At 47.3% G+C, this 69,964-nt stretch overlaps 1 long non-coding RNA gene across 1 annotated transcript; it reads right to left on the bottom strand.

Annotated features, from left to right (window-relative positions):
* Positions 1-35,437: 35,437 nt before the first annotated feature.
* LOC148146571 (uncharacterized) lies at positions 35,438-45,533 on the bottom strand. The gene is made up of 3 exons (XR_015760618.1): positions 45,411-45,533; positions 43,583-43,682; positions 35,438-35,493 (listed from the first exon to the last, which is right to left on the bottom strand). It is a non-coding gene; the product is annotated as an uncharacterized LOC148146571 (long non-coding RNA).
* Positions 45,534-69,964: the final 24,431 nt, after the last annotated feature.

The raw sequence follows: 69,964 nt of genomic DNA, 5'->3' as shown, positions 1-69,964 counted from the left end.
TTAGTGGGAGAGGGTGTGTTAGTGGGAGGGTGTGTGTTAGTGGGAGGGTGTGTGTTATTGAGAGAGGGTGTGTGTTAGTGGGAGAGGGTGTGTTAGTGGGAGAGGGTGTGGGAGTGGGTGTGTTAGTGGGAGTGGGTGTGTTAGTGGGAGTGGGTGTGTTAGTGGGAGGGTGTGTGTTAGTGGGAGGGTGTGTGTTAGTGGGAGGGTGTGTGTTAGTGGGAGGGTGTGTGTTAGTGGGAGAGGGTGTGTTAGTGGGAGTGGGTGTGTTAGTGGGAGGGTGTGTGTTAGTGGGAGTGGGTGTGTTAGTGGGAGGGTGTGTGTTAGTGGGAGGGTGTGTGTTAGTGGGAGGGTGTGTGTTAGTGGGAGGGTGTGTGTTAGTGGGAGGGTGTGTGTTAGTGGGAGTGGGTGTGTTAGTGGGAGTGGGTGTGTTAGTGGGAGTGGGTGTGTTTGTGGGAGTGGGTGTGTGTTAGTGGGAGGGTGTGTGTTATTGAGAGAGGGTGTGTTATTGAGAGAGGGTGTGTTATTGAGAGGGTGTGTGTTAGTGGGAGGGTGTGTGTTAGTGGGAGGGTGTGTGTTAGTGGGAGGGTGTGTGTTAGTGGGAGTGGGTGTGTTAGTGGGAGTGGGTGTGTTAGTGGGAGTGGGTGTGTTAGTGGGAGGGTGTGTGTTAGTGGGAGGGTGTGTGTTAGTGGGAGTGGGTGTGTTAGTGGGAGGGTGTGTGTTATTGAGAGAGGGTGTGTTAGTGGGAGAGTGTGTGTTAGTGGGAGAGTGTGTGTTAGAGGGAGGGTGTGTGTTAGTGGGAGGGTGTGTGTTATTGAGAGAGGGTGTGTTAGTGGGAGAGGGTGTGTTAGTGGGAGAGGGTTTGTTAGTGGGAGAGGGTTTGTTAGTGGGAGTGGGTGTGTTAGTGGGAGTGGGTGTGTTATTGAGAGAGGGTGTGTTAGTGGGAGAGGGTGTGTTAGTGGGAGGGTGTGTGTTATTGAGAGAGTGTGTGTTATTGAGAGAGGGTGTGTTATTGAGAGGGGGTGTGTTAGTGGGAGTGGGTGTGTTAGTGGGAGTGGGTGTGTTAGTGGGAGAGGGTGTGTTATTGAGAGAGGGTGTGTTAGTGGGAGAGGGTGTGTTAGTGGGAGAGGGTGTGTTAGTGGGAGTGGGTGTTTTAGTGGGAGTGGGTGTTTTAGTGGGAGTGGGTGTTTTAGTGGGAGTGGGTGTGTTAGTGGGAGGGTGTGTGTTAGTGGGAGGGTGTGTGTTAGTGGGAGGGTGTGTGTTATTGTGAGAGGGTGTGTTTGTGGGAGAGGGTGTGTTAGTGGGAGGGTGTGTGTTAGTGGGAGGGTGTGTGTTATTGAGAGAGTGTGTGTTATTGAGAGAGTGTGTGTTATTGAGAGAGGGTGTGTTAGTGGGAGGGTGTGTGTTAGTGGGAGTGGGTGTGTTAGTGGGAGGGGGTGTGTTAGTGGGAGGGTGTGTGTTAGTGGGAGAGTGTGTGTTAGTGGGAGGGTGTGTGTTATTGAGAGAGGGTGTGTTAGTGGGAGTGGGTGTGTTAGTGGGAGAGGGTTTGTTAGTGGGAGTGGGTTTGTTAGTGGGAGGGTGTGTGTTAGTGGGAGGGTGTGTGTTAGTGGGAGGGTGTGTGTTAGTGGGAGGGTGTGTGTTATTGAGAGAGGGTGTGTTATTGAGAGTGGGTGTGTTAGTGGGAGTGGGTGTGTTAGTGGGAGTGGGTGTGTTAGTGGGAGTGGGTGTGTTAGTGGGAGAGGGTGTGTTAGTGGGAGAGGGTGTGTTAGTGGGAGGGTGTGTGTTAGTGGGAGGGTGTGTGTTAGTGGGAGGGTGTGTGTTATTGAGAGAGGGTGTGTTAGTGGGAGTGGGTGTGTTAGTGGGAGAAGGTGTGTTAGTGGGAGAGGGTGTGTGAGTGGGAGAGGGTTTGTTAGTGGGAGTGGGTTTGTTAGTGGGAGTGGGTTTGTTAGTGGGAGTGGGTTTGTTAGTGGGAGGGTGTGTGTTAGTGGGAGGGTGTGTGTTATTGAGAGAGGGTGTGTTAGTGGGAGTGGGTGTGTTAGTGGGAGTGGGTGTGTTAGTGGGAGTGGGTGTGTTAGTGGGAGAGGGTGTGTGTTAGTGGGAGAGGGTGTGTGTTAGTGGGAGGGTGTGTGTTAGTGGGAGTGGGTGTGTTAGTGGGAGTGGGTGTGTTAGTGGGAGTGGGTGTGTTAGTGGGAGTGTGTGTGTTAGTGGGAGGGTGTGTGTTAGTGGGAGGGTGTGTGTTAGTGGGAGAGGGTGTGTTAGTGGGAGAGGGTGTGTTAGTGGGAGAGGGTGTGTTAGTGGGAGTGGGTGTGTTAGTGGGAGTGGGTGTTTTAGTGGGAGTGGGTGTGTTAGTGGGAGGGTGTGTGTTAGTGGGAGTGGGTGTGTTAGTGGGAGGGTGTGTGTTAGTGGGAGGGTGTGTGTTATTGAGAGAGGGTGTGTTATTGAGAGAGGGTGTGTTAGTGGGAGGGTGTGTGTTAGTGGGAGGGTGTGTGTTAGTGGGAGGGTGTGTGTTAGTGGGAGGGTGTGTGTTAGTGGGAGAGGGTGTGTTAGTGGGAGAGGGTGTGTTAGTGGGAGAGGGTGTGTTAGTGGGAGGGTGTGTGTTAGTGGGAGGGTGTGTGTTATTGAGAGAGGGTGTGTTAGTGGGAGAGGGTTTGTTAGTGGGAGGGTGTGTGTTAGTGGGAGGGTGTGTGTTAGTGGGAGGGTGTGTGTTAGTGGGAGGGTGTGTGTTAGTGGGAGAGGGTGTGTTAGTGGGAGGGTGTGTGTTAGTGGGAGAGGGTGTGTTAGTGGGAGAGGGTGTGTTAGTGGGAGAGGGTGTGTTAGTGGGAGGGTGTGTGTTAGTGGGAGGGTGTGTGTTAGTGGGAGGGTGTGTGTTATTGAGAGAGGGTGTGTTAGTGGGAGAGGGTTTGTTAGTGGGAGAGGGTTTGTTAGTGGGAGGGTGTGTGTTAGTGGGAGGGTGTGTGTTAGTGGGAGGGGGTGTGTTTGTGGGAGTGGGTGTGTTTGTGGGAGTGGGTGTGTTTGTGGGAGAGGGTGTGTTTGTGGGAGAGGGTGTGTGTTAGTGGGAGGGTGTGTGTTAGTGGGAGGGAGTGTGTTATTGAGAGAGGGTGTGTTATTGAGAGAGGGTGTGTTAGTGGGAGAGGGTTTGTTAGTGGGAGAGGGTGTGTTTGTGGGAGTGGGTTTGTTAGTGGGAGTGGGTTTGTTAGTGGGAGTGGGTTTGTTAGTGGGAAGGTGTGTGTTAGTGGGAGAGTGTGTGTTAGTGGGAGGGTGTGTGTTAGTGGGAGGGTGTGTGTTATTGAGAGAGGGTGTGTTAGTGGGAGTGGGTGTGTTAGTGGGAGAAGGTGTGTTAGTGGGAGAGGGTGTGTTAGTGGGAGAGGGTGTGTTAGTGGGAGAGGGTGTGTTAGTGGGAGAGGGTGTGTTAGTGGGAGTGGGTGTGTTAGTGGGAGTGGGTGTGTTAGTGGGAGGAGGTGTGTTAGTGGGAGAGGGTGTGTGTTAGTGGGAGAGGGTGTGTGTTAGTGGGAGGGTGTGTGTTAGTGGGAGGGTGTGTGTTAGTGGGAGGGTGTGTGTTAGTGGGAGAAGGTGTGTTAGTGGGAGTGGGTGTGTTAGTGGGAGTGGGTTTGTTAGTGGGAGTGGGTTTGTTAGTGGGAGGGTGTGTGTTAGTGGGAGGGTGTGTGTTAGTGGGAGGGTGTGTGTTAGTGGGAGGGTGTGTGTTATTGAGAGAGGGTGTGTTAGTGGGAGAGGGTGTGTTAGTGGGAGAGGGTGTGTTAGTGGGAGGGTGTGTGTTAGTGGGAGTGGGTGTGTTAGAGGGAGTGGGTGTGTTAGTGGGAGTGGGTGTGTTAGTGGGAGTGGGTGTGTTAGTGGGAGAGGGTGTGTTTGTGGGAGTGGGTGTGTTTGTGGGAGTGGGTGTGTTTGTGGGAGAGGGTGTGTTTGTGGGAGAGGGTGTGTGTTAGTGGGAGGGTGTGTGTTAGTGGGAGAGTGTGTGTTAGTGGGAGGGTGTGTGTTAGTGGGAGGGTGTGTGTTATTGAGAGAGGGTGTGTTAGTGGGAGAGGGTGTGTTAGTGGGAGAGGGTGTGTTAGTGGGAGAGGGTTTGTTAGTGGGAGTGGGTTTGTTAGTGGGAGTGGGTTTGTTAGTGGGAGTGGGTGTGTTAGTGGGAGTGGGTGTGTTAGTGGGAGTGGGTGTGTTAGTGGGAGGGTGTGTGTTAGTGGGAGGGTGTGTGTTAGTGGGAGTGGGTGTGTTAGTGGGAGGGTGTGTGTTAGTGGGAGGGTGTGTGTTATTGAGAGAGGGTGTGTTAGTGGGAGTGGGTGTGTGTTAGTGGGAGGGTGTGTGTTAGTGGGAGTGGGTGTGTTAGTGGGAGTGGGTGTGTTAGTGGGAGTGGGTGTGTTAGTGGGAGTGGGTGTGTTAGTGGGAGGGTGTGTGTTAGTGGGAGGGTGTGTGTTAGTGGGAGAGGGTGTGTTAGTGGGAGAGGGTGTGTTAGTGGGAGTGGGTGTGTTAGTGGGAGTGGGTGTGTTAGTGGGAGTGGGTGTTTTAGTGGGAGTGGGTGTGTTAGTGGGAGGGTGTGTGTTAGTGGGAGTGGGTGTGTTAGTGGGAGTGGGTGTGTTAGTGGGAGGGTGTGTGTTATTGAGAGAGGGTGTGTTATTGAGAGAGGGTGTGTTAGTGGGAGGGTGTGTGTTAGTGGGAGGGTGTGTGTTAGTGGGAGGGTGTGTGTTAGTGGGAGGGTGTGTGTTAGTGGGAGAGGGTGTGTTAGTGGGAGAGGGTGTGTTAGTGGGAGAGGGTTTGTTAGTGGGAGGGTGTGTGTTAGTGGGAGGGTGTGTGTTAGTGGGAGGGTGTGTGTTAGTGGGAGGGTGTGTGTTAGTGGGAGAGGGTGTGTTAGTGGGAGGGTGTGTGTTAGTGGGAGAGGGTGTGTTAGTGGGAGAGGGTGTGTTAGTGGGAGAGGGTGTGTTAGTGGGAGGGTGTGTGTTAGTGGGAGGGTGTGTGTTAGTGGGAGGGTGTGTGTTATTGAGAGAGGGTGTGTTAGTGGGAGAGGGTTTGTTAGTGGGAGAGGGTTTGTTAGTGGGAGGGTGTGTGTTAGTGGGAGGGTGTGTGTTAGTGGGAGGGGGTGTGTTTGTGGGAGTGGGTGTGTTTGTGGGAGTGGGTGTGTTTGTGGGAGAGGGTGTGTTTGTGGGAGAGGGTGTGTGTTAGTGGGAGGGTGTGTGTTAGTGGGAGGGAGTGTGTTATTGAGAGAGGGTGTGTTATTGAGAGAGGGTGTGTTAGTGGGAGAGGGTTTGTTAGTGGGAGAGGGTGTGTTTGTGGGAGTGGGTTTGTTAGTGGGAGTGGGTTTGTTAGTGGGAGTGGGTTTGTTAGTGGGAAGGTGTGTGTTAGTGGGAGAGTGTGTGTTAGTGGGAGGGTGTGTGTTAGTGGGAGGGTGTGTGTTATTGAGAGAGGGTGTGTTAGTGGGAGTGGGTGTGTTAGTGGGAGAAGGTGTGTTAGTGGGAGAGGGTGTGTTAGTGGGAGAGGGTGTGTTAGTGGGAGAGGGTGTGTTAGTGGGAGTGGGTGTGTTAGTGGGAGTGGGTGTGTTAGTGGGAGGAGGTGTGTTAGTGGGAGAGGGTGTGTGTTAGTGGGAGAGGGTGTGTGTTAGTGGGAGGGTGTGTGTTAGTGGGAGGGTGTGTGTTAGTGGGAGAAGGTGTGTTAGTGGGAGTGGGTGTGTTAGTGGGAGTGGGTTTGTTAGTGGGAGTGGGTTTGTTAGTGGGAGGGTGTGTGTTAGTGGGAGGGTGTGTGTTAGTGGGAGGGTGTGTGTTAGTGGGAGGGTGTGTGTTATTGAGAGAGGGTGTGTTAGTGGGAGAGGGTGTGTTAGTGGGAGAGGGTGTGTTAGTGGGAGGGTGTGTGTTAGTGGGAGTGGGTGTGTTAGAGGGAGTGGGTGTGTTAGAGGGAGTGGGTGTGTTAGTGGGAGTGGGTGTGTTAGTGGGAGTGGGTGTGTTAGTGGGAGAGGGTGTGTTTGTGGGAGTGGGTGTGTTTGTGGGAGTGGGTGTGTTTGTGGGAGAGGGTGTGTTTGTGGGAGAGGGTGTGTGTTAGTGGGAGGGTGTGTGTTAGTGGGAGGGTGTGTGTTAGTGGGAGGGTGTGTGTTATTGAGAGAGGGTGTGTTAGTGGGAGAGGGTGTGTTAGTGGGAGAGGGTGTGTTAGTGGGAGAGGGTTTGTTAGTGGGAGTGGGTTTGTTAGTGGGAGTGGGTTTGTTAGTGGGAGTGGGTGTGTTAGTGGGAGTGGGTGTGTTAGTGGGAGTGGGTGTGTTAGTGGGAGGGTGTGTGTTAGTGGGAGGGTGTGTGTTAGTGGGAGTGGGTGTGTTAGTGGGAGGGTGTGTGTTAGTGGGAGGGTGTGTGTTATTGAGAGAGGGTGTGTTAGTGGGAGTGGGTGTGTTAGTGGGAGTGGGTGTGTTAGTGGGAGGGTGTGTGTTAGTGGGAGGGTGTGTGTTATTGAGAGAGGGTGTGTTAGTGGGAGAGGGTGTGTTAGTGGGAGAGGGTGTGGGAGTGGGTGTGTTAGTGGGAGTGGGTGTTTTAGTGGGAGTGGGTGTGTTAGTGGGAGGGTGTGTGTTAGTGGGAGGGTGTGTGTTAGTGGGAGTGGGTGTGTTAGTGGGAGTGGGTGTGTTAGTGGGAGGGTGTGTGTTAGTGGGAGGGTGTGTGTTATTGAGATAGGGTGTGTTATTGAGAGAGGGTGTGTTAGTGGGAGTGTGTGTGTTAGTGGGAGTGTGTGTGTTAGTGGGAGTGTGTGTGTTAGTGGGAGTGTGTGTGTTAGTGGGAGGGTGTGTGTTAGTGGGAGGGTGTGTGTTAGTGGGAGGGTGTGTGTTAGTGGGAGTGGATGTGTTAGTGGGAGGGTGTGTGTTAGTGGGAGGGTGTGTGTTATTGAGAGAGGGTGTGTTAGTGGGAGAGGGTGTGTTAGTGGGAGAGGGTGTGTTAGTGGGAGTGGGTGTGTTAGTGGGAGAGGGTGTGTTTGTGGGAGTGGGTGTGTTTGTGGGAGTGGGTGTGTTTGTGGGAGAGGGTGTGTTTGTGGGAGAGGGTGTGTTTGTGGGAGAGGGTGTGTGTTAGTGGGAGGGTGTGTGTTAGTGGGAGGGTGTGTGTTAGTGGGAGGGTGTGTGTTATTGAGAGAGGGTGTGTTATTGAGAGAGGGTGTGTTAGTGGGAGAGGGTGTGTTAGTGGGAGAGGGTGTGTTAGTGGGAGAGGGTTTGTTAGAGGGAGTGGGTGTGTTAGTGGGAGTGGGTGTGTTAGTGGGAGTGGGTGTGTTAGTGGGAGTGGGTGTGTTAGTGGGAGGGTGTGTGTTAGTGGGAGGGTGTGTGTTAGTGGGAGGGTGTGTGTTATTGAGAGAGGGTGTGTTAGTGGGAGAGGGTGTGTTAGTGGGAGAGGGTGTGTTAGTGGGAGGGTGTGTGTTAGTGGGAGGGTGTGTGTTAGTGGGAGTGGGTTTGTTAGAGGGAGTGGGTTTGTTAGTGGGAGTGGGTGTGTTAGTGGGAGTGGGTGTGTTAGTGGGAGTGGGTGTGTTAGTGGGAGTGGGTGTGTTAGTGGGAGTGGGTGTGTTAGTGGGAGTGGGTGTGTGTTAGTGGGAGGGTGTGTGTTATTGAGAGAGGGTGTGTTATTGAGAGGGTGTGTGTTATTGAGAGGGTGTGTGTTAGTGGGAGGGTGTGTGTTAGTGGGAGGGTGTGTGTTAGTGGGAGGGTGTGTGTTAGTGGGAGTGGGTGTGTTAGTGGGAGTGGGTGTGTTAGTGGGAGTGGGTGTGTTAGTGGGAGTGGGTGTGTTAGTGGGAGGGTGTGTGTTAGTGGGAGGGTGTGTGTTAGTGGGAGTGGGTGTGTTAGTGGGAGGGTGTGTGTTATTGAGAGAGGGTGTGTTAGTGGGAGAGGGTGTGTTAGTGGGAGAGGGTGTGTTAGTGGGAGGGTGTGTGTTAGTGGGAGGGTGTGTGTTAGTGGGAGTGGGTGTGTTAGTGGGAGTGGGTGTGTTAGTGGGAGTGGGTGTGTGTTAGTGGGAGGGTGTGTGTTAGTGGGAGGGTGTGTGTTAGTGGGAGAGTGTGTGTTAGTGGGAGAGTGTGTGTTAGTGGGAGAGTGTGTGTTAGAGGGAGGGTGTGTGTTAGTGGGAGGGTGTGTGTTATTGAGAGAGGGTGTGTTAGTGGGAGAGGGTGTGTTAGTGGGAGGGTGTGTGTTATTGAGAGAGGGTGTGTTAGTGGGAGAGGGTGTGTTAGTGGGAGAGGGTGTGTTAGTGGGAGTGGGTGTGTTAGTGGGAGGGTGTGTGTTAGTGGGAGTGGGTGTGTTAGTGGGAGTGGGTGTGTTAGTGGGAGGGTGTGTGTTAGTGGGAGGGTGTGTGTTATTGAGAGAGTGTGTGTTATTGAGAGAGGGTGTGTTATTGAGAGGGGGTGTGTTAGTGGGAGTGGGTGTGTTAGTGGGAGTGGGTGTGTTAGTGGGAGAGGGTGTGTTATTGAGAGAGGGTGTGTTAGTGGGAGAGGGTGTGTTAGTGGGAGAGGGTGTGTTAGTGGGAGAGGGTGTGTTAGTGGGAGTGGGTGTTTTAGTGGGAGTGGGTGTTTTAGTGGGAGTGGGTGTTTTAGTGGGAGTGGGTGTGTTAGTGGGAGGGTGTGTGTTAGTGGGAGGGTGTGTGTTAGTGGGAGGGTGTGTGTTATTGAGAGAGGGTGTGTTTGTGGGAGAGGGTGTGTTATTGAGAGGGGGTGTGTTAGTGGGAGTGGGTGTGTTAGTGGGAGTGGGTGTGTTAGTGGGAGTGGGTGTGTTAGTGGGAGAGGGTGTGTTATTGAGAGAGGGTGTGTTAGTGGGAGAGGGTGTGTTAGTGGGAGAGGGTGTGTTAGTGGGAGTGGGTGTTTTAGTGGGAGTGGGTGTTTTAGTGGGAGTGGGTGTTTTAGTGGGAGTGGGTGTGTTAGTGGGAGGGTGTGTGTTAGTGGGAGGGTGTGTGTTAGTGGGAGGGTGTGTGTTATTGAGAGAGGGTGTGTTTGTGGGAGAGGGTGTGTTAGTGGGAGGGTGTGTGTTATTGAGAGAGTGTGTGTTATTGAGAGAGTGTGTGTTATTGAGAGAGTGTGTGTTATTGAGAGAGGGTGTGTTATTGAGAGAGGGTGTGTTAGTGGGAGGGTGTGTGTTAGTGGGAGTGGGTGTGTTAGTGGGAGTGGGTGTGTTAGTGGGAGTGGGTGTGTTATTGGGAGAGGGTGTGTTATTGAGAGAGGGTGTGTTATTGAGAGAGGGTGTGTTAGTGGGAGAGGGTGTGTTAGTGGGAGAGGGTGTGTTAGTGGGTGTTTTAGTGGGAGTGGGTGTTTTAGTGGGAGTGGGTGTGTTAGTGGGAGTGGGTGTGTTAGTGGGAGTGGGTGTGTTAGTGGGAGGGTGTGTGTTAGTGGGAGGGTGTGTGTTAGTGGGAGGGTGTGTGTTATTGAGAGAGGGTGTGTTTGTGGGAGAGGGTGTGTTAGTGGGAGAGGGTGTGTTAGTGGGAGAGGGTGTGTTAGTGGGAGAGGGTGTGGGAGTGGGTGTGTTAGTGGGAGTGGGTGTGTTAGTGGGAGTGGGTGTTTTAGTGGGAGTGGGTGTGTTAGTGGGAGGGTGTGTGTTAGTGGGAGTGGGTGTGTTAGTGGGAGTGGGTGTGTTAGTGGGAGTGGGTGTGTTAGTGGGAGTGGGTGTGTTAGTGGGAGTGGGTGTGTGTTAGTGGGAGGGTGTGTGTTAGTGGGAGGGTGTGTGTTATTGAGAGAGGGTGTGTTTGTGGGAGTGGGTGTGTTAGTGGGAGTGGGTGTGTTAGTGGGAGTGGGTGTGTTAGTGGGAGTGGGTGTGTTAGTGGGAGGGTGTGTGTTAGTGGGAGGGTGTGTGTTAGTGGGAGGGTGTGTGTTAGTGGGAGGGTGTGTGTTTGTGGGAGAGGGTGTGTTTGTGGGAGAGGGTGTGTTTGTGGGAGAGGGTGTGTTTGTGGGAGAGGGTGTGTTAGTGGGAGTGGGTGTGTTAGTGGGAGTGGGTGTGTTAGTGGGAGGGTGTGTGTTAGTGGGAGGGTGTGTGTTAGTGGGAGGGTGTGTGTTAGTGGGAGGGTGTGTGTTTGTGGGAGAGGGTGTGTTTGTGGGAGAGGGTGTGTTTGTGGGAGAGGGTGTGTTTGTGGGAGAGGGTGTGTTAGTGGGAGAGGGTGTGGGAGTGGGTGTGTTAGTGGGAGTGGGTGTGTTAGTGGGAGAGGGTGTGTTAGTGGGAGAGGGTGTGTTAGTGGGAGTGGGTGTGTTAGTGGGAGAGGGTGTGTTAGTGGGAGAGGGTGTGTTAGTGGGAGAGGGTGTGTTAGTGGGAGAGGGTGTGTTAGTGGGAGTGGGTGTGTTAGAGGGACGAGGTGTGTTAGTGGGAGTGGGTGTGTTAGTGGGAGTGTGTGTGTTATTGAGAGAGGGTGTGTTAGTGGGAGTGGGTGTGGTAAAAAGTGGGTGTGTTAGTGGGAGAGGGTGTGTTAGTGGGAGTGGGTGTGTTAGTGGGAGTGGGTGTGTTAGTGGGAGTGGGTGTGTTAGTGGGAGTGGGTGTGTTAGAGGGAGAGGGTGTGTTTAGATGGAGAGGGTGTGTTTAGATGGAGAGGGTGTGTTAGTGGGAGAGGGTGTGTTAGTGGGAGAGGGTGTGTTAGTGGGAGAGGGTGTGTTAGTGGGAGGGTGTGTGTTATTGAGAGAGGGTGTGTTAGTGGGAGTGGGTGTGGTAAAAAGTGGGTGTGTTAGTGGGAGAGGGTGTGTTAGTGGGAGTGGGTGTGTTAGTGGGAGTGGGTGTGTTAGTGGGAGTGGGTGTGTTAGTGGGAGTGGGTGTGTTAGAGGGAGGGTGTGTGTTAGTGGGAGAGGGTGTGTTTAGATGGAGAGGGTGTGTTTAGATGGAGAGGGTGTGTTAGTGGGAGAGGGTGTGTTAGTGGGAGAGGGTGTGTTAGTGGGAGAGGGTGTGTTAGTGGGAGGGTGTGTGTTATTGAGAGAGGGTGTGTTAGTGGGAGAGGGTGTGTTAGTGGGAGAGGGTGTGGGATTGGGTGTGTTAGTGGGAGTGGGTGTTTTAGTGGGAGGGTGTGTGTTAGTGGGAGGGTGTGTGTTAGTGGGAGGGTGTGTGTTAGTGGGAGGGTGTGTGTTAGTGGGAGTGGGTGTGTTAGTGGGAGTGGGTGTGTTAGTGGGAGTGGGTGTGTTAGTGGGAGGGTGTGTGTTAGTGGGAGTGGGTGTGTTAGTGGGAGGGTGTGTGTTAGTGGGAGAGGGTGTGGGAGTGGGTGTTTTAGTGGGAGGGTGTGTGTTAGTGGGAGGGTGTGTGTTAGTGGGAGGGTGTGTGTTAGTGGGAGTGGGTGTGTTAGTGGGAGTGGGTGTGTTAGTGGGAGTGGGTGTGTTAGTGGGAGTGGGTGTGTTAGTGGGAGTGGGTGTTTTAGTGGGAGTGGGTGTGTTAGTGGGAGGGTGTGTGTTAGTGGGAGGGTGTGTGTTAGTGGGAGGGTGTGTGTTAGTGGGAGGGTGTGTGTTAGTGGGAGGGTGTGTGTTATTGAGAGAGGGTGTGTTAGTGGGAGAGGGTGTGTTAGTGGGAGAGGGTGTGGGAGTGCGTGTGTTAGTGGGAGTGGGTGTTTTAGTGGGAGTGGGTGTGTTAGTGGGTGTGTTAGTGGGAGTGGGTGTGTTAGTGGGAGTGGGTGTGTTAGTGGGAGGGTGTGTGTTATTGAGAGAGGGTGTGTTATTGAGAGAGGGTGTGTTAGTGGGAGGGTGTGTGTTAGTGGGAGTGTGTGTGTTAGTGGGAGTGTGTGTGTTAGTGGGAGTGTGTGTGTTAGTGGGAGTGGGTGTGTTAGTGGGAGTGGGTGTGTTAGTGGGAGGGTGTGTGTTAGTGGGAGGGTGTGTGTTATTGAGAGAGGGTGTGTTAGTGGGAGGGTGTGTGTTAGTGGGAGGGTGTGTGTAAGTGGGAGTGGGTGTGTTAGTGGGAGTGGGTGTGTTAGTGGCAGTGGGTGTGTTAGTGGGAGAGGGTGTGTTAGTGGGAGTGGGTGTGTTAGTGGGAGAGGGTGTGTTTGTGGGAGAGGGTGTGTGTTAGTGGGAGGGTGTGTGTTAGTGGGAGGGTGTGTGTTAGTGGGAGAGTGTGTGTTAGTGGGAGGGTGTGTGTTATTGAGAGAGGGTGTGTTAGTGGGAGAGGGTGTGTTAGTGGGAGGGTGTGTGTTAGTGGGAGGGTGTGTGTTAGTGGGAGTGGGTGTGTTAGTGGGAGAGGGTGTGTTAGTGGGAGAGGGTGTGTTTGTGGGAGAGGGTGTGTGTTAGTGGGAGGGTGTGTGTTAGTGGGAGAGTGTGTGTTAGTGGGAGGGTGTGTGTTATTGAGAGAGGGTGTGTTAGTGGGAGAGGGTGTGTTAGTGGGAGAGGGTGTGTTAGTGGGAGAGGGTGTGTTAGTGGGAGGGTGTGTGTTAGTGGGAGGGTGTGTGTTAGTGGGAGGGTGTGTGTTAGTGGGAGGGTGTGTGTTAGTGGGAGTGGGTGTGTTAGTGGGAGGGTGTGTGTTAGTGGGAGTGGGTGTGTTAGTGGGAGGGTGTGTGTTAGTGGGAGAGGGTGTGGGAGTGGGTGTGTTAGTGGGAGTGGGTGTTTTAGTGGGAGTGGGTGTTTTAGTGGGAGGGTGTGTGTTAGTGGGAGGGTGTGTGTTAGTGGGAGGGTGTGTGTTAGTGGGAGTGGGTGTGTTAGTGGGAGTGGGTGTGTTAGTGGGAGTGGGTGTGTTAGTGGGAGGGTGTGTGTTATTGAGAGAGGGTGTGTTATTGAGAGAGGGTGTGTTAGTGGGAGTGGGTGTGTTAGTGGGAGGGTGTGTGTTAGTGGGAGGGTGTGTGTTAGTGGGAGGGTGTGTGTTAGTGGGAGTGGGTGAGTTAGTGGGAGTGGGTGTGTTAGTGGGAGTGGGTGTGTTAGTGGGAGTGGGTGTTTTAGTGGGAGTGGGTGTGTTAGTGGGAGGGTGTGTGTTAGTGGGAGGGTGTGTGTTAGTGGGAGGGTGTGTGTTAGTGGGAGGGTGTGTGTTAGTGGGAGGGTGTGTGTTATTGAGAGAGGGTGTGTTAGTGGGAGAGGGTGTGTTAGTGGGAGAGGGTGTGGGAGTGCGTGTGTTAGTGGGAGTGGGTGTTTTAGTGGGAGTGGGTGTGTTAGTGGGTGTGTTAGTGGGAGTGGGTGTGTTAGTGGGAGGGTGTGTGTTATTGAGAGAGGGTGTGTTATTGAGAGAGGGTGTGTTAGTGGGAGGGTGTGTGTTAGTGGGAGTGTGTGTGTTAGTGGGAGTGTGTGTGTTAGTGGGAGTGTGTGTGTTAGTGGGAGTGGGTGTGTTAGTGGGAGTGGGTGTGTTAGTGGGAGGGTGTGTGTTAGTGGGAGGGTGTGTGTTATTGAGAGAGGGTGTGTTAGTGGGAGGGTGTGTGTTAGTGGGAGGGTGTGTGTAAGTGGGAGTGGGTGTGTTAGTGGGAGTGGGTGTGTTAGTGGCAGTGGGTGTGTTAGTGGGAGAGGGTGTGTTAGTGGGAGTGGGTGTGTTAGTGGGAGTGGGTGTGTTAGTGGGAGTGGGTGTGTTAGTGGGAGAGGGTGTGTTTGTGGGAGAGGGTGTGTGTTAGTGGGAGGGTGTGTGTTAGTGGGAGGGTGTGTGTTAGTGGGAGAGTGTGTGTTAGTGGGAGGGTGTGTGTTATTGAGAGAGGGTGTGTTAGTGGGAGAGGGTGTGTTAGTGGGAGGGTGTGTGTTAGTGGGAGGGTGTGTGTTAGTGGGAGTGGGTGTGTTAGTGGGAGAGGGTGTGTTAGTGGGAGAGGGTGTGTTTGTGGGAGAGGGTGTGTGTTAGTGGGAGGGTGTGTGTTAGTGGGAGAGTGTGTGTTAGTGGGAGGGTGTGTGTTATTGAGAGAGGGTGTGTTAGTGGGAGAGGGTGTGTTAGTGGGAGAGGGTGTGTTAGTGGGAGAGGGTGTGTTAGTGGGAGAGGGTGTGTTAGTGGGAGGGTGTGTGTTAGTGGGAGGGTGTGTGTTAGTGGGAGGGTGTGTGTTAGTGGGAGGGTGTGTGTTAGTGGGAGTGGGTGTGTTAGTGGGAGGGTGTGTGTTAGTGGGAGTGGGTGTGTTAGTGGGAGGGTGTGTGTTAGTGGGAGAGGGTGTGGGAGTGGGTGTGTTAGTGGGAGTGGGTGTTTTAGTGGGAGTGGGTGTTTTAGTGGGAGGGTGTGTGTTAGTGGGAGGGTGTGTGTTAGTGGGAGGGTGTGTGTTAGTGGGAGTGGGTGTGTTAGTGGGAGTGGGTGTGTTAGTGGGAGTGGGTGTGTTAGTGGGAGGGTGTGTGTTATTGAGAGAGGGTGTGTTATTGAGAGAGGGTGTGTTAGTGGGAGTGGGTGTGTTAGTGGGAGGGTGTGTGTTAGTGGGAGGGTGTGTGTTAGTGGGAGGGTGTGTGTTAGTGGGAGTGGGTGAGTTAGTGGGAGTGGGTGTGTTAGTGGGAGTGGGTGTGTTAGTGGGAGTGGGTGTGTTAGTGGGAGAGGGTGTGTTAGTGGGAGAGGGTGTGTTAGTGGCAGGGGGTGTGTTAGTGGGAGAGGGTGTGTTAGTGGGAGAGGGTGTGTTAGTGGGAGAGGGTGTGTTAGAGGGAGTGGGTGTGTTAGTGGGAGTGGGTGTGTTAGTGGGAGAGGGTGTGTTAGTGGGAGAGGGTGTGTTAGTGGGAGAGGGTGTGTTAGTGGGAGAGGGTGTGTTAGTGGGAGAGGGTGTGTTATTGGGAGAGGGTGTGAGTGGGAGGAGGTGTGTTAGAGGGAGTGGGAGAGGGTGTATTAGTGGGAGAGGGTGTGTTAGTGGGAGAGGGTGTGTTAGTGGGAGAGGGTGTGAGTGGGAGTGGGTGTGTTAGATGGAGTGGGTGTGTTAGATGGAGTGGGTGTGTTAGATGGAGTGGGTGTGTTAGATGGAGTGGGTGTGTTAGAGGGAGCGGGTGTGTTAGTGGGAGCGGGTGTGTGAGTGGGAGGAGGTGGGTGAGTGGGAGCGGGTGGGTTAGTGGGAGAGGGTGTGTTAGTGGGAGAGGGTGTGTTAGTGGGAGAGGGTGTGTTAGTGGGAGGAGGTGTTAGTGGGAGCGGGTGTATTATTGAGAGAGGGTGTGTTAGTGGGAGTGGGAGTGGGTGTGTTAGTGGGAGTGGGTGTGTTAGTGGGAGAGGGTGTGTTAGTGGGAGAGGGTGTGAGTGGGAGGAGGTGTGTTAGTGGGAGCGGGTGTGTTAGTGGGAGCGGGTGTGTTAGTGGGAGCGGGTGTGTTAGTGGGAGAGGGTGTGTTAGTGGGAGAGGGTGTTAGTGGGAGTGGGTGTGTTAATAAGTGGGTGTGTTAGTGGGAGTGGGTGTGTTAGTGGGAGAGGGTGTGTTAATAAGTGGGTCTTTTACTGGGAGAGGGTGTGTTAGTGGGACGAGGTGTGTTAGTGGGAGTGGGTGTGTTAGTGGGAGTGGGTGTGTTAGTGGGAGTGGGTGTGTTAGTGGGAGTGGGTGTGGTAAAAAGTGGGTGTGTTAGTGGGAGAGGGTGTGTTAGTGGGAGGGTGTGTGTTAGTGGGAGTGGGTGTGTTAGTGGGAGTGGGTGTGTTAGTGGGAGTGGGTGTGTTAGTGGGAGAGGGTGTGTTAGAGGGAGTGGGTGTGTTAGATGGAGTGGGTGTGTTAGATGGAGAGGGTGTGTTAGATGGAGAGGGTGTGTTAGTGGGAGAGGGTGTGTTAGTGGGAGTGGGTGTGTTAGTGGGAGAGGGTTTGTTAGTGGGAGAGGGTGTGTTAATAAGTGGGTGTGTTAGTGGGAGAGGGTGTGTTAGTGGGAGAGGGTGTGTTAGTGGGAGAGGGTGTGTTAGTGGGAGGAGGTGTGTTAGTGGGAGAGGGTGTGTTTGTGGGAGGGGGTGTGAGTGGGAGCGGGTGTGTTAGTGGGAGCGGGTGTGTTAGTGGGAGCGGGTGTGTTATTGAGAGAGTGTGTGTTATTGAGAGAGTGTGTGTTAGTGGGAGGGTGTGTGTTAGTGGGAGGGTGTGTGTTAGTGGGAGGGTGTGTGTTAGTGGGAGTGGGTGTGTTAGTGGGAGTGGGTGTGTTAGTGGGAGTGGGTGTGTTAGTGGGAGTGGGTGTGTTAGTGGGAGCGGGTACGTTAGTGGGAGGGTGTGTGTTATTGAGAGAGGGTGTGTTAGTGGGAGTGGGTGTGTTAGTGTGAGTGGGTGTGTTAGTGTGAGTGGGTGTGTTAGTGTGAGTGGGTGTGTTAGTGGGAGTGGGTGTGTTAGTGGGAGAGGGTGTGTTAGTGGGAGAGGGTGTGTTAGTGGGAGAGGGTGTGAGTGGGAGGAGGTGTGTTAGTGGGAGCGGGTGTGTTAGTGGGAGCGGGTGTGTTTGTGGGAGAGGGTGTGTGTTTGTGGGAGAGGGTGTGTGTTTGTGGGAGGGTGTGTGTTAGTGTGAGTGGGTTTGTTAGTGGGAGTGGGTTTGTTAGTGGGAGTGGGTGTGTTAGTGGGAGTGGGTGTGTTAGTGGGAGTGGGTGTGTTAGTGGGAGAGGGTGTGTTAGTGGGAGAGGGTGTGTTAGTGGGAGTGGGTTTGTTAGTGGGAGAGGGTGTGTTAGTGGGAGTGGGTTTGTTAGTGGGAGAGGGTGTGTTAGTGGGAGGGGGTGTGTTAGTGGGAGGGGGTGTGAGTGGGAGAGGGTGTGTGTTAGTGGGAGAGGGTGTGTGTTAGTGGGAGGGTGTGTGTTAGTGGGAGTGGGTGTGTTAGTGGGAGTGGGTGTGTTAGTGGGAGAGGGTGTGTTAGTGGGAGAGGGTGTGTTAGTGGGAGAGGGTGTGTTAGTGGGAGCGGGTGTGTTAGTGGGAGCGGGTGTGTTAGTGGGAGTGGGTTTGTTAGTGGGAGAGGGTGTGTTAGTGGGAGGGGGTGTGTTTGGGGGAGAGGGTGTGAGTGGGAGGAGGTGTGTTAGTGGGAGCGGGTGTGTTAGTGGGAGCGGGTGTGTTTGTGGGAGAGGGTGTGTGTTTGTGGGAGAGGGTGTGTGTTTGTGGGAGGGTGTGTGTTAGTGTGAGTGGGTTTGTTAGTGGGAGTGGGTTTGTTAGTGGGAGTGGGTGTGTTAGTGGGAGTGGGTGTGTTAGTGGGAGTGGGTGTGTTAGTGGGAGAGGGTGTGTTAGTGGGAGTGGGTTTGTTAGTGGGAGAGGGTGTGTTAGTGGGAGTGGGTTTGTTAGTGGGAGAGGGTGTGTTAGTGGGAGGGGGTGTGTTAGTGGGAGGGGGTGTGAGTGGGAGAGGGTGTGTGTTAGTGGGAGAGGGTGTGTGTTAGTGGGAGGGTGTGTGTTAGTGGGAGTGGGTGTGTTAGTGGGAGTGGGTGTGTTAGTGGGAGAGGGTGTGTTAGTGGGAGAGGGTGTGTTAGTGGGAGCGGGTGTGTTAGTGGGAGCGGGTGTGTTAGTGGGAGTGGGTTTGTTAGTGGGAGAGGGTGTGTTAGTGGGAGGGGGTGTGTTTGGGGGAGGGGGTGTGAGTGGGAGAGGGTGTGTGTTAGTGGGAGAGGGTGTGTGTTAGTGGGAGGGTGTGTGTTAGTGGGAGGGTGTGTGTTAGTGGGAGGGTGTGTGTTAGTGGGAGTGGGTGTGTTAGTGGGAGAGGGTGTGTTAGTGGGAGTGGGTGTGTTAGTGGGAGAGGGTGTGTTAGTGGGAGCGGGTGTGTTAGTGGGAGCGGGTGTGTTAGTGGGAGAGGGTGTGTTAGTGGGAGCGGGTGTGTTAGTGGGAGCGGGTGTGTTAGTGGGAGCGGGTGTGTTAGTGGGAGAGGGTGTGTTAGTGGGAGGGTGTGTGTTAGTGGGAGGGTGTGTGTTAGTGGGAGGGTGTGTGTTAGTGGGAGGGTGTGTGTTATTGAGAGTGGGTGTGTTAGTGGGAGCGGGTGTGTTAGTGGGAGCGGGTGTGTTAGTGGGAGCGGGTGTGTTAGTGGGAGAGTGTGTGTTAGTGGGAGTGGGTGTGTTAATAAGTGGGTGTGTTAGTGGGAGTGGGTGTGTTAGTGGCAGTGGGTGTGTTAATAAGTGGGTGTGGTAGTGGGAGTGGGTGTGTTAGTGGGAGTGGGTGTGTTCGTGGGAGTGGGTGTGTTAATAAGTGGGTGTGTTAGTGGGAGTGGGTGTGTTAGTGGCAGTGGGTGTGTTAATAAGTGGGTGTGTTAGTGGGAGTGGGTGTGTTAGTGGGAGAGGGTGTGTTAGTGGGAGAGGGTGTGTTAGTGGGAGCGGGTGTGTTAGTGGGAGAGGGTGTGTTAGTGGGAGGGTGTGTGTTAGTGGGAGGGTGTGTGTTATTGAGAGTGGGTGTGTTAGTGGGAGTGGGTGTGTTAGTGGGAGTGGGTGTGTTAGTGGGAGCGGGTGTGTTAGTGGGAGCGGGTGTGTTAGTGGGAGCGGGTGTGTTAGTGGGAGAGTGTGTGTTAGTGGGAGAGTGTGTGTTAGTGGGAGCGGGTGTGTTAGTGGGAGCGGGTGTGTTAGTGGGAGCGGGTGTGTTAGTGGGAGCGGGTGTGTTAGTGGGAGAGGGTGTGTTAGTGGGAGCGGGTGTGTTAGTGGGAGAGGGTGTGTTAGTGGGAGAGGGTGTGTTAGTGGGAGGGTGTGTGTTAGTGGGAGTGGGTGTGTTAGTGGGAGTGGGTGTGTTAGTGGGGGCGGGTGTGTTAGTGGGGGCGGGTGTGTTAGTGGGGGCGGGTGTGTTAGTGGGAGCGGGTGTGTTAGTGGGAGCGGGTGTGTTAGTGGGAGTGGGTGTGTTAGTGGGAGTGGGTGTGTTAGTGGGAGAGTGTGTGTTAGTGGGAGTGGGTGTGTTAATAAGTGGGTGTGTTAGTGGGAGTGGGTGTGTTAATAAGTGGGTGTGTTAGTGGGAGTGGGTGTGTTAGTGGGAGTGGGTGTGTTAATAAGTGGGTGTGTTAGTGGGAGTGGGTGTGTTAGTGGGAGTGGGTGTGTTAGTGGGAGTGGGTGTGTTAGAGGGAGTGGGTGTGTTCGAGGGAGTGGGTGTGTTAGTGGGAGCGGGTGTGTTAGTGGGAGCGGGTGTGTTAATGGGAGAGGGTGTGTTAGTGGGAGAGGGTGTGTTAGTGGGAGAGGGTGTGTTAGAGGGAGGGTGTGTGTTAGAGGGAGGGTGTGTGTTAGAGGGAGGGTGTGTGTTAGTGGGAGGGTGTGTGTTAGTGGGAGGGTGTGTGTTAGTGGGAGGGTGTGTGTTATTGAGAGAGGGTGTGTGTTATTGAGAGAGGTTGTGTTAGTGGGAGAGGGTGTGTTAGTGGGAGAGGGTGTGTTAGTGGGAGCGGGTGTGTGTTAGTGGGAGGGTGTGTGTTAGTGGGAGGGTGTGTGTTAGTGGGAGGGTGTGTGTTATTGAGAGAGGGTGTGTTAGTGGGAGTGGGTGTGTTAGTGGGAGAGTGTGTGTTAGTGGGAGTGGGTGTGTTAATAAGTGGGTGTGTTAGTGGGAGTGGGTGTGTTAGTGGGAGTGGGTGTGTTAATAAGTGGGTGTGTTAGAGGGAGTGGGTGTGTTAGTGGGAGAGTGTGTGTTAGAGGGAGTGGGTGTGTTAATAAGTGGGTGTGTTAGTGGGAGTGGGTGTGTTAGTGGGAGTGGGTGTGTTAGTGGGAGTGGGTGTGTTAGTGGGAGAGGGTGTGTTAGTGGGAGAGGGTGTGTTAATAAGTGGGTGTGTTAGTGGGAGTGGGTGTGTTAGTGGGAGTGGGTGTGTTAGTGGGAGAGGGTGTGTTAGTGGGAGAGGGTGTGTTAATAAGTGGGTGTGTTAGAGGGAGTGGGTGTGTTAGTGGGAGAGTGTGTGTTAGAGGGAGTGGGTGTGTTAATAAGTGGGTGTGTTAGTGGGAGTGGGTGTGTTAGTGGGAGTGGGTGTGTTAGTGGGAGTGGGTGTGTTAGTGGGAGTGGGTGTGTTAGTGGGAGTGGGTGTGTTAAAAAGTGGGTGTGTTAGTGGGAGAGGGTGTGTTAGTGGGAGAGGGTGTGTTAGTGGGAGGGGGTGTGTTAGTGGGAGGGGGTGTGTTAGTGGGAGGGGGTGTGTTAGTGGGAAGGGGTGTGTTAGAGGGAGTGGGTGTGTTAGTGGGAGAGGGTGTGTTAGTGGGAGAGGGTGTGTTAGTGGGAGAGGGTGTGTTAGTGGGAGCGGGTGTGTGTTAGTGGGAGGGTGTGTGTTAGTGGGCGGGTGTGTGTTAGTGGGAGGGTGTGTGTTATTGAGAGAGGGTGTGTTAGTGGGAGTGGGTGTGTTAGTGGGAGAGTGTGTGTTAGTGGGAGTGGGTGTGTTAATAAGTGGGTGTGTTAGTGGCAGTGGGTGTGTTAGTGGGAGTGGGTGTGTTAATAAGTGGGTGTGTTAGAGGGAGTGGGTGTGTTAGTGGGAGAGTGTGTGTTAGAGGGAGTGGGTGTGTTAATAAGTGGGTGTGTTAGTGGGAGTGGGTGTGTTAGTGGGAGTGGGTGTGTTAGTGGGAGAGGGTGTGTTAATAAGTGGGTGTTTTAGTGGGACGGGGTGTGTTAGTGGGACGAGGTGTGTTAGTGGGAGTGGGTGTGTTAGTGGGAGAGGGTGTGTTAGTGGGAGAGGGTGTGTTAGTGGGAGAGGGTGTGTTAATAAGTGGGTGTGTTAGTGGGACGGGGTGTGTTAGTGGGACGAGGTGTGTTAGTGGGAGAGGGTGTGTTAGTGGGAGAGGGTGTGTTAGTGGGAGTGGGTGTGTTAGTGGGAGTGGGTGTGTTAGTGGGAGTGGGTGTGTTAGTGGGAGTGGGTGTGTTAGTGGGAGGGGGTGTGTTAGTGGGAAGGGGTGTGTTAGAGGGAGTGGGTGTGTTAGAGGGAGTGGGTGTGTTAGTGGGAGGAGGTGTGTTAGTGGGAGAGGGTGTGTTAGTGGGAGGGGGTGTGAGTGGGAGGGGGTGTGAGTGGGAGTGGGTGTGTTAGTGGGAGCGGGTGTGTTAGTGGGAGGGTGTGTGTTATTGAGAGAGGGTGTGTTAGTGGGAGTGGGTGTGTTAGTGGGAGTGGGTGTGTTAGTGGGAGGGGGTGTGAGTGGGAGCGGGTGTGTTAGTGGGAGCGGGTGTGTTAGTGGGAGCGGGTGTGTTAGTGGGAGCGGGTGTGTTAGTGGGAGAGGGTGTGTTAGTGGGAGTGGGTGTGTTAGTGGGAGTGGGTGTGTGTTAGTGGGAGTGTTCGTGGGAGTGGGTGTGTTAGTGGGAGTGAGTGTGTTAGTGGGAGAGGGTGTGTTAATAAGTGGGTGTGTTAGTGGGCGCGGGTGTGTTAGTGGGCGCGGGTGTGTTAGTGGGCGCGGGTGTGTTAGTGGGCGCGGGTGTGTTAGTGGGCACGGGTGTGTTAGTGGGAGAGGGTACGTGTTAGTGGGAGAGGGTGTGTGTTAGTGGGAGGGTGTGTGTTAGTTGGAAGAGGTGTGTTAGTGGGAGAGGGTGTGTTAGTGGGAGAGGGTGTGTTAGAGGGAGTGGGTGTGTTAGAGGGAGTGGGTGTGTTAGAGGGAGTGGCTGTGTTAGTGGGAGGAGGTGTGTTAGTGGGAGGAGGTGTGTTAGTGGGAGTGGGTGTGTTAATAAGTGGGTGTGTTAGTGGGAGAGGGTGTGTTAGTGGGAGAGGGTGTGTTAATAAGTGGGTGTGTTAGTGGGAGTGGGTGTGTTAATAAGTGGGTGTGTTAGTGGGAGAGGGTGTGTTAGTGGGAGAGGGTGTGTTAATAAGTGGGTGTGTTGGTGGGAGAGTGTGTGTTGGTGGGAGAGTGTGTGTTGGTGGGAGAGTGTGTGTTGGTGGGAGAGTGTGTGTTGGTGGGAGAGTGTGTGTTGGTGGGAGAGTGTGTGTTGGTGGGAGAGTGTGTGTTGGTGGGAGAGGGTGTGTTGGTGGGAGAGGGTGTGTTGGTGGGAGAGTGTGTGTTGGTGGGAGAGGGTGTGTTGGTGGGAGAGGGTGTGTTGGTGGGAGAGGGTGTGTTGGTGGGAGAGGGTGTGTTGGTGGGAGAGGGTGTGTTAGTGGGAGAAGGTGTGTTAGTGGGAGAAGGTGTGTTAATAAGTGGGTGTTTTAGTGAGGGGGGTACGTTAGTGGGAGAGGGGGTAGGTTAGTGGAATAGGGGGTGTCAGCGGGAGATGGGTGTGTCAGTGGGTGTGTCTGTGGGAGAGGGTGTGTTTGTTAGTTGGAGAGGTTGTGTTAGCGGGCGAGGGTGTTTTCGTGGGAGAAGATGTTTTACTGAGAGAAGGTGCTGATTTGTGCCTTACGGTGAACATACATTGGTTCGTCAGGCGATGGGCTTTTCACTGCAGTATTTCTAGCCTCTGACCTGCTCTTATCCTCATTGTATTTATATTGGTAGTCCAGTTCACTTTTTCTGGTCAATGGTAACATCAAGGATGTTGATAGTGGGCGATTCAGCGATGGTCACGCCATTGAATGTTAAGTGATGATGGGCAGTTTGTCTCCTGTTGGAGATGATCATTGTCTGATACTTGTGCGATATGAATGTTGTTTGTTTGCCCAAACCTGGACAATTTTGACGTCTTGGTGTCATGGACATGGACTGCTTCAGTATCAAAGGTATCATAAATTGTGTAATCATCAACAAACATCCCCATTTCTGACCGTGTTTTGGAGTGAAGATCATTGATGAAGCATCTGAAGGAGACAATACCATGAGGAACTCCTGCAGAGATGTCCTGGAGCTGAGATTATTGATCCATAATAACCACAACCATCTTCCTTCACCTTTGGTATGATTCCAACCAGCGGAACTGTTTTCTGTCTGGTTCCCATTGGCTCTAGTTTTGCGAGGGCTCGTTGATTCCACATTCAATCAAATGCTGCCTTTAGATCAAATTCAGTTGCACTCACCTCACTTCTGTTATTGCAAAGCAAGTACGGCTTGATAGCATCATTCCCCTTCCATCACTTTTCTGATGTCTGAGAGGAGACTGATGAAGCTGCAATTGACTGGGTTGGATTTGTCTTGCCTTTTGTGTACAGGACATAGCTGGGCACTTTGGCATGGAAATGCCAGTGTTGTGGTTGTACTGGAAAAGCTTGTTTGAGGTTTGTAACAAGTTCGGGAGCACATATCTTCAGTAACGTTGCTGGAATGCAGCTTTTAACACTATCAGGAGCCTCCAACCACTTCTTGACATCACACAGAGCAAATCCGAGTGATTGCAGATTGGCGTTTGTGATGCTGAGGATCTCTGTGAGGTCCTTCCCCACTCTCAATGCCAGGACGTACCTGTCTCCAGGAGCCATCGTGTTTCTTCTTCCATCTCCCATGCAGTGCCCAGTACCGAGTTCTGGTGCCCACTGGAGGGCTAAAGTCTAATCCTAGGGCTGTTTGACCTCCACAACAGGCTTTTTGGAAGTCAGAATAGACTTCTCTTCAAGGTCTGAGTCAAGATGTGAGTGGTGCTGGAAAAGCACAGCAGGTCAGGCAGCATCCAAGCAGCAGGAAAATTGACATTTCGGGCTAAAAGCCCATAATCAGGAATGAGGCTGGGAGCCTTGGGGTGGAGAGATAAATGGGGGTGGGCTGGGGGAACATAGCTGAGAGTGCAGTAGGTGGATGGAGGTGGGGATGAAGGTGATAGGTCAGAGAGGAGGGTGGAGTAGATGTGGGGAAGGAAGACGGACAGGTCATGAGGATGGTGCTGAGTGGGAAGGTTAGAACTGGATAAGGTCGGGGGAGGGGAAATGAGGGAACTCGTGAAGTCCACAGTAATGCCATGGAGTTGAAGGATCCCGAGGCAGAAGATAGGCATTCTTCCTCCAGGCGTCGGGTGGTGAGGGAGCGGCGATGGAGGAGGCCCAGGACCTTCGTGTCCTCGATGGAGTGGGAGGGGGAGTTGAAATGTTCAGCCACAAGACGGTGGGGTTTATTGGTGCAGGTGTCCCGGAGATGTTCACATTTGCCTAGTTTTCTTTGAATCTCTCTACACACCAGAAAATAAAATTCAACATCCAATATCTGAGAAAGAGCCTCTTTTACTTTTATCGCTGACTATTATTGTGAGTCAGAAAGATTTGAGGGTTGATCCTAGACCTCTTTACATACCAGCATAAGAAATAGGAGCAGGAGTAGGCCATTTGGCCCCTTAACCCTACTGTACCATTCAGTAATGTCATGGCTGATCGTTTCACGGACTCAGCTCCACTTACCTGCCTGCTCACCATAACCTTTAATTCCTTTACTGTTCAAAAATCTATCTACCTTTGCCTTAAAAACGAGTTAGCCTCAACTGCATCATTGGCAGGGAATTCCATAGATTCACAACCCTTTGGGTGAAGACGTTCCTCCTCAGCTCAGTCCTAAATCTGCTCCCCCTTATTTTGAGGCTGTGCCCCCTAGTTGTAGTTTCACCCACCCCAGTGGAAACAATCTCTCTGCTTCTATCCTATCCATTCCCTTCATAATTTTATAAGTTTCTAGAAGATCCCCCCCCCCCTCATTATCTGGCCACGTTATGAATGCATCATCTTTGCCATCAGGGTTGGAATTGAACCCAGAGTTTCCAACTCAAGCTCCTATAAGGGTACTACACAGTTTGCCACCGGCATTCCCAATACAGTAGAACCTCGATTATCCAAACATCAATTGTCCGAATTTTGGATTATCCAAACAAGACCCCAAGGTCCCGTGAAAACGGCATTAGACAACTCAGCATTCAGTTATCAGTTAAACGGCATTGTGGCATGCATTGCTGGATAACCGAGAAATGTTTGGATAATCGGCACTCATAAATTACCGTCGAGAGTGCGGTACTGGAAAAGCACAGCAGGTCAAGCAGCATCCAAGGAGCAGGAGAATCGCAGTTTCAGATATAAGCCCTTCATCAGGAATAAATTACTGCTTGTTTCGAACAAGCAGTTATCTGAACGTTCCATTATTTGAACAAAACACTCCCCGCCCATCTCATTCAGATAATCCAAGGTTCTATACTCTATTGGATCATAAGGCAAGGGATTACTAGCAATCCTGCAGCCTGGATCCCTGCTCAGGAGTGGCTGATTACACTCCCCAGTGAGCGTAGAAAAGCAATGACCACAGCAACAGCCAATGCACTTCATTAATTTGATACGTCAAAATATGCTTTATGTTTTTTTTATAATCCAAACTGCAGCCCCCGTTTGGAAGGATCTCTCCTGGTGAGGACGGAGCAGGTAATGTATCAGATGCTCGCTTTTACACTCCATTGAAGGCTGGGATGTAAGTCAGAAACATGAGCTGCTCATTGTGCAGTTCTTGTGGAATGGGTCAGGCTAAAATCCAAATTCAGTCTAGTAAGTAAAATGCACAGTTACACTATTTTCTTCAGTAGTAAATATTTTTTAATAAATAAGTTCAGTCAACTTTCGAGGCTTAGTTTATTTCAAGTCAGTTTTAATTATGTTTCCTTCTTCTCAAATTATAACTGTACAAGCATCATCTCGATTGTGTCCAGTAAACCAACTTAGATTTGTCAACTAAATGACGGGATCACTAGGAGTTGGAAAAAAACTAGAATATCTGTGGCTCACCTTAAATTTGTGATGTAATGCAGAAATGTGTAGGTTACAGAAACTCCACTTGTCTGTATGTCTTGTAGTGTAAAGCTAAAAGTCATCATGATTCTAAGAGAACATAGACTGCTCTCCCATTCAAGTGAGATGACTGGTGGTGATTTAACCTCAGGGTCCCATGTCACAGGCAAGGGGAGAGGTTGAGAAGGAGAGTCTTTCATGGTAACCCCAGGCAGATGTGAGAACAGAACCTACGCTGTTGGCATCACTCTGCATGGCAGATCAGCTATCTAGCCAACTGAACTAGCCAATGTCAACGTCGAGTCCCTTCACCACTGACAGACTGTGGCATTTCCAAGCTGCAGTAGTGTATGGGATCCCCACCACCCGCACAACACCATGACTTGGAACAAAAGCAAAATTACTTCACTGATGCTGAGTCCATGAAATGATCAGTCATGATCTTACTGAATGGTACAGCAAGGTCAAGGGGCCAAATGGCCTACTCCTGCTCCTATTTCTTATGATCTTATGTAAATAAGTCTAGGATCAACCCTTAAGTCCTTTTGACACACAATAATAGTCGGTGACAAAAGCAAAAGAGGGTCTTTCTCAGCTGTTGGATGTTGAATTTTATTTTCTGGTGTGTAGAGAGACCTCAAAGTAAAGTCTAATATGACTTTTAAAAAAACCCTCTGTGGAGGTCAAACAGCCCCAGGTTTAGATGTTAGCCCTTCAGTGGGCACCAGAACTCAGTGTTGGGCACTGCAGGCACTGCACAAGAGACGGAGGACGAAAACACCATAGCTCTTGAAGACAGGTACATCCTGGCATTGAGGGTGGGGAAGGATCTTACAGAGATCCTCAGCATTACAAACGCCAATCTGCAACCACTCGGATTCACTCCATGTGATGTCAAGAAATGGTTGGAGGCTCCTGATAGTGTAAAAGCTGCATTCCACAATCCTGTAATCCCCCTCCAAACAGGATTGAGGCTGCACCCTTGCCCTCGTTGACTACAGTAGTTTTAGATGCCTGCTCATCAACACCTTCTCCAGGGTGATTAGGAGCAGGCCATAAATGCTGGTCTCTTTAGGTCCAAATCCAGTGAATGAATTTTTAAAAATCTATTCCCTATGAAACTTCCAGTGTAAGTGTTAGCATGCCTTACTCAGCAAGCTTCAACACTTTATGCTTATGCCAGCACTTCCTAGAATGTAGCAATTAGCAACTGCTTAATTAGGGTAGATCATTTCTTTTCTGAGAGTGTTTGATTCCTCATGTTTCTGATAGGTTTCTCGTTAATATCGTTATTTGAAATTGAGAGTATAACTATCCCTTATAGCGAACACAGTCAGTTAAATTGAGTTTCTGTTGAATTAGAGTTTAAAGGAAGATGCATTCTCTCAAGTTTATCTCAGTTCATGACTTCATTCTATTATAAATGGAGAATACATAAAATTGTTATCTTTTGTTTCAAATAGGAATTCTACACTGTGTTACTGAGACCCATGTGCTCACCATTAATTATTACCAAAGCTGTTACACTTGCCTTTAGGCAAGACTAGTAGGAAAGCTGACAAGGTACAATAGTGATAAGCTGCTTTAATGTTTGGCTTCTGTTACTTCACCAGGGTGAACATTGTCATGTTTTAGCATTTCATTCAGCGCGAGTTTCACATTAAAAATAAACTTTTGATCTGTTTCCTCCAGCTGTTCAAATCAGTAACAAACCTCACTTTATTAAATATTCTGTGAATCTGATTATTCATTATTCATTAATCTGACCCCTTAATTACTGAAAACTGCGTTATTCATTAGTAAGACCCCTTAATTACTGAAAACTGTGCAGAACTTCGCAACACCGCAACTCCAGCATTCCTAATGGTCTGTTTGCACTGAAGTTTATCCTCAAGATAATATAAATTGCTGGAGAAACCTAGCAGGTCTGGTAGCACCAATGGAGAGAAATCAGAGTTAACATTTGGGGTCCAGTGTTCTGATTTCTCTCCACAGATGCTGTCAGACCTGCTGAGCTTCTCTCATAATTTCTGGTTCTGTTTCTGATTGCTTGTATCTGTAGCTCTTGGTTTTATTACACTGGAATTTATCCTTGATTTTCTTCTCAGATACCCTTACCCCCTCCTCTCTTCAATCACCAGGTCCTTGAGCATTGACAAGGTTTACGGTCCATCCTGTTCTGCTGGAAAGGGGTGGGTGCTCTGCTTAAATATCTTTCAGCTCCATTTTGTACACACGTCCGAATAGACTCCAGAATAGTTTCTTCCCTGCTGATATCAGACTTTTGAATGGAGCTCTTTAATATTAACGTTGATCTCTCTCTCTCTCTCTCTCTCTCTGCCCCTTTTCGGCAGCTGTAGTACTGTATCCTGCACCCTGTTCTGTTACCCCGATGCACTTGTGCAGTACAATCTGCCTGTAAAGCACATAAGACAACACTTTTCACTATACCTCAAAACACATATTTGTAGTAAATGAAATCCTGCTTGATAGCCTCCTAATACCATATTGATTGGGCCTTTTACATCAGTGGTACATGGAAATCTGCCTCTTCAGCAGTCATTAGGACTCTATGGGACTCTAACAGGTCTGACTGGGCCACCCAGCTGAGAAGTAAAGGAAGCCTCCATGGTAAAACATTCCATAGTGGGAACAGGAAGAGGAGGATCCCTAGGCCCCATATAAAATGAAGTCTGGTTCTTTACTGCCTGAGCTGATGTTGTCCTTCATTGTCAAGACACCTAACTCTCCTTTCTCTCCAGAGTTGGAGAGACACTTGGCTCCTCCCTGGAACAGCCCTGGAGTTTACATTGCCATGTCAGTTAACCTTTTCAGGACCTGGCTGCTTTATACAGCATTGTGGGACATCCTGAAGCAGTGAGGGGCTCTGCCAAAAAGGTAAGGTCTTCCGTTGTTCTCTAACCGTAGATACGAGTCACCCATATCACTGGGGGGGGGGGCACAGTCCAGCTTCTCTCAGCTGCCATATGACAGGGTAATCTCCCCCGAGAGATGGCCTCCCCCAAAATTGAAAAGAGATGCAGAACATATATCCCCCGCTTTTCGAAGGTTCGCTTTACACCACTTTGCTTTGATGAAAGACCTACATTAGGACCTGTTCTTGCTAATGGAAAGAAATACAAAGAGGATTTTCACTTTTGCGAGAAAATAAATTGCTTTTTCGCTTTGCGCCATTTCGAGTTTCAGAGGAACATTCTCCTTTTGGATAGTGAGGGATTCCTGTTTTCAGTTTTCCCAGTTGAGATTGAATGGATTTGAAAAATCTTTGGACAGTAAAGATCAAGAATAATCATCCTGAACAAATCTCCCCAAGGGCTATGTTTTCTACTCGATTTTAGCCCAGCTGTGAGATGAATATTTTACTCGTCACATAACAATTGGCTGGTTATCTAAGCCGAACCTTTGCCGGCGAGGGTCTCTGTGGTAAACACATTCCCAGCCAGAAGAATGATTTATTCTCAAGATTAGGTTCGCTTAGAGCGGCTTAACGGAGTTATGAAACTGAAGACAGCTTCTTAGAATCACAGAATAGTACAGAAGGAGGCCTTTCAGGCCCTCATACCTGTACTGGGTTAGAATGATAAACTTGACTCCAATCCCAGGAGGGTTGTGTTCCCTCCAACAAAGGCAGCAGAGTTGAGACTTACCTCAGTCTTTAGTAAAACATATCTGATATTTCCAAATCCACTGATGTTCTGTGCGACCCACAGGGCAAATAATGACAAATAATAACTACATCAGGCACCTCACTAATAAAATGCAGCATGCTTCTCAATATCAGGGTCAGAAGCAAACGGTGCTGAAACTTAACCTCTTCTCCTTAAAACTTACTTCACCCTTCCTACTCCAAGAGGAAGGGGTTTCCGGTTCTGCCACCCCCTTCACATCCTTGCCCCTCTCTCCCTTTCAGGGGGCGCCTTAGATTTTCCTCTTCTCCATCTGGGTTGGAGAGGTCCTTGTCAGAGCTAATCATGGAATCCATTCAATGTGGAAGCAGGCCATTTGGCCCATCGCATCCACACTGACCCTCTGAAGAGCATCCTACATTTCAATGGCTAGTCCACCTTGTCTGCACATCTTTGGACCATAGGTAGAAACCCACTCTGACACCGGGATAAAGTACAAACTCTGCACAGACAGGCGCCTGAGGCTGGGATTGAACCTGGGTCCCTGATGCTGTGAGGTAGCGTTCAATACTACCTCACAGCAATACTTTTCAGTACTTTTCAGCCCACCTCCAGCTTTTGGAACCTTGACAGATCGGCTTTTTTCATCTGTTGTAGCTCCTTTGAGAGGTAGCAGCCTCTCTTCTCCAACCTTGAAAGGGCTTCTTTCCAACCTCTGGCTGCACATCGGTCTCACATCAATGTTCTTCAGCAGAAGGAGGGTCATGCTTCAGTGCGGAGGGAGCTGGGTGTTCTCACGCAGGAATCAGTGAAAGCTAGTTTGCAAATATTCCAGGTAATAGGAGGGCAAATGGAACTTTGGTACTAATTGCTAAAGGAATAGAAGGATGCAATTGTTGCATTTGTACAAGACATTGGTGAGACTGAATCTGGAGGAGTGTGCGCTGTTTTGGGCCCTTTACTTAAGGAAGGATGTAGTTGTATTGGAGACAGTTCAGAGAAAGTTCACTAGATTAATCCCAGAGATGTAAGGCTTTATTTTATGAGGAGAGATGGAGCAGTTTAAGCTTATGCTCCCTGTGGTTTAGTAGAATGAGAGGACGTCAAATTTAGCCATATAAGATGCTCAAGGGGACTGACAAAGTGAGGAAGAGTAGATGTTTCCTCTTGTGGGGCAATCCAGAATGAATGGTCATGGTTTTCGGCTAATGGATAATGGATTGAAAACAGGGGTGAGGAGTAATTATTTCAGGGTATGGTGGATGCTGGAGGACACTGAATAAATTTAAGGAGAAAACAGACAGATTTTTAATTAGTTACAGGTTAACGGGTGATGGGGAGTAGGCAGCAAAGTGGAGTTGATGCCAAGTTGAGATCAGCCATGATCATGTTGATCAGGGGTTGGTTAACTTGGATATGTTTGATGCAGCACAGGTTCAATTTGACTGAGTTTACCATGAAGGCCTCTCCTTCTCAAACTCTCCCCTCGCCTGAGACATGGGTTAAACCACCCTCAATTAAATCAATCACCAATCATGTTTCTGTAATGAGAAAGTACCCCCATTGTCCAAAGGTCTATGGAGGCTTTCTTTTTATGAGGAGGCAACAGCTTAGTAGTATTATCACTAGAGGAATTAATCCAGAAACTCAGTAAATGTTCTGCGAGTCCAGGTTCAAATCCTGCCATGGTGGAATTTGAATTCAATTTTTTAAAATATAAAATGTGAATTAAGAATCAATGAAACTGTTACTGATTAATGGGAAAAAACTCATCTCGTCACTAATTCCTTTAGGGAAGAAAATCTGCCTCCTCACCTGGTCTGGCCTACATAAGACTCCAGACCCACAGCAATGTGGTTGACTCTCAATTGCCCTCTGAGCAAGCCACTCAGTTCAAGGTCAGCTATGGATGGGTAATAAATACTGACCAACCAGCGACCTCCATGTGATTTAATTTTAAAAATTAAATGACGGAGCAGGCTTTCAAGGCTGAAGTGACTACTCCAACTCTGAGTTCTTCTGTTCCTAATGGACAAGTTGAGGCTCCCCTGCAACATCTGCTCCTGAGTTTTGTGAAGGAGCCTATCAACATCTCTGAATGAATAATGACTTTATTGTCACACATATCTTGGGATATATTGTGAAAAGTGTTTTGTTTGCACATGATTGAGGGAGAGTGGCGTGCTTGCCTCTCTTCAATGGCTGGCCGAAATCCAGAATTCCTTACTGAAGGAGAAGACTGTGTCCACAAATACAATGGGCTCTGTAACTAGGACTGCAGCAGATAAAGACATGGCCTGTATTATTATAACTTGAAAATTCTAGTCCTAATTCATTGACAAAAATTGACCATTTTCATTGGTATCCCTCTTGAAAGTGGGTGGGGAGAGGAACAACACTTCACATGACTCTGGTACCACTAGGCATCCCATAGACTCATAGGAACAGGAAGACTCAGCAAGCAACATTGAGGTGCAGTGTTTTAATTTAATATTTGCAGCTACAAAAGGTCCTGGAGCTCCCTTTGCCGATTTTAGATTTGTAAAGAACAATTTCCATAACTTGAGGTTACGAAAAAATTGCATTAATCAGCCTTAGGTGTCATCAAAGCACATTTAAAACTCACTGGACGATGTGTGAGACTGCTACATAATAAGATTTAGCAAAGAAAATGAGATTCATCAATCCTACAAAATGTATATTTTAATAACATCAGCCTCCCTGCCACCAACTGCGAATTCCTTGTCTTTTCCCGGGTTTTTCGGATCCATCTACCTGCTCCTGTAACAGCAGGGGGCATCCTACCCTCTGCTGCCAATTCCAGCCGGCAACTCTGTGAGACAGTTTTCAGTGAGACAGTCTGTGATGGGTTCAAGTCTTGCACCAGTGATTTAAGCAGAAAGGTGTCTTTGAAGGAAGCATTAAACTGAGAAACTGTTGTACCCTCACAGGTAGGACTAATATGAAGACAAACAGGACAGTCCCTCTGAGAATCTGGACCAGTATTTATCCTTCGACTAAAATATAGGCTATCTGACCCAAAAGTGAAATATTTTAGCTGCTGGAATTCGGTAAAAAAATAAACAAAAACAGTTGGAGTAACTCAACAGGCTCTGCAGTATCTGTGGAGAGAGAAACAGAGTTAACGTTTCAGGTCGATGAAATTTCTTCAGCACATCATTTTCTTCAGATTATTTGATTTATTAGTTATGTCATTGCTGTGTGAGGTCTGTGCAAAATGGTTGCCTCGTTCCCTATCTAGCTGGACTGACTTTCTTTCAAAACCTTCCAGTCAGGAAGGCGTGGGGCTTCGAGGCAAACATGGCAGTGGTTGTGGTTCCATGTTTCTGCTGCTCTTTATTTTTATTCATTTCACAGACACCACTGGCCAGGCCAGCACTTACAACCCATCCCTAATTGCTCAAAGGGCAGTTAAGAGTCTACCACATTGCTGTGGGTCTGGAGTCAGGTGAGGATGGAAGATTTCTTTCCCTGTCAGACATTCATGAACCACATGGATTTTTCACCAACAATCCTTTCATGGTCATCAGTAAATTCTTAATTCCAGATTAATCCATGTTCTGCTATGACTGGATTCGAGCCCCAGAACATTGGCTGAGTTGCTGGATTAATAATCTAGTCACAGTATCACCAGGCTGTCATCTACTTGAGTAGCTTCCCTTCTGAGCAGTTGGGGTCAGAGGGTTGGAAGGTGCTGCTGAAGCATCCTGGCTGATTTGCTGCATTGCATCTTGTAGATAGTGCACATTGCTGTCTCTGAATGTCAATAGTGGAATGGGTGAAGGCTTTAGTTGGTACAGTAAGTAGATGAAGTGTCAGTCAAGTGGACTGCTTCTTCCTAGATGAAGTCGAGCTTCTCAAATGTTGCTGGAGCTGCACTCATCCAGGCGATGTGGAGTGCTCCACCCTGCTCCTAACTGGTATGTTGTCAATGGCGACTGGCTCTGGAGAGTTTGGAGCTGAGCAATTTGCTGAAGAATTTCTAGCCTCTTGACATATTTTTGTTGCCATAGTATTTCTTGCCGTACAGTTTCTAGCCGATTGATAGTCAGGAAATTTATTGCTGATGACGCCACTGAATGTCAAGGGGCAATCGTCAGATTTTCTCTTGTTGGAGATGGTCATTGTCTCGCATTTAAGTGTCAGGAGTGTTACTTGTCACATGTCAGCCCAAACCTGATTGCAGGCCTGTCTGCATGTGACACAGATTGTTTTAGTATCTGTGGAGATACTGGATGGTGTGTAATCATCATCATTATTGAAGCAACCAAAGATAATTGGCCCTTGGACATGGCTCAGAGAAACTTAAGAGCTGGTGTGTGGTGCAGTGGTAGTGTCCCTACTTCTAAGCCAGGTTCAAGGAATGTCTATTAATATCTTTGACCAATTTGTTTAGGAAAATATTTACCCTGAGAGACCCCTACAATGATGTCCTGAGACCATGTTGATTGACCTTTAACAACCATCCTCTTTTGTTCTGGGATGGTTCCAACCATTGGAGAGTTCTGTTGATGCCCATTGACTTCTGTTCATCTCGGGCTTTTCAGTGCTATACTTGTTCAAATATGGCTTTTATTTCAAGGTCAGCTCTTTTGTCCTTTTTTTGACCAAGGCTGTATTAAGTGGTGCAGGCAGAAATCCGACTGAGTGTCAGTGAGCAGGTTATTATGGGGCACTGTCAGTGACACCTCCCATCACTTTATTGGTGATCTGACAAGGAGAGTTGGCCAAGTTGGATTTGCCCTGCATTTTGTGGGCCGAAGATGTACCTGGGAAAATTTCCACCTTGCCAGCTAGTTGCGTGTATTGCCAGAGGTGGAGATAGTTCTAAGCACAAACCTTTAGTACAATTGCCGGAATATTGTCAGGGCCTATAGCCTTTGTCATGTATAGTGTTGTCAGCCATTTCTTAATATGTACATGGAATGAATCAAATTGTTTTGGGTCCCATATCTAAGGAAGGCTGTGTTGGCATTGGAGGGAGGTCCAAAGAAGGTTTACAAAGATGATACCAGGATTGGATGGCCTGTCATATGAGGTATGGATAAGAATTCTGGGTCCGTACTCAATTGAATTCAGAAGGATGAGGGGGATCTGATTGAATCTTACAGAATATTGAGAGGTCCGGATAGAGTAGACAGGGAGAAGATGTTTCCACTGGAGAGACTAGGAGCCAAAGGCTCAGAGTTAAGGGACAGCCCTTTAGAACTGAGATGAGGAGGAATTTCTTCAGCTGGAGGATGGTGAATCTGTGGAACTCATTGCTGCAGAAGGCTGTGGAGGGCTGGTCATCGAATGTATTCAAGACAAAGTTTGATTGGTTTTTGTTTGGTAAGGGGATCAAGGGGTACATGGAGACGGCAGGAGAATGGGGCTGAGAAACATAGCAGCCATGATCAAATGGCAGAGCAGACGAGATGGGCCGAATGGCCTCATTCTACTCCTATATTTTATGGTAAGCTCTGCAAGGATGTTTAAATTTGTATTTTTGTACTCATTCATGGAATGAGGGCATCACTGGCTGGGCCAGTACTTATTGCCCTATTCTTAATTATTATGGGTCAACTGCATTGCTGTGGGTCTGGAGTCACATGTAGGACTGCTCAAATAAAGGCAGCAGATTTTCTTCCCTGGAAGTGAACCAGGTGGGTTTTCAGAATAATCAGCAGTGCTTCCACAGTCACTACTAGACAAGCTTTTTATTCCAGTATTTTTAAATTGAATTCAAACTTCTCCATCTTCCATGGTGGGATTCAAGCCCATGTTCCTGGAACATTGCCCTTGAGCTTTTGATTGCTCGTCCAGTGACATTAGCACTATGTCACTGCCTCCTCATATTTCCTTTGTGAAGGCAGTGGTGAGGTGCCTTCTTGAACTGCTTTAAAAATCATTCAACACCAGGTTATGGTCCAACAGGTTTATTTGAAATTACAAGCTTTCAGAGCGCTGCTCCTTCATCAGGTAGCTAGTAAGGCAGGTACATAGGACACCAAAGTTATAAGTAAAAGATTAAAGTGTCATACAACTGATGCGATGTGTTAAACAAATCTAGTTGTCTGTTAAGTCCTTAATCACTTAGAATGGGGATGCAGAATTCGATTGATTAATATGTAAATCCCAGAATTTTTGAACTGCTCCAGTCCATATGCTATAAGGACACCCACAATGCTCTTTGGGAGGGAATTCCAGGATTTTGACCTGAGCGACAATGAAATAATCCCAATACTTTTCCAAGCCAGGATGGCGAGTGGCTTGAAGGGGAATATGCAGGTGGTGTTCCCATTCATTTGTTGTCCTTGTCCTTCTAGATGGAAGTGGTTGTGGATTTTGAAGATGCTGTTGGATGAAGCTAGGTGAGTTGGTGCAGTGCATCCTGCAGATGGTACACACTGTTGCCAACGTGCACTGGCAGTGAAGGGAGTGAATGCTGATCCCGGAGGGGTTGGGGTGAAGCAATCCGCTTTGTCCTGGATGGTGTCAAGCTTTTCAAGCATTGTTGGAGCTGTATCCATCCAGTCAAGTGGGGAGTATCCCATCACACTCCTGGCTTGTGCCTGGTGGACAGACTTTGCAACACAATGGTTATCTGGCAGGCAGCAGAACAGGAATGGCAAAAGTAAAAGGACAATTAATGACAATAGAGTCATGCAGGTTGTAATATTGAATAATAATATCATAACACTGATAAAATAATAGATATTTTATTAATATAGTGATATTAAAACATTTTCTTCCATATTCAATTTCTCGGATATTGGAGTTGGAATCAGGTGAAAACATAATTTATCACGTTTTGTGAGGCTGGAAAAGCAGAGCAGATCAGACAGCATCTGAGGAACTGGGAAGTCAAGGACTGGGGAAGGGTTTTGTTCTGAAACATTGACTTGCCTGCTCCTCGGATGCTGTCTGACCTGCTGTATTTTTCCGGCCTCACATCTGTTGACTCTGGTTTCCAACACTTACTGTCTCCAATTTATCAAGTTTTCTATCACTTTGACTTCCCGTGCACTCTATCTCACTCCTGCACTTGGCCTATTTTCTCTCGAAATCCCTTTCAGAGGGACCAATTTCATTCCAGGCATTGACTGATGGATCTGAGATATCTCACCCTTCTACCTGTTCCGTTTCCTTGGACAATCTCCTCAAAGTTATCCTTTGGGCTAAAATCAAAATTGCTGGATAAACTCAGCAGGTCAGGTGGGGGGACATGCTCCCTCGTAGTTGTGAGCAGCCATGCCAGAGATTGGCATTGGCACTCCAAGCGTGATATTGACTTCTGTTCCTGGAGGTCGCTGCTGTACACAGCCAGTAAGAAACCTCAAATGAACACTGGTGGCAGCAACTGTGGAGAGAGTGGCAGTTCATGTTTCGAGTTTGGTACGACTTTGTTCTGAATGTGGGCACAACTTGCCAGAGGGTAAATAATGGTAAAGTGGGGAAGGTTCGAGCAGGAGACTAAACAGCATGAGTTTCCTGAGAGTCAGGACAGAGGCATTGCAACACTTCCTCACCTCCTGATTCATAACCTTCACTCAGTTTCTCTCTTCACAGATGCTGCCAGCTTTCTCCAGTGTTCTCTATTCTGGTTTCTGTTTATATTGTAGGTTTTCAGCCTCCGCAAGATGTTCGCTTTTATATCCTGTGCTTTTTAGTCAGCTCCTCAGTGTTTCTTGTCATCATTCCTCTCATCTCCGCAGATTTTCCTGAAATTGTTTTTGGGGTTAACCTGAAGGCTCAGGACTTCTCTTCCCAGTCCTCACAAAGAAGGCTATTACCTTCGAATGGTAATGGCGAGAAGGAGGGTCTATTCTCCCCATCAGCCCCATGCCGGCTGTCTGCAAACTCTTGTCACTAAGTCTCTGACTAGCACCTCACCCCATCGCCGCTCCACTCCGCCCTCCACGCCCCCCCCCCCCCCCCACCCCCACCCCCACTCCATTTAGCTGACTGTTAGCAAGTCTTGCCCTGCATTCTGAACAAAGATCTGTACCCACCCAAACCCCATGCCAACTGGTCATCACTGTGCAGCTGAGACCTGTGTCTTCATATACCCGGGAGCTCAGAATCAGGCTGGCAAAAGTCTGCTTTAATTTTTCTAAACTTTCATGTTGGACAGTGGCAATCTTAGTTAATTGCTCCCGCGATGCTTTATTATTCTGAGTATAAATGTCACAGTAACAGCTACTGAAATCAGACTGGCACCCGATGATGGGGGTGTGGGGTGGCGGGGGGTTAGGGGTTGAGTTAATCTAAAATGGAATGTGTTCAATTAACACACTGTCCGCATTATATAATGTCCATTCCATGTATAATTGGCAAAAATGCGGTGCAATTTCAGTCAAGAATCTCATCATTCTGATTAGTATTTATTTCATCTTGAATTGGGTTCCAGCTCCTGAGGACTCACTCCTGCTAGAAGTTGAATCATAACAATACAAAATTGTGAGCTGTGATGATTTTGATTTTCCAAATCTGCCTGCAATGCCTTGGGGCAGCCATTAGGAAACATATTTGAGCTCCATTTTTTTTTCAACTGAGTGGCAGACACAGCTGTGTCTGTGAGCAGATGTCATAAATCAATAGAGGGTTTGTGGGTTTGGCAGTAGCCTTTGAGAAACATTTGCACCTTTCTGCATCACTTGTCCATGACAAAATGATACACTCAGAGCAGTGCATCTGGGTCCTTGTTTTTAGATTCGATTGTAAGATCGCAAGGGTGACTTCTAGTGAATTTGCGAATGTATGAGCACAAAAGGATTGGGGAGTGGGATGGGTGGAATCTTGACTGGGTGGCACCAACTGAAGACAGCAGCAAGTTGCATTCCTCTCCCACTTTCTGTTTTTATTGTGGTGAGTGGAAAAGATTGCACCACTCCCGGGAAAGGGCAAGGAGGATGCATGGATACCGTGAGCTGTCTTCGATAGAAAACAGCTGGAAATAATACTGTTATCAACAAACAAACATTCACAGGCTATTTTACTCTGAACGCTAACTCGCAGTCACAGCAGGCAGCTGCAAGAGGCACCTGCAGAACTTCATAAAGGCCCCTGCGACAGATCTTTCTGAACCTACAGACTACCATCTAAAAGGGGAAAGGGCAGTAGGTATATGGGAGCACCTCTAAGTTACCCTCCAAGTAGCTCATCACCCAGACTGGGAAATATAGCACTGTTCCTTCAGTGTCATTGGGTCAAAATCCTTGAACTTCCTCCTAAACAGCATTGTATACCTACCTACAGCAAATGGAAAGGAGTTCTTCACTAGCCTTTGAATGGAGCAGTATTCTATACAACTCCTAAGAGTCTTATTAATTTTGCCTGACTAATATATTTACACATATTACTATCATGCAACATGCCCCTTGTTAACTAAGGCTTTTCTATAAAGTCTCAACAGTACTGTATCCTCCATCACTGATCATAGATAGACTCTGAATGCAGCATAGATAAAGAAGAATTATCTCAAACTACCCTTAGTCTGCGGCAGATACCCAGATAGTGCCAGTAGAGTCGATCAGAGCAAATACCACACAGAGTGCAGATTGGAATTCCGAGCAGAAATCTCCAACATGAAGGGAAAATTCCAAAATAAACCTAGAAGATAAAGTTGTTTTGAAGAAAGGTGCTTTGTTCATTTTCAGAGCATTGCTACTTTACGAAGGTACAGACAGTCCTTCAGCTGTTAAGATGTGAATGCCAACAGAGAGCGACTGTAATGGCCTCATCAAACTCTCAAGAGGGGCAGGGGGAAGACAGAAAAAACACACACATTTAAATAGTTGGTGGGGGGAGGGAAATTAAGGTAAAGGTTAAAGGGCGAGAGCTCAGCAGTGATTATTAAAGTTTCCACAATAAATAATAGGATAGAGAGTATGGACAGGGTCAGAAATTTAACTTCAGGCACAGCAGATGAGGGGACAACTGTGAGAAGGAGTTCAGTCAACACAGGATTGAGGGTGGTGTCCTTAAACACACGCAGTATATGAAATAAGGTTAATGAGCTTTGAGCACAGACTGAAATCAGCAGGTATGATGTTGTGGATATCACAGCAACATGGTGGTAGCAGAATGGTGCAGCAGCTGCGTGCTGCGCCCATAACTCAGACATCGATGGGTCGAAACACCCTCTGCTATTGCTCAATGTCAACTGCTTTTATCAGGTGTACTTGAGAACTCTGGGAAGCTAGAGAAGTGATTGCTGGGCCTCTTGCTGAGATATGTGTATCATCGATAGTCACAGGTGAGGTGCCGGAAGACTGGAGGTTGGCAAACGTGGTGCCACTGTTTAAGAAGGGCGGTAAAGACAAGCCAGGGAACTATAGACCGGTGAAACTGACTTCGGTGGTGGGCAAGTTGTTAGAGGGAATCCTGAGGGACAGGATTTGGATGTATTTGGAAAGGCAAGGACTGATTCAGGATAGTCAACATGGCTTTGTGCGTGGGAAATCATGTCTCACAAACTTGATTGAGTTTTTTTGAACAAGTAACAAAGAAGATTGATGAGGGCAGAGCAGTAGATGTGATCTATATGGACTTCAGTAAGGTGTTCGACAAGGTTCCCCAAGGGGGACTGATTAGCAAGGTTAGATCTCATAGAATACAGGGAGAACTAGCCATTTGGATACAGAACTGGCTGAAAGGTAGAAGACAGAGGGTGGTGGTGGAGGGTTGTTTTTCAGACTGGAGGCCTGTGACCAGTGGACTACCACAAGGATCGGTGCTGGGCCCTCTACTTTTTGTCATTTACATAAATGATTTGGATGCAAGCATAAGAGGTACAGTTAGTAAGTTTGCAGATGACACCAAAATTGGAGGTGTAGTGGACAGCGAAGAGGGTTACCTCAGATTACAACAGGATCTTGACCAGATGAGCCAATGGGCTGAGAAGTGGCAGATGGAGTTTAATTCAGATAAATGCGAGGTGCTGCATTTTGGGAAAGCAAATCTTAGCAGGACTTATACGCTTAATGGTAAAGTCCTAGCGAATGTTGCTGAACAAAGAGACCTTGGAGTGCAGGTTCATAGCTCCTTGAAAGTGGAGTCACAGGTAGATAGGATAGTGAAGAAGGCATTTGGTATGCTTTCCTTTATTGGTCAGAGTATTGAGTACAGGTGTTAGGAGGTCATGTTGTGGCTGTACAGGCCATTGGTTAGGCCACTGTTGGAATATTGCATGCAATTCTGGTCTCCTTCCTATCGGAAAGATGTTGTGAAAAATGAAAGGGTTCAGAAAAGATTTACAAGGATGTTGCCAGGGTTGGAGGATCTGAGCTACAGGGAGAGGCTGAACAGGCTGGGGCTGTTTTCCCTGGAGCGTCGGAGGCTGAGGGGTGACCTTATAGAGGTTTACAAAATTATGAGGAGCATGGATAGGATAAATAGATAAAGTCTTTTCCCTGGGGTCGGGGAGTCCAGAACTAGAGGGCATAGGTTTAGGGTGAGAGGGGAAAGATATAAAAGAGACCTAAGGGGCAACTTTTTCACGCAGAGGTTGGTATGTGTATGAAATGAGCTGCCAGAGGATGTGGTGGAGGCTGCTACAATTGCAACATTTAAAAGGCATCTGGATGGATATATGAATAGGAAGGGTTTGGAGGGATATGGGCCGGGTGCTGGCAGGTGGGACTAGATTGGGTTGGGACATCTGGTCGGCATGGACGGGTTGGACCGAAGGGTCTGTTTCCATGCTGTACATCTCTATGACTCTATGACTCTATGGCTGCAAGAGGATCAGGACGGAAACTAAATATCCAAACAAAGGTACAGGCAGTTGGGCAGAGGGGACGGGTTTCATCAGGAATTCATTCCTGATGAAGAGCTTTTGCCTGAAATGCCGATTTTCCTGCTCCTCGGATGCTGCCTGACCTGCTGTGCTTTTCCAGCACGACTCTAATCTCCCATTAAGGCACAGGCAATTCTGGATTTGGTGATGTGAAATGAAGCAGACGGGATTAGGGGTTTTATATAAATGAACCTCTAAGGGGCAGTGAGCACAGTATGATAGAAGTCACCTTGAAGTTTGAGAGGGAGTAGCTGTATTCGGGTGTAACAGTATTACAACTAAATAAAGGGAACTACAAAGACAGTAGGGAGGAGCTGACCTGAATTGATTGGAAAGAGACCTTAGCAGGGAAGATGGTGGAGCAGTGATGGCAGTGATTTCTGGGAGTAATTCGGGAAGCATAAAAGAGATTCCTCCCAAGGAAGAGGAAACATACTAAAGGGAGAATGAGGCAACCCTGGCTGACGAGGGAAGGTAGGGACAGCATAAAATCAAAAGAAAAATCATACAAGGTGGAGAAAATTAGTGGGAAGCTAGAGGATTGAAAAACCTCTAAAAAACAACTAGAGAATAAAATAAAGGGGGGGGGGGAAGCTGAAATATGGTGGTTAGCTAGCTTGTAGTACAAAACAATTTGCAACAGCTTTTTTAGGTATCTAAAAGGTAAAATAGAAGCAAGAGTTAAGACTGAACCACTGGAAAACAAGGCTGGAGAAGTAAGAATAGGGAACAAAGAAATGGCAGAGGAACTGATAATTACTTTGCATCAGTTTTCACAGTAGAAGGCACAAGCAGCACAACAGAACTTCAGGATAGTCAGGGGGCAGAGGTGAGTGTAGTGGCCATCACTAAGGAGAAGGTGCTGAGGAAGGTGAAAGGTCTGAAGGTGGATAAATCACCTGGACCAGATGGACTGCACCCCATACTTCTGAAGGAGAGAGCTGAGGAGATTGTAGAGGTGGTGACCTTGCAGGAATTATTGGAGTCAGGGAGGGTCCCAGAAGACTGGAAAATGGATAATGACTAATTTTTGCACACAAGAAGGGAGGGAGGCAGAAGACAGGAAACGATAAGCTGGATAGTCTGATGTCAGTCTTTGGTAAGATTGTAGAGTATTATTAAGGGTGAGGTTGCAGAGTACTTGTAAGTGCTTGGTAAAATAGGGCTGAATCAGCACAGCTTCATCAAAGGGAGCTCATGCCTGACAAATTCATTAGAATTGTTTCAGGAGGTAATCAGCAAGTTACACAAAGGTGAGCCGGTGGACGTGATCTGTTTGTATTTCCAGAAGTCCTTTGACAAGATGCCAGACTAGAGGTTGCTAAATAAGATACGAGCCCATGGCGCTGGAGACAAGGTAGAGGATTGGCTGACTGACAGAAGGCAGAAGTGGGGAAAAAGGGGCCCTTTACAGGATGGCAGCTGATGACTAGTGGGAGTTCTGCAGGGGTCAGTATTCGACCACAATTATTCCTGTTATACATTAATAATTCTGTACAAAGAAACTGAGGACGTTGTTGCTAAGTTTGTAGATGGCACAAAGATAGGTGGAGGGATAGGTAGTGTTGAGGATATGGAGAGGCTGCCGAAGGACCTGGACAAGTTGGAGATTAGGCAAAGACTTGGCAGATATAACACAGTGTGGGAAAGTGTGAGGTTATGCACTTTGGTGGGAAGAATAGAGGTGTGGACAATTTTCTAAATAGGGAAAAGATTTGGAATTCTAAAGCACAAAGAGACTTAGGATTCCCCATTCAGGATTCCCTTAAGGTAGATGTGCAGGTGCAGTCGGCAGTTAGGAAAACAAATGCAAAGTTGGCACTCATTTCAAGAGGACTAGAATACAGGAAGTGGAGATGTATAGCTGAGACTATATAAGGCTGTGGTTATTCACATATGGATTATTGTGAGGAAGCTTGGGTCACTTATCCAAAGAAGGATGTGCTGGCATTGCAAGAAGGATCCAGAGATGGAAGGATTGTCATATGAGAAATCATTGATGACCCTGGCTCTGTAGTTGATGGAGTTGAGAAGGAATGGGGTGGGGGTGGGGGATCTATTTGAAACTTCGCAGATACTGAGAGGCCTGGATAGACTGGACGTGGTGAAGATGTTTGCACTAGTAAAAGTGTCTAGGGCATAACCTCAGAGTGAGGAGATGACCCTTTGGAACTGAGAGGAGGGGAAATTTCTTCAGCCAGAGAGTGGGGAATCTGTGGAACTCATTGATGCAGAGGGCTGTGGAGGCCAAGTCTTTAGGTGTCTTTAAAGCTGAGAAGGATAGGTTCTTGATTGGCAAGGAGATCAATGGTTATGGGGAGAAGGCAGGAGAATGGAGTTAAGAAACAGGTCAGACATGATCAAATGGTGGACTAGACGCAATGGGCTGAATGGCCTAATTCTTATATTATGGCGTCAACAGATCAGAATCACGGCCAACTATTCTCAAGCAGATAATCTACCATGCTTCCCAGTCAATAAAGGGAAATTGTGGAATAGTCACGCATTTGATGGGGGTTTGGGGCAGTGCAGGGTAAGATGGGATGCAGGTAAAGTAATATAGCTCTTTACATAATTGCAACATGTGTTATCTATGGGGGACCAATGCTTGAGAGGAGATGTGGTAGACGGTAATGGTTCTGCACCAAATCAGATGAGGTCACACCCAGTCTTTGGGCGAAGAAAGAAGAGTCCTACACTGACCTTTTGCATGGCTCCCAAGAGTTATGCCTGACTAGTAATGTAAATGTATATCTTGTTATCATCCAATACCTTGTTAACTGAGGTAAGTCCCTTTTCTGTAAAGACTCTGCAGTGGTGGATTCTCTACAAGTTAACATGAGATAGGTGTGGTCTCAATATAAACAAAGGAGTAGTGGGGAAAGCAAATTACCTCAAACAGCTCACAGTGTGGATCAGATACTGGCATCAGGCTCCACAACCTGTTCGTATTGGCAAAAAGGACAATGCCACAGCCTAATGTCGCTCTGCCTCTGCAAATAAAGATACCAGTTTTTTCAGTCCTTTCTCAGTGTGGGAGATCTTCCCTCGAGCACTCACTATTGTCCTCATTCTGTCCTCTCTCACTGGTTTTAACCCACGAAGGGGTTTCAAACTATTTAGATCCCTGGATATACTGTTAAAAACATCGCTTCACTAATTACGTATCTGCAGCCCAAGCTGAAATTTGAAGTTGAATTCTCAAGAATAATTACGTTTTGGTGTTTTTCCTGCATTTGATTTTATCTGCGGTGACAGAGGAAAGAGCTCGTCTTTGCTTTGCTCTCGTTTAGTTATCCATTAACTTTCTAATCAGGCTTGTCAAAAATGTGATGGATTTGGCGACTTGCCAGCCAAAGTTACCTCAGCACCTCTTCTCTCAGGGAAAGAGAAAGCAATTCACTGATTAGGACAAGCCATCTCCTTCTGCTGTCTCCATCAGCTGGCTCAACATTGCAGAGATATGAAGAAAAATAATACATCGATGTGGTTGTGGGGATGTTCGACGAGCTGGGAAGATGATTTGCAGATGTTTTGTCCCCTGTCTAGGTTACATCTTCAGTGTTTCAACTGTTCCCTTTGATGTTGCCTTCTAACCACTGACTGTGCCAATGCATTCTCTGGTGGTAACCTTCCATTTAACAGACTGTGGTTTTGGTTTGACCTACAAGTGGAAACACTTTGGTGGGATTCAGTGCCCCTCCCCCTCCCTAAGGTGCACTCCACGGAGGGGGCTATTTGGTCAGGAGGGAGGGTGTGGGGATAAAAGATCCACTGCCTTTATGAGTCCGCCTGGTCAAGCGGGTGAGAAGGGTTAAGGGTGATCTTCCCAACCTGAGATTGAGGCCCTGAATTTTATGTCCTGGGACCTTCAGCCACCCCTCTTCCCTTCACCATTGGTTTTCAATTTGTAGTAGGTAGCGATGCAGGATAATTGTCCTTTAACCTTATTAGATTTGCCGGCTGCCTGGGGAAGATGGGGGGATTACAATCCCTTAGTCTGTAGGCACTCTGTGTCAAATCAAAGGACCCAGCACTGGGATGGGGATGGGGATGGATCCCCACAGGAAGCCATCTTGCTTCTGACTCCCCCTCCTGCGCATCGTCCCGTCACTGGTATCCTCTCCTTGCCATCCCCCATTCCCAGCTATGCTCATCTCTCCAGAGGTTCAGCAATGTTCCCTCCTGAAGTCCTGGATGCAGTACCAGAAGTGACCAATAGCTCCCAGTGGTGCTACTAGTACTGGAAAGTTGCCAGCACTTGATCTTGCGGAGGAGCGGACAGAATTTCTACTTTGCTTGGAATTTAGATCAATGGGAGGATCAACACTGCATGGTTGGGTACTTGATTGGCTTGGAATAACATTGGGCTTTCTAGAGAAATGCTATGCTGGGGTTCCCAATGGTTTTCCAACAAGTGACAATCTCCTGTCAACAATTTAAAATTCTACCCATTCTTTCCTTGTGTACTCTATCAAACCCAATCAGAATTTTACTCTATTAACCCCAATCAAAATTTTACCCTCTCAAACTCAGTCAGAATTTTAAAGAGCTTGATCAGATTGACTTTCAGCATATTCCTTTCAACAATAAAGAATCCCAGCTTATATTTTTACTCCATTAGTAGGAAGCCATAGCATTATCATTGTAAATAACTAGAGGATCATCACAAAATATCCCCTTCTTGGTTCTGATAGCATTGACAGTCAGCACATACTCACATAACGCCTGAGGCACACCTGATGCCATGTGATTTCCAGATATTAGCAGTCTTTGCTCTGTGTGACTTAGTGGCTTGTTCAGTCTTCATGCAGTCATTGCTGTGACAGTAATCAGTGATCCTTGCAATATAAATAACAATTGTGATCCTGGGATGGTGACCAAGGTAACATAAAATGAAAACAGCATCAGTAATAAATTGAGTACACATGATGGGAGGGACATGGTAAGCTTGTTCCCTATGTACAGAGCACGAGAGACCATGAAGCTATCTAAGATAATCTTCCCAATCTTCCTATTCAGTTAAAACTCTGATTACAGGGAACACCCTGAGTGGGAACAACACAGCAATGGCAGGCAGCATGGTGGCCCAGTGGTTAGCACTGCTGCCTCACAGCGCCAGGGACCTGGGTTTGATCCTAGCCTTGGGTTAGTTAAAGGGGCAGTATAGAGAGATCTGGGTGTTCTTGTACACCAGTCAATGAAGGTAAGCATGCAGGTACAGCAGGTAGTGAAGAAGGCTAATAGCATGCTGGCCTTCATAACAAGATGGATTGAGTATAGAAACAAAAAGGTTCTTCTGCAGCTGTACAGGGCCCTGGTGAGACCGCACCTGGAATATTGTGTGCAGTTCTGGTCTCCAAATTTGAGGAAAGACATTCTGGCTATTGAGGGAGTGCAGCGTAGGTTCACGAGGTCAATTCCTGGAATGGCGGGACTATCTTATGTTGAAAGATTGGAGCGACTGGGCTTGTAAACCCTTGAGTTTAGAAGACTGAGAGAGGATCTGATTGAGATGTATAAGATTAGTAAAGGATTGGACACTCTGGAGGCAGGAAACATGTTTCCGCTGATGGGTGAGTCCCGAACCAGAGGACACAGCTTAAAAATACGGGGTAGGCCATTTAGGACAGAGATGAGGAGAAACTTCTTCACCCAGAGAGTGGTGGCTGTGTGGAATGCTCTGCCCCAGAAGGCAGTGGAGGCCCAGTCTCTGGATTCATTTAAGAAAGAGTTGGACAGAGCTCTCAAGGATTGTGGAATCAAGGGTTATGGAGATAAGGCAGGAACAGGATACTGATTGTGGATGATCAGCCATGATCATAATGAATGGTGGTGCAGGCTTGAAGGGCAGAATGGCCTACTCCTGCACTATTGTCTATTGGGTGACTCTTCTGTGTGGAGATTGCACATTCTCCCCATGTCTGCATGGGTTTCCTCTGGGTGCTCCAGATTCCTCCCACAATCCAAAGGTGTGCAGATTAGGTGGATTGGATGTACTAAATTGCCCATAGTGTTCAGGGATGTTTAGGTTGGATAGATTAGATGCAGGGATACGGGGGCGGGACTAGTTGGGGTGCTCTTCGGAGGGTCAGAATGAACCTGATGGGCGAAATGGCTTGCTCTCTCACTGTCAGGATTCTATAACAATGGCCAATTATCTAACATAGACTAGAGTGAATTAAAAGGCATGGGTGTCCCTTCATTCGTTTCTCTATTGCATTTTCTTTATCAACATTCCTCTCTTAATCTTATTACTTCCTTCCAAGTAACAATATATGAGCCTGAACAAAAAGAGCTTGCGGTTTATTAGTGAGGGCTAAATCCTGTCTCTCTTTCAAGTCCACAAGTGTGTGTGATGCTTTGCAGGATTCAATGAATAGCAGTTTTGAGAAGGATGTCTGCTCTTCCCTACAGCAGGAGTGTTGGAGTCTTTCTGAGCTCATGCAGCAAGGAGCTCAGATTACAACTTCTTGCCCGAATGTCTCAACAATCCATTGATTAAACCCACACAGTCACCCAGGCAATTAAAAAGTGAGACTGACTTTGGTGGAACTTACAGGAAATACATTGAAAGATTCTCCTGCACTGATATAACAGATGCATGAAGTAGATTTCCATTTGAAATAGTCAGTTCCATAATGATTGATTCCATTAAAAGGAAATTGGATGAATAATTGATTTGTGAATTTGATTTAAGTTATAGATGTAAGCATGGATGAAGCATCCATGTTTCAGGAGCACTCTACTTCAGTACTTTGTAAAATAAATCAGGATTGAATAATGGGATCCCTAATGTTCATCCTACATCCTGGAGTGTCTGCCCAGATTAAGCTGATGAGAGAGAACTTTCATAGTTTGTTTCCTTGAAGCTGGTACTTTCAGGATTAGACTGCAAGGCCCGAGGCTCTGAGTTCAAGTCCCACTCCAGGACTTATTGGTTATGGAAGGTGCATTTGTAACTTTACAAAACAGTTTCATTATCAGCTTAAATCCCTTGGATATGCATGTGGTTAGTGATGACAATGGAAGACTCCCCCGGTCAGCCATCTTTGATTTGACACCCTCCTAGTAACACCCGAGAAACCTGTTCCTGGAGAAACCTAATGATGGAAACAGATGTAAGCATGTGCTTTACCTGCCTCATCTGCATGAAAAGATCATTCAGGTGATGAAAAAAAAATCAAGAAACATCCCTGACAATACAAATTGCATCATTTTGTCCGAGGAATTGGGTTTGGTGCACTTAGAGTCATAGAGATGTTCAGCATGGAAACAGACCCTTCGGTCCAACTCATCCATGCCGACCAGATATCCCAGCCCAATCTAGTCCCACCTGCCAGCACCTGGCCCATATCCCTCCAAACCCTTCCTATTCATATACCCATCCAAATGTCTCTTAAGTGTTGCAATTGTACCAGCCTCCACCACAACCTCTGGCAGCTCATTCCATACATGTACCACCCTCTGTGTGAAAAAGTTGCCCCTTAGGTCTCTTTTATATCTTTCCCCTCTCACCCTAAACCTATGCCCTCTAGTTCTGGACTCCCTGACCCCAGGGAAAAGACTTTGTCTATTTATCCTCGCCATGCCCCTCTACAAGGTCACCCCCCAGCTTCCGACACTCCAGGGAAAACAGCCCCAGCCTGTTCAGCCTCTCCCTGTCGCTCAAATCCTCCAACCCTGGCAACATCCTTGTAAATCTTTTCTGACCCCTTTCAAGTTTCACAACATCTTTCCAATAGGAAGGAGACCAGAATTGCATGCAATATTCCAACAGTGGCCTAACCAATGTCCTGTACAGCCACAACATGACCTCCCAACTCCTGTACTCAATACTCTGACCAATAAAGAAAAGCATACCAAACACCTTCTTCACTATCCTATCTACCTGCAACTCCACTTTCAAGGAGCTATGAACCTGCACTCCAAGGTCTCTTTGTTCAGCAACACCCCCTAGGACCCTACCATTAACTGTATAAGTCCTGCTAAGATTTGCTTTCCCAAAATACAGTACCTCACATTTGACTGAATTAAACTCCATCTGCCACTTCTCAGCCCATTGGCCCATCTGGTCCAGATCCTGTTGTAATCTGAGGTAACCCTCTTCGCTGCACTTCCTCCCTTCTGGATTTAAGAGTAATTTTAAAAACAAAGCAAAGCCTTGCTGTCCTGATTAGGTCACAGCAATGAACATTTAAATTCCAGGCACAGTTTGAGATGGGAGAGCTGATGGGACCCCTTAATGTATTCTCTTGAAAAAATCTTTTTGAAGCATCACCAACATCTTCAGGAATAAATTCATTTAGCACTTGTTTAGAGCATAAACTATTAGGACACATTATAAAAAATCAACAATGTCAAACTTGTAAAGAAAACTATACAGTGTGTTTTTAAAGGGCTCTTTACAGATAGCACCCATTTTATGGTCCATTGTTCGGTTGAAAACGCTTGCTTTGTGATGAATGGAAGGAATTTGGTGAAATGTTGCCTAATTCCTGTAGTGTTGATTGTAACTCCATGTCCTAGACAATCCATTAATTTTGTGGATTGGCTGTGTGTGGGGTAGGTTATGGATAGATGAAATAAGACTGTTTCACATTCACTGCATGAGCATTTAATGGATAGAAGACCTTTAATCATTCCCCATTAGGTGGGAATGGAGCAGGAAAGCATTGGGGTCCATTGGCTCTCTGTTCTACTCTATCCCCACTGATAGTATTGTCGCTGACATTGGGAGAATCTGACCAGAGATATGATCATGAGGTTAGTTGAGGTCCATTGTGTTAATGGGGTCTCAATGATGTTTTATTCTGTTTCAGTTCTGGCAGTGGCAGGTCTGCAAGGAGTGCAGGCCCATTAGTTCAATTATAAAACCTTCTTTAAGTGAAGCCATTAGAGCAACGGTTTTCCAGTTCTTATAAGGGTCCCCATGGGAGACTGGTTAGCAAGGTTAGATCTATAGTTAGTAAGTTTGCAACTGTATATCTCTATGACTCTAAATTGTAGCATTACTTCTGCTTTTACGACACGGTGGCTCAGTGGTTAGCACTGCTGCCTCACAGCGCCAGGAACTAGGATTCGATTCCAGCCTCCAGCAACTATCAATGTGGAATTTGCACATTCTTCCCATGTCTACATGGGTCCCTGCTAGGTGCTCCAGTTCCTTTCCACAGTCCAGAAATATACAGGTTAGGTGGATTGGCCATGCTAGATTGCCCATCGTGCCGGGGATGTGCAGGCCAGGTGGATTACCTTTGGTAGAATGTGCGGTTATAGGGTGGGATCTGGATCGGATGCTTTTCAGAGAATCGGTGCAGACCTGATGGGCCAAATGGTCTCTTTCTGTATTAGAGAGATTGTATGATTCTAAAATGTTCATGTCTGTAATGATTATAATGCAGTGTGTAAAGGCCTAGCAACAATAGCTTACATGTATATAGCACCTTGTGCTACAGAAAGGTTACAGCGCAGAAAGAGACTATTCAGCCTGCTCTGTCTATGATGGCTCTTGTATGAGCAGTGCACCTAATATCACCCCCCTGTAACCCTGGACATTCTTCCTTATTCAGATAATAATCCAAATCCATCTTCAACACCTCAAGTATACCTCCCTACACAACACTGTGAGGTAACATTTTCCAGCTGTTTATCACTTGCTGAGTTGATATCTTTATCCGTGTGCCTCCATTTCTTCTTTTGCAATTAACTTAAATCTGTGCCTTCTGATTGTCAATCCTTCCACCAATGAAAAGACCTTGTCCCTGTCTACTCTGGCCACGATATTAAACACCTCGAGCAAATTTCTTCTCAACATTTGCATCACCAAACAGTCGCAGGTTCTCCAATCTGTTTCACTTTAGCAAAGTTTCCACAGGACCAGTCCCACAAATTCTTTGTGCACTCTAATCCCATCACCATCCTCTCGAAATATGGTGGAAATGTGTTGATGGAAAAGCGCAGCAGGTCAGGCAGCATCCAGGGAACAGGAGAATCGACGTTTCGGGCATTAGCCCTTCTTCAGGAATGCCCGAAACGTCAATTCTCCTGTTCCCTAGATGCTGCCTGACCTGCTGCGCTTTTCCAGCAACACATTTCCATCTCTGATCTCCAGTATCTGCAGACCTCACTTTCTCCTCTCGAAATATGGTGTCCAGAACTGAATTCAATGTTCCATTTCAGGCCAAACCAGCACTTTATAGATAAATTAATGGTGTCTCCTTACTCTTGCAGCCTCCATCAACAAAGCTTTTAAATGTAGATAAACATCCCAAGGCCCTTCATAGGAGCATATGAGGCAAAAGCTGACACTGAGATAAAGGTGAAATTATTAGGATGGAATGGTAAAAACTTAATGAAAGTGGTCATTAGTTTGCAGAGAGTCGTAAAGAGACAAGATAACTAAAATTACATCCAAAAGTGAGGGGAGTGTGGGAAATATGCTGGAACAGAGTTGGAGTAACATAAGGCTCCCGGAGCCTTGTATGGCTAAAGGGATGGATGATACCACACAGGGACACAGACTGGAGGTGTTTATGAACTGGGAGCTAAATAACAACAGTGAACACAGGGATGATAACCAAACATGAATCGCCGAAAGAGTTTCAGATGAGATCAAGTTTAAAGAAGGTTTGGAGGGGCCCATGTTGGACTGGGGTATACAAAGTTAAAAATCGCACAACACCAGGTTATAGCCCACCAGGTTATAGCCCACCAAGTTATAGCCCACCAATTTATAACCCACCAGGTTATAGCCCACCAGGTTAATTTGGAAGTTTAGAGAAGGTTTGGAGGGGCCCGTTTTGGACTGGGGAGTACAAAGTTAAAAATCGCAAAACACCGGGTTATAGCCCACCAGGTTATAGCCCACCAGGTTATAGCCCACCAGGTTATAGCCCACCAGGTTATATCCCACCAGTTATAGCCCACCAGGTTATAACCCACCAGGTTATAGCCCACCAGGTTAATTTGGAAGTTTAGAGAAGGTTTGGAGGGGCCCGTTTTGGACTGGGGAGTACAAAGTTAAAAATCGCAAAACACCGGGTTATAGCCCACCAGGTTATAGCCCACCAGTTTATAACCCACCAGGTTATAGCCCACCAGGTTATAGCCCACCAGGTTATAACCCACCAGGTTATAGCCCACCAGGTTATAGCCCACCAGGTTATAACCCACCAGGTTATAGCCCACCAGGTTAATTTGGAAGTTTAGAGAAGGTGGAAGACTGCAGGAGAGCTGGGAAATGTTTACAGGAGCGCAGGGGTGACAAAGCATTTTGACAGTGTGTTAAACTGAGGCAGGGGCAGAGGGGAGTATTACAGAGATGGAAGTCTTTGTGATGTACAGGATAGGGGTTTGGAAACTTGATGTAAGGTCAGCTGGTTTCAAACAGTCTGATTCAGCCTGATGTACTGGTCAGGTTTGATAGCAACGGACCAGATTTGGAGAAAAGTTCCTATTCTGTGACATGATGGCAAAGGGATTTTTAAAACTTGAATCTCGGAAGGGAGGGGGCGTGTGGGAGGGAGGCAGAGGGACCTCCATGATGAATGGAATGTATTGAACTTCAGAGCACTTGTTTCTGATAAACTTGACTACTCAAAACCAGCGCTAACCCCAGTCCAGAATGACACAGCTAGCTGAAAAATCAAACTCTGGCTCTTTGTACTGTATGTGATAAGTCCTTGAAAGTCCAATTTTGACGTTTTCAGTTCTTATGCCACTTTATAGGAAGAGCAGTAGGCCATTCACCCCCTCAAGCCTGTTCTGCCATTCAATGAGAACATGGTTGATCTATGGCCTAAGTCCATATACCTGTCTTTGGCCCATATCCCTTATACTTCTGCTTAACAAACATGGATCGATCTCCGATTTAAAATTAACACTGATCCAGCATCCATTGCTGTTTGTGGAAGACCGTTCCAAATCTCTGCTACCTTTTGTGTGATGAAGTGCTCTAACACCTGAACCTTCTCAGAGTGGAAATGTACGGTTCATATCGGTCAATAAAACTCAGTACAAAAATGTGTTGGTCAAGTGGATTGGCTATGCTAAGTTGTCTGTCATGGAGTTACAGGATGAGGTAGTGGTTGGGATGTTCTTTGAAGGGTAGGAGCAACTTGATAGACTGAATGGTCTCTATCTGCACTGGAGGGAATCTATGAGCAACCCACAACTGAATGACTTGTTATTGGGGTGGCACGGTGGCTCAGTGGTTAGCATGCAGCCTCGCAGCACCAGGGTCCCAGGTTCGATTTCAGCCCCGAGTGACTGTCTGTGTGGAATTTGCACGTTCTCCCTGTGTCTGCATGGGTTCCCTCCGGGTGCTCCGGTTTCCTCCCACAGTCCAAAGATGTCCAGGTCAGGTGAATTGGCCATGCTAAATTGTCCATAGTGTTAAGTGCATTAGTCAGAGGGAAACGGGTATCTGGGTGGGTTACTCTTAGGAGGGTCGGTGTGGACTGGTTGGGCCAAAGAGCCTGTTTCCACACTGTAGGGAATCTAATCTAATCTAATTTCTGTTGGTTGGATGCCAATTGAAGATACCACTGGTGCAACAGTTGTTGACATATTGACCACCAAATTCAGTAACATTGGTGTTCCTCAACGAATTGAGGCCAGTGTCGGTAGTAGCGCCCCTTTCCAAGATATGTGCGGAAAATGAAACATTCAACGCGTCACCTCCTCTCTTCATTACCTTCAGTTGAATGACCTTGCAGAGTACACTGCTCCAGTGCTGTGAAAGGAGTACAAGAAGCTGTACTGCAGTTTAAACTCTCAGGAGAAATACTAAAAGTTTTGAAGACTGAGCTGGAACCACATCTTATTGAAACTTACGGACCAGCAACAGAGCTCAGGGGGAGAGGGAGTCTACTGATTGCTGTGTGATGGCTGTGTCGCATCTAGCTGAATCCTCAAAAACTGCACTCATGAAAGATGCTCTCATCAGAAAAAGGTTTGCCTTAGGCATAAGAGGTTCAGGTGTGAGAGTACGTTTGCCAAGAGAGAACAAACTCACTGTCTAGAAACCATCAAGGTGTGTAGGTGTTCTGAGGTTGTTATTCATCAGCTGGAGCCTATTAATAGTAGGACAAATGAGATTTGTAGGCTGAATGAGAATAAAATATTGGATAAAAAGGGAGAAAGCTTTTGAGAAGAGTCAGCAGAAAGATCAAGGCAAGAGCACAAGATGTAAATGTTGCAGAGAATGCCACACAAATGAAAATAAAATATTCCCAGCATGAGGAAAGCAATGCTGTAACTGCAAGAAGCTGAAATAATTTGTAGTTTACCAAAAAGAAGCTATAAAGATGGCTGCCAGAGAGATGTTCGCTGATGTGTCTGTTAAATCCCTCTACAGCAGGTTGACATTGTCAGGTCTAAAGGTGATAAGTGATCTGTTACTGTTAGACTGATGATGGTCAGAGAAGGGGAGCATCAAGTGAAGATGAACTGTCAGATAGGTACTGATGCATCAAGAGCCATCATGCACTTCGCAGACCTGTGACAAGTGGCTTAACATGACCCAAAAATTAAGCCCTCAAACATAAGGTGGATGTTGTATAATGGAATGACCCTCATGCCAAAGGACAACTGAATTTGAGAGCCCAATACAATAGGAAGAATGAGGAACTGGATTTCCAGATAGTAGACATTGCCAACATCCACTCAAGTAATGGACCACGTAACGATCATTAACACAAGTGCAGCCCAGAAATGCTGAGAAAACTAGGGGCAGCATGGCGGCTTGGCAGTTAGCACTGCTGCCTCACAGTGCCAGGGACTCGGGTTCAACCCCAGCCTCGGGTGACTGTCTGTGTGGTGTTTGCACATTCTCCCTATGTCTGTGTGGGTTTCCTCTGGATGCTCTGATTTCCTCATACATTGTGATTTCCTCATACAAAGCTGTGCAGGTTAGGTGAATTGGTTATGCTAAATTGCCCACATGTGTTCAGGAATGTGTAGGTTAGATGCAAGAGTAAATGTGGGGTGGGTTACTCTTTGGATAGTCAGTGTAGGCCGAAGGGCCTGTTTCCACACAGTAGGGATTCTATGCTATTCTATTTTAAAAGAAAAAGCATCTAATCTCTCCACCTGCGCAAATATCACTAGACCATCGCAGAATTAGCAGCCGAAACCATGCTCTGCATCACATCTGGTTCTCTCCTGTCTTTGCTTCCCTCCAAGTTCACTGGGCCAGGCCAATCTTGCAATTCTCCTCATTCCCCTCTTGAAAATTACAATTGGTTTTGTCTCAAAGCTCTGGAAAGCATTATCCTGCATATGTTGTAATTATGCTGCACACCAATTCTGATCATTCTTTGTCAGCCATTCACTTAGATAAATTGAGTAATTTTGTCAAAGAAAAAGACAAAATAAATCAGTTAATTGACCAAGCACCCTGCTCCAGAAGAAAATCGCCTGTTCAGAGCTGACATTTCTGACAAAGATTTAATACCAATTACTCAAAAACAAAATGGCAAACTCTCAGAGCTAATTAATCCAAGTAATATTACTGGGAAAGTTTTCACCTACACCAGTTGATGTTCTGCTCTGTCTGTTTAATGTAGGTATTAATTAATCACAGAATCAGTACAGTATAGAAGGAAGCCACTCTGCTCATCATGCCTGCACTGGATCTAGATATTTCTAACCAACATGTTCAGAGATGTTCTTACACACCACTAGAGCAGGTGGAACTTGAACGTGGGTCTCTTGGTTCAGAGGTAGGGACACTATCACTGTACCAGAAGAGCTCCTTTTGCATTAGGTCTTTTAACTTGTATCAATCACCTGCCTATCCCTGCACACCATAACTGTCCAACTAACCATTCAATGCTCTCTTCAATATCTCAATTGAATTTAATTATTGGGAAAGTTTATTAAATTCATTCAAAGGGGCCCTCTTGTGTTGCAAGGGGTAGTGTCCATACCCCTGGTCCAGGAGGCCTGGGTGCAAGTCCTACCTGCTCCAGAGGTGTGTAATAACAGCTCTGAACAGGTTATGGAGTCATAGAGATATACAGCATGGAAACAGACCCTTCGGTCCAACCCACTCATACTGACCAAATATCCCAACCCAATCTAGTCCCACCTGCCAGCACCCGGCCCATATCCTTCCAAACCCTTCCTATTCATATACCTATCCAAATGCCTTTTAAATGTTGCAACTGTACCAGTCTCCACCACTTTCTCTGGTAGCTCATTCCATACACGTACCACCCTCTGCGTGAAAAAGTTGCCCCTTAGGTCTCTTTTATATCTTTCCCCTCTCACCCTAAACCTAAGTCCACTAGTTCTGGAGTCCCCGACCCCAGGGAAAAGACTTTGTCTATTTATCCTAGCCATGCCCCTCATAATTTTGTAAACCTCTATAAGGTCACCCCTCAGCCTCCGACACTCTAGGGAAAACAGCCCCAGCCTCTCCCTGTAGCTCAGATCCTCCAACCTTGGCAACATTCTTGTAAATCTTTTCTGAACCCTTTCAAATTTCACAACATCTTTCTGATAGGAAGGAGACCAGAATTGCACGCAGTATTCCAACAGTGGCCTAACCAATGTCCTATACAGCCGCAACATAACCTCCCAACTTCTGTACTCAATACTCTGACCAATAAAAGAAAGCATACCAAATGCCTTTTTCACTATCCTATCTATCTGCGACTCCACTTTCAAGGAGCTATGAACCTGCACTCCAAGGTCTCTTTGTTCAGCAACACTGCCTAGTACCTTACCATTAAGTGTATAAGTCCTGCTAAGATTTTGATCAGGAAAAATAGGTTAAGTACAAAAAAAAATTCAAATTCATTCATCTCTATCAACTACTACGTGGATAATGGGAACAAATATCCATGGACTGCTGCCTGTCTGATTTATCCTCATCTTTAGCAACTCAATGAATAAGTTTTGGCTACTTTCAACCTTGGATACCTCGGTTTATCTCTTGTATCAGTACTGCTGCCTCTCCTATCTGTGACAGTAGTAGACTCGCCAACTTTAAGGGCACTTAAATGGTCATTGGATAAAGATATGGATGAAAATGGAACAGAGTAGGATAGATGGGCTTCAGATTGGTTCCACAGGTCAGCGCTACATCGAGGGCCGAAGGGCCTGTACTGTGCTGTAATGTTCTTTGTTCTATGTTCAATAGTTGTTATATAACTCACAGAATTCATTTCCAAACATTCAAGGGAATCTAACTGATACTTATTTTTAAAACAATAGCAGTGTAATAAAGTGCACATTCTAATCAAAGTTGATCTTTTAAAAAGTGGTCTCTAATGGAATGCACTTTCCTGACAATTGCCGCTGATTACCGAATTCATTTTAGAAATCTTATTCATGCACATTTATTTGAAGGTGACAGGACAAGTTGATAAAGCTGTTGAGAAGGCTTCTGGGACACTGAGTTGTTTATAAGTAAGGGTTAGAGAGCACAATGTCAAGGAATGTAAACAGAATATTGATGGATCATTAGTCAGACCTTATCGACAGTGCTGGGCTGGGCACCATACTTTAAAAAGGAGAATTAGTAGCCCACGGAAAGTATACAGATGAGACATGGGCGAGAAAGACTCCACTTCACAGAATTCCCCACAGTGAGGAAACAGGCCCTTCAGCCCAACAAGTCCATACCGACTCTCTAAAGAGAACCCACCCAGACCCATTCCCCCTAAATAATGCACCTAACCAACACATCCCTGAACACACATTTAGCATGGCCAATCCACCCAGCCTGCACATCTTTGGACTGTGGGAGGAAACCAGAGCACCCGGAGGAAACCCACGCAAACACAGGGAGAATGTGCAAACTCCACACAGACAGTCACCCGCGGACTGGAAGCGAACCCGTGTCCTTGTTTAGAAGCTACCTATACTAACAAGGGGCATGTGATTATGGAAAGATACAGTGTGCAAAATTATTCACCTAAATATCCACATTCTCATTGAAAAATGATATGTTGGCCATTTGCATGTTGCTTCCCAATGCATTATCACAAAACAAATTATTCCACGTGAACAAAAACAATTCTTTCTAGTCTGTTCCAATTTTGTCCCACCACAGATAATAAGGAGGCTGATTCCCCCTCCTGAGGCATGTTTGTTGGTGGAGGGCTTTTAATCCAGCGGGGTGAAGGGGCACAGTGGGAAACTCTTGACATTTTTGTTTCCTCAGGAGCGCACTGTTCTCTCTTCGCCGCTGAAATAATTGCACAGAGGGTAGCATCCTGTCACCAAGTCACTATTTATTTACACTTGCGTAGTACACGGACTCTGAACAGCCAGCTGAGAGCCTGTCCAAAGAGTGAGGAGAGTCTGAGACGGAAGTCTGCCATGTTTTCAGTTCCACCCTAATTAAGTTTACGATAGGAAGGCTAATGGATAACTTGCAATCTCCACTGCCAATTAAAAGGCTCTTAAATGAGCAATTCATTTGTCCATATTACAAACTGCCTTATTGCTTAAGGTGATGAGGTGTTGGACTGAGGTGGACAAAGTTGAAAATCACACAACTGTATTTATAGTCCAACAGGTTTATTTGGAAGTACTGGCTTTCGGAGCCATGATGAAGGAGCAGCACTTTGAAAGCTTATACTTCCAAATAAACCTGTTTGACTATAACCTGGTGTTGTCTGACTTTATTACTTATGGTAATAGACATGTCCTTGTGGTTTCAGGCTATCTTTTCAACACAACATGCTGCAGCATTTGAAGAGTTCCATCTTGTGTAGTTTGCTTGATTTGAGTAAGACTCTTCTCTGCCAAAATCTGTTAAAAGTCACTGACTTGGTAGCAAGTAAAGTACTGAAGGTATCTCCTGGTATGTGAAGGGTTACAAATCCAAGCTTTTGACTTGTTTTTGCTGAAATGGTGGGATTTTGCTCAGTGCCCACTATCTACAACTGCAGATCCTTTTTTTTTTTCCTGTGTTATTGGACTATCAGCTTTGTCTTCTTTGAGTGAGCATTGTTGTATCATAGAGCCTCAACTTTACCTTTGGATGTGGGGGGGTCACCATCTGAAGCAACTTCACAAAAGTTTGCAAAGCTCATGATATTGCAACGCCAGTGTCAATCTAATATTTCACTTTCATTTGATGGTCTTGTTCTGATATCATCATTTCAACGCTCACAAACCATTTTTTACTTCCAAAGTTAGCAATGCCAGCCCATTTGAGGGTGTAGAGGGAATCACCATTCAATATTTCTCTGGCAGTCATCTTTATGAGCTTGCATTTCTTCTTCCTAGTGAAAACACTTACATACTTACAAAAGAAGTTCCATTTCTTGCACTTGGATCACTGCTTTTCAACTGTGGGCATGCTCCCTCCTCCTTCTTGTGATTCCTTCCATAATACTTACGTACATAACTCTAGACTTGATTTTTCAGTTGATCCTTTCTCAAGATGTTCCTACTTTTAACCTTTGACTTGTCCTTAGACTGCTAATCAGCACAATGCAAAACTCATCAGATTCCCCCATTGGTACTCTGGAGTTAATGATTATCCATCTGAGAGTTCCTGCACATCTCAAAATAGGTTTCTCCTCCCTGAGTAAATGTGCTCACACATCAGGATCTCCTATTCCTAAGGCAATCTGTCGAGTTCATGCTTTAGTTGTAAAAACCCATTAGATCCACTGAGATGGCAAAGTGGTGTCACAGACAGAGCAATGTTCTCAATCACTGCCTGGAATCTAGTGTTAAACAGATAGGGTGGGGGTCTGAGAGCAGAAGACAATTTGTGGCTGAATTGAACAGGATGTGCAATGAGGTCCATCTTGACGTTGGGGTCAATTCAAGCCAACGTTTATGTTTTTCACAAGCAGTATGGCTAGATTCTCTCTTGGCGCTGAGAGAGTTGCCAACTGATGGTGATGATTGGTTGTTAAACATCTTGTTAACAGCCCAACTCACCACAATTATACTCAGCTCCCATCTCACCATACTCACCAAATAAACTCGATGGTGGGAAAATTTGACAAAATAATCCAGAGCAAGCTCCTGGCAAATTGAGATCACTGCTTGCTCTGAATTACCTATCTGTTGGATGCCACACACCAATATCTGAGGGCACACATCATGGGCATGGACCACACACAAGTGTCCCATCCACGGACAAGGAGATCAAAGATGTGCCGCCCTATAACAACCCTTACGGTACATCTCTGATCCACTTAAAGGACACTGCAATCCAATGAAAGTTGACATGGGCACAGGGAGGGATGTAAACTCTAAGATATCCGCTGAGTGGTGAGTTGTTTCAGGACCAGCATGTGGCAGAATGGGGCACAAATCTGTGAAAGGAGTTACCATAGTGATGCATTAGATACTTGATTGGGGTGAGTTTGGTGAGAAATGGTGAGGGAATTCGCTTGGCCTTACGGCAGCAACCCCCCCCCAAAGAACTTAACACAGCTTGGACTGAGCCAAAAAACATAAGATTCAGTCAATTGTGTTAAAAAATAACAATTAGTAAGGGAGATCAAAGTGGGTATTCAAGGCCTTTATAATTTCATATTTCTTGCTTTTCTTCTCCTCAGGGAAAGCTTTCGAGCTTAAGGTATTCTATTCTCTCACCAATTACAAAGTTGTTACTCTTATCCATTTAGATTTCTTGTTTAACTCTTGTAGTCTCAGAATTCTACTGCCTCAACACTTGAGACAGGAGGAATTGTCAGCTCCTTCTCAAATCGCCCTTCCATCTCTATCAGAGGAGACACTGGAAAGTTAAAATCTGTCATGGCACACACAGTTGTTGATTGCCTGTACTGAGTTTTAGGAGACAATGAGGTCTGCAGATGCTGGAGATCAGAGTTGAGAGTGTGTTGCTGGAAAAGCACAACAGGCCAGGCAGCACCCGAGGAGCAGGTGTATCAACATTTCGGGCCAGAGCCCTTCATCAGGAATGAGGCTGGGAGCCTTGGGGGTGGAGAGATGAATGGAAGGGGGGTGGGGCTGGGGAGAAGGTAGCTGAGAGTGCAATAGGTGGATGGAGGTGGGGGTAAAGGTGATAGGTTGGAGAAGAGGGTGGAGCGGAGAGGTGGGAAGGAAGATTGTCAGGTGGGACAGGTCATGAGGATGGTGCTGAGCTGGAAAGTTGGAACTGGGGTAAGGTGGGGGGAGGGGAAATGAGGAAACTGGTGAAATCCACATTGATGCCCTGGGGTTGAAGTGTTCCGAGGCGGAGGATGAGGCGTTCTTCCTCCTGGTGTCGGGTGGTGAGGGAGTGGCGATGGAGAAGGCCCAGAACCTGCATGTCCTCGCAGAATGGGAGGGGGAGTTGAAATGTTCAGCCACGGGGTGGTGAAGTTGAGTGCAAAACCTGCGCCCACACCTCCCCACTCACCGCCATCCAAGGCCCCAAAGGAGCCTTCCATATCCATCAAAGATTCACCTGCACTTTCACACATGTCATTTATTGTATCTGTTGTTCCGGTCTCCTCTACATTGGGGAGACTGGACACCTTCTCGTAGAGTGCCTCAGAGAACATCTCTGGGATACCCACACCAATCAAACCATCCACCTATTGTATTCTCAGCTACCTTGGCCCATCCCCACCCCCCTCCCATTTACCTCTCCACCCCCAAAGCTCCGAGCCTCATTCCTGAAGAAGGGTTCCATCCCGAAATGTTGATTTTCCTGCTTCTCGGATGCTGCCTGACCTGCTGTGCTTTTCCAGCAGGTACTTAGTACTACGTTTTAAGCAATCTCTGCTTTTTTTTCATGGTTGCTGGCCTGTTACAACTTTAGAAATTCATTCGATCCCAGCCACCCACCTTTGACAGCATGCTCCACGTGATGTGATTAGCTCAGTTGGCTAGAGGGTTGGTTTGTGATTCTAACAGCAAGTTCAATTCCTACACCCGCTGAGGTCACCATGCACGTCCCATTTTCTCCACCTTGCCTGTTGTCTGAGGTGCAGTGACCTTCAGGTTAAGTATCTTTCAACGATGAGCAGCCTTTATTATTTAACCTATATTTCTACTCAACCTGTTCAGAGATGCTCTTACACACCTCTGTAGCACGTGGGACTTGAACCCAAACCTCTCTACCTTTTCTTTCAGTAAAAGATACTGTCACACAGCTTGACAGAATGCACTTAATTAAATCCACTGGAAACAAAAACACATTCAGTGTGATTTAAAGTAATTCTTTAATTTCAAGCAAAATAAACAATAGCGTTACATGTTGTTTTACTGTAAAAGCTAAAGTATTTCTGTCATACTGAGGCAACACCTCTTGAAGTGTTCTTTTAGCATCCTTTTCCAAGTCAAAGACACACTCTGACATTCTTTTAAGTCAAAGGGACTCAACATTAATCTCAAACACTGTACTTTTAGATTGAAACCTTAAAATGTAGGCTGTAACAGCAGCAACTAGGAGTAATGCATACTCCTCTGTCCAATGCATATTTTGTAAATGAAGCAGTTGTTAGGTGGGTTGGCCATGAGAAATATGAGTAGGAGGGTGGGGGGGGGGGGGGGGGTGGTGAGTCTGAGTGGGATGCTCTTCTGAGGGTCAGCGTGGACTCAAAGGGCCGAATGGCCTGGTTCCACGCTGTAGGGGTTCTATGATTCTACGTTCCTGTAGCATGACATTTTCTGATGGAATACCAGCAACCTGAAGTATTATCTCCTGTTTTTCTGGTGTTTTTCCAAATTTAATACTTTATTTGCCAGGGATTGTATTTTTTGTTAATGTTCCATGAGGCTCATTTGACCACTCGTCTAGTCATCTGTACTCAACTTTTTACTCCTCTCTGCAGCTCTGGGTTTCCAATTTGGTTGTGCCCCTGAAATTTTCTTATTATAAATGGGAATAACTTCCTCCTTTCTGCTGTAACTGTTTCCACACAGCAAACCTCTAACGTCACTTAACACATCTCATCCTGAAGCCAGATGATGAACCACCTGGTGAAGGGGCAGCACTTCGAAAGCTAGTGCTTCCAAATAAAGCTGTTGGACTATAACCTGGTGTTGTGTGATTTTTAACTTCGTATACCCCAGTCCAACACCAACAACTCCAAATCATCCTGAAGCCACCATGTTAGAGAGAGAGAGCGAGATTGCTGATGGTTTGCAAGAGAACCAATTTTTAAATAAAATCTAACCTCAGTCACTCACCATCTTGAAAGATGGTTCTGAGTTTTTGTAGGCATTACAAAAATACATGGAGAAAGTGAGGATTGCAGATGCTGGAGATCAGAGTCGCGCGTGTGGTGCTGGAAAAGCACAGCATGTCAGGCAGATTCTGAACAACAGGGAAATCGACGTTGTGGGCAAAAGCCCTTCATCTGGAATCTGAATGATGGAGGGCTTATGCCCGAAACATTGATTCTCCTGCTCCTCGGCTGCTGCCTGGCCTGCTGTGCTTTTCCAGTGCCACCCTCTAGATTACAAAAAAGAAATGCTTTTCACGACAGTTGCTTTCTGCTGTGACCCTGAGCAGTGAAGAGGCTGAGAGGGCTGGTTTACTTCCAAGTAATGGAAGTGTGCCTCTGGGAGACCCACAGGGTATTGGCCATTTATTCACGACGTACTGAAGCTGGGACAAGCATTGTAGCTGATGAGCTGAACACCCTCATGTGGTTAACCAGGGGTCAAGGGGCGACAGCAATCTGGGATTCAATTATCAGTGGATAGGGATCCACTGGATCCTAACTGAATAAACAGCTGCTGATCAGAAGCACCTGCATTTGCACCAACTTCCTTTCGAGAAAGCATCATTTCCAGCTTTCTCTTGGGGTACAACAGCAAATCCACAACCAGAGCTATTTAGGCTGAGAAGGAGAGGGGAGTTGGCTCTGATGAATATACATTACTGAGGCCAATTAGGGAACTAGCCCAGATATGTTGGGGAAAAAGAAGGTGGCAAAGCATTGGAAATGTTCAAGTTTGAATTTCTACATGGGCAAAAAAGTGAAATAGGATTGAAATTTGTGAGCAAAGCTTCACATAATCGCATTTACAACCAACATATACAGCAACAATACACAGATGAATTCAAAGTGAAATCAAATGCTTAACCAATAAACAGATATACACTGAAACATGTATAGGAGCTAGGAGCAGTGATTGGCTATTAGGCTTTATAAGCCTGCTTCCCAACTCAGTCCAAACATGGTCGATTATCCAACTCAGTGCCCTCTTCCCAATTTCTCCCCATACACTTTGATCCCTGTAGTCCTAAGTGATATCTAATTCCTTCTTGAATGCTTTGATCTTAACCACTTTCTGTGGCAGAGATTTCCACAGGCTCGCTAATCTCTCGGCAAAAAAATTTCTCCTCAGCTCAATTCTAAATAGCCTACTCCGTCTCCTCAGATTGTGATTCTTGGGTCAGGATTCCACAATAATCAAGAACAATCTTCCTGCATTTACCCTTTCTACGAGATCCCCCCTCATACTATCAATAAGGTTCAAACCGATCCAATCTCTCGTCATATGTCAGTCCTGCCACCCAAGAATCTTAGTTATCCTCCCTCCATAACCAGCTCATCATTCCTCAGGTAAGGAGACCAAAACTGCACACAATACTGTTGGAGTGGTCTCACTAAGACCCTGTTCAACTGCAGCAAGATATCCCTGTTCATGTACTCGAATACTTGAGTAGAAGACACATTAATACATTGACTGCCAGCACATAAGTGTAGGAAATTAGGATTATAGTCCATTTAAGTTAAGGATGAAAGTGATGCCATTGATCAAATTCACAGAATGATACATGTCAAGGCTTTCTCATGTCTCCTTGACCGTCCCCCACCAAGAATGAGGCTTGAGTTCTGCATTTGGTGCTTTCTGTTGCAGGAATATTGACCAAAACAACATGGTCTGGGAAGTCCCATTCATCATATGCTGCCATATAGCAGGATAGCAGATCGGAATTTTTCCAAAGGCTTTAGTTTGGCAGTTTCAGCTGCCTTAGTATCATTTTCATTAATATGCCCTACCTATGAGAGATTAGATAAGACCCTGTTGAGACTTATAAACTAGAAGTTAATTTATATTGATATATGCTTGAAAAAAATGCAACTCATGATTTTTAGATGAAATCCCTTGACATTTAAAAGTTTGCCTAATGAGTTATGAGATGATGGTGTTGCTGTTACCCCCAGTTGCAAATTTAACCTTTATTTCAAAAACTGTTAATGGACAATCAAGGGGAAGAGCGTGGCATGAGGAGGAGAGTGTGTGACGTCCTGGAATATGAGGGGCAGGGTTCAGGAAGCCTTTAAACAATATTAAGGGCTGCTTTGGCTCACCTGTGTACCCACGTTCCTCCCACACTGGTCCAGCAGCAGTCAACTACACACCAATGACCACACATTCTGAGAAAAAACAAAGCCCCCAAAAAGACACACATTAGCAAGGAGTGCAGTTTGTGAACCGGAAAATAACCCAGCTCACAAAACATACATCTCAAAGGACAATCCACAGCCTGCACAGACACATTTCTCGAGACCAATTCCAGGCCATTAATAAAAGAAAAAAATACCCTGGGAAATCTCTTGCCCACCTGCACCTTCATCAACACCAGGCTGCTTTATTTAAGCATCCTATCTGAATTAATTTCAGTTGATTATAGTGAACATTAGAGTAGTGCTGGAAAAACACAGCAGGTCAGGCAGCATCCGAGGAGCAGGCCTCATTCCTGATTAAGGGCTTTTGCCTGAAATGTCGATTTTCCAGCACTACTCAAATCTTGACTCTAATGTCCATGTAGACAGGCCTACTTTAGATTTAGTACTGGATAACAAGCCTGGCCAGGTGTTAGATTTGGAAGTAGGTGAGCACTTTGGAGACAGCGATCACAATTCTGTCAGGTTTACTTTAGTGATGGAAAGGGATAGGTGTACTCCACCGAGCAAGAGTTACAGCTGAGGGAAGGGAAATTACGATGCAATTAGGAAAGATTTAGGAAGCGTAGAAAGGGGAAGGAAACTGCAGGGGATGAGCACATTAAAAATGTGGAGCTTATTCAAGGAAAAGCTCCTGTGTGTCCTAGATAAGTATGTACCTTTCAGGCAGGGAGGAAGATACAGAACGCGTGAGCCATGGTTTACTAAGGAAGTGGAATCCCTGGTCAAGAAGAAGAAGAAGGCTTATGTTAGGACAAAATGTGAAAACTCAGTTAGGGCGCTTGAGGGTTACAAGGAAGTCAGGAAAGACCTAAAAAGAGAGCTCAGAAGAGCCAGGAAGAGACATGAGAAGTTGTTGGTGGGTAGGATCAGGGTTAACCCTAAGGCTTTCCATAGGTATGTCAGGAATAAAAGAATGACGAGAGTTAAATTAGGGCCAATCAAGGATAACAGTGGGAAGATGTATGTGGAGTCAGAGGAGATAGGGGAAGCACTAAATAAATATTTTTTGACAGTGTTCACTATAGAAAATGAAAATGTTGGTGAGGAGGATACAGAGATACTTGCATGTAGACTAAAGGAGATTGAGGTTCACAAGGAAGAGGTATTAGAAATACTGCAGAGTGTGAAAATAGACAAGTCCCCTGGGCCGGGTGGGATCTATCCTAGGATCCTCTGGGAAGCAAGGGAAGAGATTGCCAAGCCTTTGGCATTGATCTTCAAATCATTATTGTCAACAGGAATAGTGCCTGAGGACTTGAGGATAGCAAATGTGATTCCCTTGTTCAAAAAGGGTAGTCGAGACAACCCTGGTAATTACAGACCAGTGAGTCTCACTTCAGTTGTTGGTAAAGTGTTGGTAAAGGTTATAAGAGATAGGATTTATAACCATCTAGAAGAGAATAATCTGATCAGGGATAGTCAGCATGGTTTTGTGAAGGGTAGGTCGTGCCTAACGAATCTTATTGAGTTTTTTGACAAAGTGACCAAACAGGTAGATGAGAGTAAACCAGTTGATGTGGTGTATATGGATTTCAGCAAGGCGTTCGATAAGGTTCTCCACATTAGGCTATTTTACAAAGTGCAGAGGAATGGGATTGTGGGAGACATAGCAGTTTGGATCAGTAATTGGCTTGCTGAAAGAAAACAGAGGGTTGTAGTTGATGGAACATGTTCATCTTGGTGTCCAGTTACTAGCGGCCTACCGCAAGGGTCGATGTTGGGTCCACTGCTGTTCGCCATTTTTATAAATGACCTGGATGAGGGCTTACGAGGGTGGGTTAGTAAATTTGCGGACAACACTAAGGTCGGTGGAGTTGTGGATAGTGATGAAGGATGTAGTAGGTTGCAGAGAGACAGAGATAAGATGCAGAGCTGGGCTGAGAGGTGGCAAATGGAGTTTAATGTGGACAAGTGAGAGGATACCCTTTGGATGGAGTAATTGGAATGCAAAGTACTGGGCTAATGGTAAGATTCTTGGGAGTGCAGATGAGCAGAGAGATCTCGGTGTCCACGTATACAGATCCCTGAAAGTTGCCACCCAGATTGACAGGGTTGTTAAGAAGGCATACAGTGTTTTGGCCTTTATTAATAGAGGGATTGAGTTCCAGAACCAGGAGGTTATGCTACAGCTGTACAAAACTCTGGTACGGCCACACTTGGAGTATTGTGTACAGTTCTGGTCACCGCATTATAAAAAGGATGTGGAAGCTTGGAAAGGGTGCAGAGGAGATTTACTAGGATGTTGCCTTGTATGGAAGGAATGTCTTATTAGGAAAGGCTGAGGGCCTTGAGGCTGTTCTCGTTAGAGAGAAGAAGGTTGAGAGGTGACTTAATAGAGACATACAAGATAATCAGAGGGTTAGATAGGGTGGACAGGGAGAGCCTTTTTCCAAGTATGGATCAGCAAACATGAGGGGACACAACTTTAAAGTGAGGGGAGATAGGTATAAGACAGATGTCAGAGGTAGTTTCTTTACTCAGAGAGTAGTAAGGTATGGAATGCTTTGCCTGCAACAGTAGTAGATTCGCCAAGTTTAAGTGCAGTTAAGTCGTCATTGGACAGGCATATGGACGTACATGGAATAGTGTAGGTGGGATGGGTTTCAGATTAGTACGACAGGGCGGCGCAACATCGAGGGCCGAAGGGCCTGTACTGTGCTGTAATGTTCTATGTTCTATGTCCAGCATCTGCAGTACCCACTTTCACCTTGGTTCAGTTGATTATAGACAGTTAGAACTGAGTGCAAATAGGCACTAAATTTTCAGTCCTATCTCACTGGTTGATATTTCTCCATATTTTGGAGGAGTTAGTTTCAGAGAGTCTCATTGTGAATTTCCTTGCATAAGCCATGGAGGCTTTTCTCACTCAGTTCTCTGCCCCTCACCTCATTAATGATACATCCCTCCCTTACAGTACCGCTCTCGTGTAACATTGCACTGGGCAGAGACTCACCAATGCTCGAACCTTCCAGCAAACACTGGGCTCCATGTTTACCCTTCATCTATGCCCCATCTCTGACACCGGGAGTCAGGACCTGCCTTTCTCAATGTGATTGCTGCACATTGCCATTTCTGGGAGAGGTTAAAATCTCACTTTGGCAACAGTGATCTGTCAATCTTGGAGGACAAGTTGGTGGAGAACTGGACTATCCTCTTTCTGTGGGATCACTCGAGAGGGTACCTGCCAGAGTGCTCCAATGTCAGTCCACAAACACCCAGCAATGCCAGAGGAAGGTTAGTGACCTCCTGAACTCCCCAGTGTCAGCACCTTCTCTCTCTGCTAACTCACCCTCACTTTAACTCCACCACGGCACCCACCCTCAGGATTTACCCTCAGTGGCTGTCACACGTGCATCCCCTCAAACTGTTAACCCTTCCTGCCCTCTCTCCTTCTTACCCACCCGCCCAGGATCCATCACCTGCCGCAGCACTGTGCTAGCCACTCAATCCCTCACTGTGTCTCCCTCCAGGGAAAAACATGCCCACAATAGGGCAGCAAGGGCTGAGGTGATTGGTGTTGAAGCCAACCTCCATCTCCTCACTCCCTATAGGGAGATAATCCTTCATTAAGTGGGAGAGGATCAGGACTATTTACACAGGATGCTAGAAGTCTCCCACCACCGCCTCCTGGTAAGATTCATTGTGACATGTGGCACTGCTTCCCCCTACATTCATCTTCCTTTCTGCTGCACTCTTTGTCAACTCCACCAGGTTTCAGACTCCCCAAGTTTCACTCGATCCTTTTATTTAACTACCCATCCACCAGTTTACCCCCAGAACAGCTTCTTCCCTGCTGTTATCAGACTTATGAACGGACTTCTCATCTATTAGAGTTGATCTTTCTCTGTACCTTCTCTGTAGCTGTACCACTATGTGCTGCATTCTGTTCTGTTACTCTTCTGTAAGGGTATGATTTGTCTGGTTAGCAAAGTGATAACAATAAATCACATCAAACCAGAACCCCAGAGAATTCACGTAGCCATAGCCAACATTGTAACGCAGCATTCCCCTTTAGAAGCCAGGACAGCGGTGACTGTCGATAAATGACCTTTCTCGAAATACCCATTGCCCTCCCATTCTCCACCCCTTGTATGTGGAGCTACCCTTCCTTCTCAGTGAATTGTTCCCTCTGCATCCCAGCAGGCTGGCTTCAATCTCCAAAACTGAGTTCTCCAATTTCCCCATCACAGAACTGCACCCCCTCCCCTGCATTAACCCCCCCCCCACTTGACATTTTGTGCACAATATCCCAGGATTGACTGTGGCCAATTCCCCCACCCCCAGATCACCCCCATCTGAGGACAGAAGACACCCCGTCACTGATCCCTGTGAGGCTTGTTTGACTAACTTCACGGTAATCCCTGACCTGGTTTGAGTCGACCTGCAGGTGGACTGACCATGGGGGCTCGGAGAACACGGGGCATACAGACTTCAATTCCGCCACATGGCAAACTCCGTGTACTGAGGTTGGACAATGTCCTTGACTGACTATCATCCCCTTGACTGGACTGAAGACTATTCCCCATTGACTTTGTGAGCTGGCCATTTGGGTGTGTTAGCTTTGTAGCACATTGACATTGACATAGCACGATGCTGTGCACCAATACATCCAGCCCCCTTGACGAAGACTGATTAGCCTCCTGTCTTTCTGTCTACAATGAAAGGCAAGACAAGACTGAACTACTGTTTAGATTAGAGTGGTGCTGGAAAAGCACAGCAGTTCAGACACTGTGCTTTTCCAGCACCACTCTAATCTAAACTTTGGTTTCCAGCATCTGCAGTCATTGTTTTTACCAAGACTGACCTACTGTGAGCTTGTAAGTTGAGAATGAAGCGACAATGTGGAAAAAGGCAAAGCGAGGCAGAGATGCTGTAAGAGTCCAAGTCGATGATTCGAAATGAATGAAAGCTAA

The sequence above is a fragment of the Chiloscyllium plagiosum genome, unplaced genomic scaffold, assembly GCF_037043375.1.
Source record: "Chiloscyllium plagiosum isolate Xiang-an unplaced genomic scaffold, Cpla_swu_hap1 HiC_scaffold_20, whole genome shotgun sequence".
Taxonomy (NCBI): Eukaryota; Metazoa; Chordata; class Chondrichthyes; order Orectolobiformes; family Hemiscylliidae; genus Chiloscyllium; species Chiloscyllium plagiosum.
Note: the sequence above shows the minus strand (reverse complement) of the source record. Positions and strands in the feature narration are given on the sequence as shown.